A 72,089-nucleotide genomic window follows, 5' to 3' on the forward strand; every position below is an offset into this window, starting at 1 on the left:
CTCAGAAGTGTCAGCAACTTCAAAGTCAGAAGTTGAATCTGCACCTTGTGAATAATGATAATGGCATTCCACTAAATGATATTTGGCTTGACTAGATTTTGACATCAAAACAAAGTTCACCCAGTACTGAAAAGGGGATAGCACTTTGGAAAATAAATCAAAAAAACAGAGGCATCGCAGGTTGAGTTAACCATGAGTGAATGGACTTTTCATCCTTATCTTTGTCAAATTAAGGTGGCATTCAATAATTGACAGAGTACAACCTATAGTCCATTCTCAGTTAGGTGGAGAGTAAACAGCTCTCTCACTATGAAACTAAATTACAGAAACTAAAATTCTAATCTAAAGGGTCAATTAAAGTGGTTCAAATCAAATTCATTTAAATTTGGACTGAATAATGAGAGAAAAGCTTCAATATATCTTGGCAAGTATCTCGCAGCAGAAATAATCCCATTTGGGCTGGTCCAGTGGCTTAATTGGAGAAGCTTATGAACATTTAATTAGCAATGGTTAAAGATGAGCCAGAGGAAACACCTGAACCTGTAATAAGGTGAGTTCTTAGAATGAGAAATATTCAGGTACACTGCTTGGCAGTACTTGCTACCCCAGAGAGTTAAGAAATACTTTTTTCACAATTCTCAGCTTATTTTTGTATGTAGTTTAGCTGCTCTTTATCTCAGAAAGGCTAAATGACAAGTGACCTTTTCTAAAGGCGGGCAGTCTAGATTTAGATTGTCACTGTCATCTGATGTCGGGGTCACCTAAGACTGAAAAGTGGAGGAATTTCTTCACTTAGAGGACTGTGAATGAGTGAAATTCTACCCAGAAAAAAAGAGAGAGGGAATGAATGGTTCATTTTGGGGTTATGACCAGTGTAATGCCACTGGGATCAGTGTTGGAGACCCATCTGTTCAAAATCCTTAAACATGCTTTGGATGATGATGATGTGGTATCAACATGTATTATGATGCATTTCTTGTTATTATTACTATTATTAAAATATTATTACATCATGCTGTGCAATTATCATAAATTAGCATTAATAATTGCTTATAATGAATAATATTTATTATTATCCTTATCATCATTATGCTGTATCAAAATAAGTTGATGGTGCAACATGAAAGGAGGGTGCTGAGAAGTGTCAGGGGTTGTAGAAGGGATAAATACTTATACAAGGACTTAACAGGTGGGATATAATGTGAAGAATAGAAGTATGGAGTATCCTTTAAATGTAGAAAGATTGAAGGGTGTTAGAGGTCAGAAAGACCTAAGTATGCTCACATGTGAATTATTGAATGTCAAAGAGGGTACATTGCAAAACAGAAAACTAATTAAAAGAAAAACCATGGAGCTGGGAGTTGCATGCCTTAGTTTCATTTACTTTTAGTGAGGCGTGCCTTTATGACGTGGCGGGGTGATGACGTATGTCATTCGCGTACTTTTAATATAACCCATAATGAATTATTTAAATGAACAACAATGCTTAATCAAACAATATATTTACAATGTTACTCAAATATTACTGAAATAATAAATACACAACAATAGACTTTTGTGCATTAAAGGAATCAACGTACTGTGTATAAATTAGTACAGGAAATTTTCGTCAAGGCCAAACATCAGCCATGGTCTTATTGACTGTCAGAGCAGCTATATTGGGCCAGATGACCTACTTCTGTTTCGAGTTATTGGGTTCTAATGTTCAATAGCACATAGTAGTGGCAGACATTGTACCAAGATAAGGTACTGTATGCACTTACAATCTGCACAAGTGAGCAGTAATACCTGTGGTATATGGCAATATTGAACAAGTCCTTTGAAGACTTGTCCTGATGTAGCAGTGAAGTCTATTAACTGGTCTCATGTGTGTGCACAAAGTGCAGGGAATCTTCACTAGACTATCTCCAGGGACAGCAGATTTGCTGAATGAGGAAAGATCCTGTAGACAGAGACTGTGTTCTTCAGCGTTTGAAAGGATGAGGGCAGATGGTGAAGAATCTTATAAACTGTCCTGGAGCTTAACTAGTCAGAATCAGAATCAGAATCAGGTTTGTTATCACCGACATGTGACGTGAAATTTGTTAACTTAGCAGCAGCAGTTCAATGCAATACGTAATCTAGAAGAGAAAAATAATAATAAATAAAATAAAAATAATAATAAATAAAGAAGTAAATCAATTACAGTATACATATATTGAATAGATTAAAAAAACAAGCAAAAAAACAGAAATACTGTATATTAAAAGAAAAGTGAGGTAGAGTCCAAAGCTTCAATGTCCATTTTGGAATCAGATGGCAGAGGTGAAGAAGCTGTTTCTGAATCGCTGAGTGTGTGCCTTCAGGCTTCTGTACCTCCTACCTGATGGTAACAGTGAGAACAGAGCATGCCCTGGGTGCTGGAGGTCCGTAATAATGGATGCTGCCTTTCTGAGACACCACTCCCTGGAGGTGTCCTGGGTACTTCGAAGGATAGTGCCCAAGATGGAGCTGACTAGATTTATGACCCTCTCAGCTTCTTTCAGTCCTGTGTAGTAGCCCACCCCCCAACCCCATACCAGCCGGTGATGGAGCCTGTCAGAATGCTCTCCACGGTACAACTACAGAAGTTTTTGAGTGTATTTGTTGACATACCAAATCTCTTCAAACTCCTAATGAATGTCTTGCCTTCTTTATAACTACATCGATATGTTGGGACCAGGTTAGATCCTCAGAGATCTTGACACCCAGGAACTTGAAATTGCTCACTCCCTCCACTTCTGATCCCTCTTGGAGGATTGGTACGTGTTCCTTCGTCTTACCCTTCCTGAAGTCCACAATCAGCTCTTTCGTCTTACTGACGTTGAGTGCCAGGTTGTTGCTGTGGCACCACTCCACTAGTTGGCATATCTCACTCCTGTACACCCTCTCATCACCACCTGAGATTCTACCAACAATGGTTGTATCGTCAGCAAATTTGTAGATGGTATTTGAGCTATGCCTAGCCACACAGTCATGGGTATAGAGAGAGTAGAGCAGTGGTCTAAGCACACACCCCTGAGGTGCACCAGTGTTGATTGTCAGGATAGGAAGTCAAGGATCCAATTGCAGAAGGAGGTACAGAGGCCCAGGTTCTGCAACTTCTCAATCAGGATTGTGGGAATGATGGTATTAAATGCTGAGCTATAGTCAATGAACAGCATTCTGACGTAGGTGTTTGTTGTCTAGGTGGTCTAAAGCCGTGTGAAGAGCCATTGAGATTGCGTCTGCCATTGACCTATTGTGGCGATAGGCAAACTGCAATGTGTCCAGGTTCTTGCTGAGGCAGGAGTTCAGTCTAGTCATGACCAACTTCTCAAAGCATTTCATCACTGTAGATGTGAGAGCTACCGGGCAATAGTCATTAAGGCAGCTCACATTGTTCTTCTTATGCACTGGTATAATTGTTGCCTTTTTGAAGCAAGTGGGAACTTCTGCCCATAGCAGTGAGAGGTTCACAATGTCCTTGCGTACTCCCGCTAGTTGATTGGCACGGGTTTTCAGAGCCTTACCAGGTATCCATCGGGATCTTCTGCCTTGCAAGGGTTCACTCTCTTTAAAGACAGCCAAACATTGTCCTCTGAGATGGAGATCACAGGGTCATCAGGTGCAGCAGGGATCTTCACAGCTGTAGTTATGTTCTCCCTTTTAAAGTGGGCATAGAAGGCGTTGAGTTCATCTGGTAGTGAAGTATTGCTGCCATTCATGCTATTGGGTTTCGCTTTGTAGGAAGTGATGTCTTGCAGATTCTGCCAGAGCTGCCGTGCATCCGATGTTGCCTCCAACCTCATTTGAATTGTCTCTTCGCCCTTAAAATAGCCCTCCGCAAATCATACCTGGTTTTCTGGTTGGATGCAGGGAGCATATTTCCCCCAGATGAGAAGCCCAGAACCCTTTGAGGTCAACTGTTAAAACTGAGATAAGGAATCACTTGGAGGGTGGAGAATCATTGGTATTATCTACTCCAGCAGTTCTGAAGAGACGTCAATAGATTTCTGGAAATGACAGGAATTATTGGACATGGGGATAGTGCAGGGATATGATGGAATGTCTGGTGCGATCTTGCTCAATGTCAGAAGAGACTGGAAGGATTGAAGTTCCTTAACCTGTTCCAAATTCTTCTGCTCTTACGTTTCCAGTGTTTTGGATTCAGCTGTTAATCTCTCTGACCCAGTTCACATAAAAAGTGAATTTGAACATGTTGGTAGTTGTGTCGCCATCATCATTCAATCCAATTTCAGATACATTCCCTCTGGAGAAGCCTGCCACTAAGATAAGGCTGAGGTGAAATATGGGTAATACTGAAGTACATCTCAAAGGTTTCAAAGGTTCATTTAATGTCAGAGAGATGTATACAATATACATCCTGAAATGCTCTTTCTTTGCAACCATCCATGAAAACAGAGGAGTGCCCCCAAAGAATGAACAACAGTTAAATGTTAGAACCCCAAAGTCCCCCCCCCAGGTCCTCTCCCTCCCGCATGTAAGTGGCAGCAAGCAACAATTCCCCTCCCCCCACCAGCAAAAAAAAAGCATCAGCACCCACCATCGAGCACTCAAGCGTGAGCAAGGCAACAGCAAAGACACAGACTTGCAGTTACCCCAAAGACTGTATTATTCACCCGGCATTCGACATACCACAGGCCCTCTCTCTCTCTCTCTCCGTAATAAGGGAGAAAGGGATGTCTCCGTTTCACAGCGAGAGGAGAGACATAACAGACATTGTTTTATGATATTAAAAGTCCGTTGCATCACTTTTTCCGAGCTCTGTGCCCAAAGAACTCGGGTCTCTGGGCACACAGCCTTATCTAATTGATAATTAACTCAATTGTTCCTTAAAAAATGATAACGATAACCTTTTTTTGTAACAAGCACATTGAGACACTGAAACATCCAGTGAAATGTGTTTTACATCAACAACACAACCAATACAGTCTAAGGACTGTGCTCTGGTAGCCCACAAGTGTCGTTCGGCTTCAACAAAACATGTCCACAACCCATAACCCATACATCTTTGGAATGTGGAAAGAAACCAGAGCACCCGGAGGAAATCCCTGCACTCACAGGAAGAACGTACGAATGAATTTACGAACAGACATGTGGGAACTGAACCCCGATCGGTGATCGCTGGCACTGCTACACTACCGTGACACCCATGATAAATCACTGATAAAATGATAGTTGTGTTTGCTTTACAGCAGCAAAATATATTTGAAGTATTATAAAGTCAGGATCACAGCAGCATTTTGTGGATTGGAAGTTCCCATAGCCAGTAAAGAGGGAGCTATGAAATAATCAGCAATGTTGGTTGATGTTATTGGCCGGGGTTCTGAGGGGAACGCCTGGGCCCTACAAAATAGCACTAAGGATCCTTTGCCTCCACCTTAGGAAGGAGTTACATATCAGCATCTTTTCTGAGAGCCTCCCTTCAGCACCTGAATGAAGTGTCAGCCTACAGCTTCATGCTTAAATCCCTGGAATAGAAAGTAAACTTGCAAACATCTGAATCAGAGGCAGGAGTTCTGAGAACTACCACAAGCTGATATATTGATGGGAGATGATATTTTATTACCCTTTAAATCAGAATGATTAAAATATGAAGTGTTATTAACTTGCTGCAATCATTATGTCCTCTGCTCTGGCATTAGATAAAGTTTGAAATCAACAAGGCAAATATCATCTCCAATGTTCAGGGTTGTTGTGAATGAATTCCACAACCTACAGACTCTCTGTCAAGGACTCTATAAGCCATGTTCTCAATATTATATTTTTCTTTTGAACAATTTGTCTTTTTTTGTCTGTCAGTCTTTGTTTGTTTATAGTTTTTCATAAATTCTATTGTAGTTCTTTATTTTCCTGTAAATGCCTGCAAGAAAATGATATCCACCAAGTACATGATAACATATATATTTAATGTTTTGGTAATATTTGAGTACTCTTTTTTATATATATATATATATATATGTATAGTTTAATTAAGTATTCTTGTTCATTTAAATAATTAATTATGGGCTATATGCAAAATTACATGAATTGCATGTGTCACCACACAATACGGGTGCACACATCGCTAAAAGGTAAGTACGAAGTTAGACCCGTATTCCCCAACTCGTTGACTTCCTTTAAATTAGTTTAATGGTTTGAAAGTATAAAACATAACCATATGTACCTTAATAATAAATTTACTTTGACTTTGATTTTGATGTTAATCTGCTTTTTCTTGTTTTGTGACTTTGCCAACTCCTAATTCTTTGCCAGTAATATTATATGAAGGTCGACAAAGCCCATGAGGCATTTGAAGTAACTGATTCTCACAATCATGGTGCCTGGAAGGGAACCCTTATCTCCATCAGCTAATGGCACCTTCAGAAAACAAAGTCCTTTCATTCAGACGGGAATTATTTATCAGGTGTTTATCAAAATCACTCTACATAATTATGGTTGATTGCTGAGTTTTTTTAAAATGCTCAAAGCACAGAGATGTATCCTTCAGTCCAGCACCTAGATTGCCAATTGATGTATTTTCCTCCCTGTCTGACCATTGACTAACCTTCTGCTTTTTGAAGGAGGGAATGAGAGTTCTATCAGAACCCCAGGAAATAGTCAACCATCATAATCTGATGGAGATACAAGATTCTGCTGATGTTGAAGTCTGAAGCAACAAACGATTGGCTGGGGAACTCAACAGGTCAGGCAGGATCAATGGCAGGAAAGGAATTTATCATCATCTGAATTCTGATCTGTTCCTAGGCACAAATACTTCACTGGCTGATTATCATATCTTTAAAACACATGTGCAATTACTAAAGTAAGTAATAATTAATTGAAAAAATTATAGAGTAAACAAAACAGGCCAACATTTATTATTCCACAAATACAGGACAAGATCACTGGTAGTAGGACTAAAACTCAACGTGATGTCAGCGATATTCACCAGGGTGATGACTGGACTGGAGAACTTTAGTTAGTGGGAAAGAGTGGATCAAAGAATATAAGATTATGAGGGGCATAGCCAGGGTAGATTGATACCAATATACGGGGAAAAGACTTTGACAAAAATAAGAGCGGACAGGTTTCAATTGAGAAGACAGAGCTTTGTCCTCAGAATGATACCTGGATTGGAGAACTCCAGTTAATGGGAGAAAGTGGATAGGCTGCATTTGTTTACCCCAAGTGAAGGAGACTAAGGTGATAGAAGTGGAAAAGATTATGAGGGACATCAACAGGGTAGATTGAGAATATACTGGAATTTTTTTTGACAGAAATAAGAGAGCAGAGGTTTTAACTGAGAAGAAGGGGACCTGAGAGATAGGTGTTTGCACAGCATGGCTGACATCTGAAACACACTGCCAGGGAAGAGGAGGTGAAATTAGATACAGTCTGTATGTCTAAGAGAAATGTAGACTTAAATAGATGAGGCATAGAAGGTTATAATCCAAATAGGAACAAATGGGATTCGTGTAGATGGACAAAAAGGCCAGTGTAGATGTGGTGAGCCAAAGGGCCTGATTCTGTGAATTAAATACTATGGCAAATCTAGAATCTCAACTACAAGAGGCAAAGACGTGTGCCTGATGGCCATCACAGACTGAAGGGTTTACCTTCCTACTGTATCTCTCTAAGACTCTATGACTGAAGTCATCATTTACTATGTGAATACATCAGGGCAACTCACACACCATCTTCTGGGGTATGGTCTGAGAGAAGGTGGCTTCATTCCCAACTCTAGACTGGCCTTCAGTGATTTGGCTGGAGGATTTCCTCCAATCGGTCACCAGTACAGGATGCTGCTCAGAGTAATTCAGAGGTTCTTGCCACTTTGGGCAATGGACATTTAAATGGTCCTTTCTACTTCATATCATGTTTGCTTTCTCCATTTGACATTAGTGCATTCAAGCAGAAAACACTGGCAATATCAGTTTCTCTCAAGTTTCTGATCACTACATTCCTGAGGTGACACAATGAGGAAATCATAGTTAAAAACTGACCAGTGTTGTCAATGGTTCATATCTCTGCTGTTTTAGCAAAGAAAGCTATCTCTTTAAGCTTACCGTCTCTGCTCCTAAGTCTAAATATCAAGGGGAAAAATAGAAAGTTCAGGTTAAAAAGCTTAGACGTGATCACCATACAGAATACCTAAGTGATGTACACTTTGTAGCTTGAGATTAGCAATGTGACTTTGAAAGGCATTGGATGAACATAATGTCTATCACAACATCAAGCTGCTGCAATCAGTTCTTAAAGCAAGCTCTACTTGAGCATTATGTGTATGAGGATATCTACTCATCCCATAATGGGTGTTATGTTTTGTAACTCTAAAACTAGTCAAAAGAAAAACACGGGAGCCCAGGCGAAAGAGTCTTTCTCTGTTTTTACTTGTAGCATAGCAGCGTAATGATGTATGCCATTCACATCCTTTTATGTATAGAATTATGTAAACATTAATCAAACAATATATTTACAACATTACTCAAATATTAAATACACAACACTCCTCCCTGCTTGCTTATCTACCAACTCCAACTCAATACAGAATGCATCTCAACTTATGTTCATTACGAGGGGGTGATTGATAGGTTCGTGGCCTAAGGTAGAAGGAGTCAATTTTAGAAAACCTAGCACAATTATTTTTCCTATATTTACACACTTAGTCCAGTGGTCGTGGAGCATAGGCATCCCTTCTTTGTAGAAGTCAGTGTCTTGGACCTCCAGAAGTGGTCCACAGCAGGGGTTGTTGAAGGAGATGAGTTATTAACTTCAAACTTTCTGCATTTTCACTCAAAGAGTTGAACTGCACGTGCATGTAACGAGAGCAGTATAACGCATCTCCTTCTACCTTAGGCCACAGACTTATCAATCACCCTGTGCGTGTGTGTGTGTGTGTGTGTGTGTGTGTGTGTGTGTGTGTATATAGTATATTTTCAGTATACTATAAAATACAACTACCCTATAGATATGAACAGCATAGTAAATTTTAAATTGTCCCATTAAAGCCTAAAGATTTAATCACTGGAGGATTTCTTACTCTTGTGGGATAATGCCTTTCCTGACTGGGGTGTGGGGGAGTCACTCTGCTTATCAGGTAAGACCCGTGGCTCGTGGCTGTGAAACAATCTCACATTCTGGGCCCTCCTCCGTGGTGGTTGTAGGAGTTGGCTTGGGGACTGCAGGAGGTGGTTCTGCCAGTTGTGGACACCATTCTTCTCTATGCCCTGCTCTCCTCAAATGACCAATGTGTCATCTCCAGATGACATCAGAAGCCATTTCCACTGTGCAGGAGAGTGACCCAGTCCTGTCCCTAACCTTCCCAAGTAGCCTCTTTTGAACATCTCTGTAGACCTTTGCTAGCACGGCTTGTCCAGGAGTGAAACATCGAACCTCCCTGTTTGAGGAGCCGTCAGTCTGTCTCAGATGCTTGTCCTGCATACTCCTTCTGAGATTGGGTTTGAGGAGATCCAAGTGTGAGTACAAGGGACGACCCAGGAACAGCATGGCTGGTGAGTTGTTGGTTGTGGAGTGCGCTGCATTGTGATATGCAAGGAGGAAATTGACTTCTGATTCAGTGTCAGTGTGTTCTGCCGACATTGTTCATAGTATGTTATTTAGGAGGGGGAGGGAACTGGACAAACTTCATTTAGAGTCTGGACAAACTTTTCTGCCAGGGAAGGAACCAGGCAATGACGGGATTGCCCCAGAGCTGATCAAGCACTGCATGAACTCCTTTGACAGTGCAGGCAGGAAGGAACTGTAGTACAGGATATGAGGGACGCCAAGATCATTACCCTCTACAGAAACAAAAGGTGAGAGAAGTGACTGTAACAACGAGAGGGGCCTCTCCCTCTTGAATATTGTTAGCAAGGTCTTTGCCTGAGTCTTCTTGGTCAACCTACAGAGGTTGGCTGAACATGTCTACCCTGAGTCGCAGACTGGCTTCTGTGCTGGAAGGTCACAACCCTCTAAGGTTAGCTTCCCACCAAGGCTACAGAGCATAATCAGATCCTACCACAACATGAAGGGGACTGTGCAATACAACAACAGTTTCTCATAGCTCTTTGACATTAACAACAGCATTCAGCAAGGCTGTGTTCTGGCCCCAATGCTTTTTGGGATCTTCTTTGCCCTTCTCCTAATACATGCATTTAGCACTGCAATATAGGGGATCTACACTAATTCCACACTAGATCAGATGGCAGACTTTGTAATCTCGTCTACCTCAGAGCCAAAAACAAGGTGTGAGGCTATGATCAGAGACATACTGATGATGCTGCAGTCGCAACCCACACTCCACAGCACCCCCAGAGCTTCACTTCTTCCAGACCTGCAAGGAATTTGGTCTGACTATAAACCTGAAAAAGACAAATGTCTTGAGACAAGATGTGAAGGCACCACTAGTCATTGCCAGTATTTTAGTTACTGTTGTACAAAATGCAGAAAACTGTTCATGTAAAACAAACAGCTACAAACAACAAAGAAATAATACCCAAATAGTCCACGTTACTGATGTTGATTGAGGGATAAATATTGGCCAGTGGATGAAAAGATTTGCATGGCAATTTTTTCAGGCATGGCATGTAGAGAAAAATTGACTCAAACAGCTTGTGTATTGATGTAGGCCCGTGGCCATAACTGCAAGGAGACTGAAATTTTCTTTATTATATTAGACTTTTAAAATTTTATTAGTGTTTTGAGGTCATATTCTATGGTTGTCTGATTTTCTTTCTTAAAACCAGAACAAAGTGGAATATATGGGTGGTTTATGAATTGGCTTGATTTAAAGTGTGACAGTATCTCAAACTCCTTCAGTTTTATTATTGAGCAAGGAAGCGAATGTGCAGAAGTGCATCTTTGAAGAGGTGTTTTGTAGGTCAGTTGGGAGGCCATGATTCCCCTTTTCCTTCTTACGTCAGCTTTGTTGACCCTACAGAGTCATAGTGTCATACAACACAGGAAGAGGCCTTTCGGCCCAACTGGTCCATGCTGACAAAGATGTCCCATCCAAGCTTGTCTTATTTTGCCCATGTTTAGGCTGTGTCCTTCCAAATCTTTACTCTCCATGTACCTTCCAAATGTTTTTTAAAAGTTATTATTGTACCTGCCTCTGGAAGCTGATTCCATATAGATACCATTCTTTATATAGAATATTTGTCACTCAGGTTCCTATAAATCATTCCCCTCACCCTTAAAACCATGCCCTCTGGTTCTTGATTCCCAAACTCTGGAATAAAGGCGAAGTGCTTTCACTCTAATTATGCCCCTCATGATTGTATACACCTCTAATAGGTCATCACTCAGTCTCCTGCACTCAAAAGAGTAAGGTCTTAGCCTGTCCAACCTCTCTAGACGCTTCCAGTCTCTCAAGTCTTGGCAGCATCCTTATAAATATTTTCTGCACTCTCTCCAGGTTAGTAACATCTTTCGTATAGCAGGGCCACCAAAACTGAACGCAATACTCCAAGTGCGGCCTCAGTAGTGTCCTACACAACCATGCTATTACCTCTTAATTTTTATACTTATTGTCCTGACTGATGACGGCCAGCATGCAAAAGCTTTCTTCACCAGCAATCAGCAAGGTTCATGGAGTAGCAAAGGGTTAATTTTAATCTAATTCAGTGGTGTTGGGTAAACTTGGAAATGCTACAATTAAAATCCTTCGCAGACAGCATTTTCCCTCCACTTCTCCATAGGATGGTGCCTTCATCAACATAATATTTTCAATTTGCTCTCCCAGGCTACAGTGGAAGTAAAGTTAGTCTCTAGCCTCTCAGGCTTGTTACTATGATTAGTAAGGTCAAGTGTGGTCCATTTTCTCACACTGCTTGACTTTGTTTCTAAAACCCTTTTTATATCAAAAGTCCATTAATTTCAGGTGTAAGCATAACGCCGTATTCAGTCCAAAAGGGAAGGGTCTCAGCCCAAAACATCGACTATTTATTCCTTTCCATCAATGCTGCCTGGCCTGCTGAGTTCTTCCAACATATAGTGTGTGCTGCCTTGGATTTCCAGCATTTGCAGAGTTTCTCATGCTCATGACCATATTCACTTCCCAGTGACCCCCAACCTCTGGGCCGCGGACCGATGCTTTGCCGCGAAGAATGCAGTGGTGCAGCGGTAGTTGGAACGCACCCAGCTCATCTTTAAGAAAAAAGCCGAAATAAACAAGCTAACTAATTAGGTGCCACCCAGCACGTAAATGTCGGCCCAGATCCGCCTCTGATATAGGTTAGTGAAGTGATAAGACCGGAGTTCAAGGCCTAGTGATGAGGTTCCCACCATCAGCGATTTCAAATTTCGAGGCCTACTGTTCAGTGATCAGCCTGTCTTGTGATCTGGAAGCTGAGGCCCATTGGCTGGAGTCGGATCTGCAAATCTCTGCAAGTCTGTTGGAGGGGTGCGGGTGTTCAAAGCCCAGTGTTTGCAGACTCAAATCTATTTCCACTGGAGGATGCAACTGGATGCATGTCGGGGGGTTAAAGGGCTGAGTATACTACATGTGTGGGTGGGAGGGAGGAAAGGGGCCTGTTTTTGCTGTTGTTACTTGGTGCTTTTTGTGTTCTGTGTGGTTCTACCGAGCACTGTAGGTGTGCTATGTTGACGTTAGAATGTGTGACAACACTCGTAAGCTGCCCCCAGCACATCCTCAGGTATGTTGGCAGTGTCCTGTATAACTGAACAAACACTGTATATTTCAACAAGATCAGAAATCAAAGCACCCAAAATGGAGCAAATGAATGACAACTTTTCAAAACTGCTTGCCATTATTTATTTTATAATCATTCTCCTGTCAATAAATGTTGTTACAATTTTCAGCTCATGGAATTGAAAATTTGACAAAAAAAATGTTGAAACTACTCAGCAGATTTGGCAGCATTGGTGGAAAGAGAAATAGAGTTAATCTTTAGGCTGGAGACTGCTATCCGACCCACATTTTCTGTCTTCATTTCGGATTTCCAGCATCTAGAGTTTTCTTTTAAAAATTCATTTGCCACAGAAAAATCGAAAAGTTTTCTCTCAAAGCTTAGAGACAAAATTGTAACGTTTGTACATAGGTCAAACAGATTTACCAGGATGTTGCCTGTGCTACAAGGAGAGGCTGCAGAGACTAAAACTGCATTACCTAGAAAGCAGGAGACTGAGGGGTGACCTGACAGAGGTTCAGTATATCAGATCATGACAGGCATAGATAGAGTGGAAGCACATGGTTATTTTGTCAGGGAGGTACTGCTAAAAATAAGAGGTCTTATGTTTAACATCAGAAGTGATAACTTTAAAAGGGACATCAGGGGCAGCTTCTCCATGGAAGTGGTGATATGTACTTGGAATGAGCTGCCAGAAACAGTAGTTGAGGAGGGTACATTAGCAACATACAAAAGTTATTTAGCTAAGTACGTGGATAGGATGGGTTCAGAGGACGATGGGCCAAACTTGAGCCCATAGAACTGTCTCACTGGCAACACACTTGGCTGCCGGGAGGAAGGTGTACCAGTGAACAACACAACCAAGGGTGACGTCCTCCAGACATCTCACAAAACTACTTCTTTTTCTTTCAAATTATGGCTCTGCTACTGTTGGAACCTGTGATCTTTATGTTGGCGGTGTGTTATCGGGCCGATTGAGCCATCTGGCACTTTGCTGTCTCCAAGGGTGTTCAGTGAGGTTTTGAGCCCAAGTGTGCAGCCTTGAGGCCAAGAAGCCTGGAGATGAGGCGTAAGACCACAATTGAATCAATTTCTTGCTGATCAAAGTGGAAGGGGTTTCTTCTTTTACGTTACTGCTAAGGCTAATAAAGCGACTTCTTTGTTATGTTATAATAAAATGGCTTCTCTGTAATGTTGACTACTGAGTTAACGGTAGCAGCTTGTTTGGGTTATAATTACTGATAACAAGAATTGTATTCATTTGCTAACCAATTGGGATAGATATTATTCTTTCTTGTGTGCCTGTAAGCTATTGTTTTCACGGGCTTTGGGGAGAAGGCGCGACGGGGACAGAGAGAGGAGACGCGATGCTGCAAGCTGGGCGTCAGAACGGACCCCGAGCGGGAGCCCGAGGCCCAGGGTCTTCGGCGAGGAGAGGAGACGAGGACAGACTCATGTGGAGTGTTTGGTCGACCACCGAGGGTGGTCCCATTTGAGGGTCGGTGGAGTTCGGAGGACATTGACTGGAGGAAAGGGAGACCCGGTTCTGTAAGAGCTCCAACGAATTATTTGTGCACAGAGCTGATAGAGTTACTGACTTGGCGCCTTTATTGTATTTGTTTCTACTAACCCATCACCAAGAAATACTTATAAAGTGTAATCATTTAATCACATATGGTATACTGTCTGTTATTTGGCGGTGGGGGGGGGGTACATCACATAGCATCTACACAAACTTGATTACCCAGTTTGGTGGGGTCGAAGGCTGCTCCCCCTAGATGAAAGCAAGCCTGAGGCTTACCAGGGGGCTACAAAAGCATTGAGGAAGATTGAAATCATCGAGGTTCAGCGTCATCTACCAGCCTTTCGATTACTGCTGCCAGAGGAAGGTGTTTGTGTGTAATAGTCTCTCTCTCCCTCTCTCTCTCACTATTCCCGGAGGAAGGTCCCTGTGCTCGAATGGTCCCTCTCTCCCTCGATGCTGTCAGAGGATGGTAATAGAATCCTGGGTCTCAGGCAAGGTTGAATTGGCACGGTTTGTGAATTGGACTCTAGTTCACATTATGAAGTGCTTCTGGTTTCTGGTCACACCTTTTTTTTTTAGCTATTTTGTGTGATTTTGGTCAGGGTTGTCTGCAGATAACGAATGACACCTTGCTAGATTGAACTGAATTGGATATGCTTGGACTCTCTCGATTACTTTATAGGTTGGTATTTTATAAACTATGTTTTTCGCTCTTTTTTGCCATTTGCATGATTTGTTTTATCTTTTTCCCACCTGGGAGGTGGTGTTTCTTTGAATGGGCTCTATGGTTTTCGTTGTTTCATGGATGTCTGTGGGGAAGATGATGCTCAGTATTGTATACTGCACGCATACTTCGATAATCGTTGTGTTCTTTATACGTACCGTGGGTTACTCATAAAGACACACATTCTGAAAGAACATAACTAGAACTTTTATTTAACAGCAAACAGCAACCATGTCTAACATACAAGTTTCTCGAACATTCTGTCATTTCTGCGCATGCTCATAACTCGGTCCAATCACGTTCTGATACGTGACACATGATATCACAACATCTTCCTTTCCTTAAAAGAAAACAATTAGCAAAATTAATCTGAACAAATACATAATTTAATGTGTCTCTATCAGTCTCTCTGGGGGTTTACGAACATGAGTAGGCCTTCTAAGTGGTTACACAGTTCTTGTGTTTCGTTGTTATTTTCGTGTTTCGTCTGGTCTGCATCAGTCAACTGAAACTACAAAGTTGGCTCTTTCTTGAGGTTTTTACGAAGAAATTGCAATTCGTTCATTAACTGTGTAATCTCTTCTTTATGCTGAGACTTCATCATTTCAATAAAACTTCTCAATTCCTTCACTTGTGCTTTCACTTCTTCAATTGGATCCTGATTCTTGTCACTCTTTGGCTTCAGATCAGTATTGTACTGTACCCACAAGTTTGGTTTTGGTGGCAATGCTTTGTCAGATGCTGGAAACAAAGGGCTGGGTCTGGGATTTTTCTTTATGACTTCTTTTGCTTTTGCCGCATTGGAATCAAATTCTGTTCTCTCTCGCTCTTTCATCAAATCACTGTATTCTGAATCTGTGTCACTGTCCAGGACTAATTCTGTTTTCACCAAATTCAGTTTCTCATAGGCAGATAGAACCAGTATTGACTGTACATTTTTGGCACTACCACAAATGAAAGTATGTGCACCATATTTTTGTGTGATACTTTTGCCACACATGTTCCTTTAACTGGAATGTCTGCACCTGAATATCCAGTCACTTTTATATTTGTCTGATGTAACTTTGGTCTTGGCTTTATTGCAATAAACTCAGATTCTGCAAGAACATTTACTTGTGCTCCAGTATCCAATTTACACAGAATATTGTTTTGGTTTACTTGCAATGGAATTGTCCAATCATTCTTACTTTGTTTGTTTTCACAAAGTGCATCTATGTAAAACTCCTCATGTTCATTTTCAAACACTGCACTTACGTGTGTTATTTCCTTTTTTTTCTTTCAAACGACGTCTTGCTCTCTGTCGGTTTCATAGTCACTTCATTATTTTTTCTAACCTGTTCGCGGTTATTCACAGCATGTACACTGCAGTTCTCAACAAAAAACTCTTTAGCCTGCGACTTTACGATTTCCGAAGCTTTGCAGAGAATCAAAGCTTTTTCCAAATTTACGTCTGGTTCTCTTAAGAGTCTTTCTCTCAGAGCATTATCCAGCATGCCACAAACAATTCTGTCTTTAACGAGAGTGTCCGTCAGCTCTGCAAACTCATATGTTTTACTGTGGTTTCTCAATTCCGTAACAAATTTATCAATCGTTTGACCAGCTTTCTGCTTGCATGTAAAGAATTTATACCGTTCATACGTCACATCGCCATGACATACGTCATGACTCAACTTGTCGATCATCACTTTTAGAGTCAAATTATCTCCATCTTCAAAAGTAAAATGGTTATATACCTCAATTGTGTCATCCCCAATCACGTGGAGTAGAATTGCAGCTTTTGTTTTCTCCGTTTTATTATCTGCTCCGATCGCCGATAAATAAATTTCAAAATGCTGTTTAAATCTTTTCCAGTTTTCAGCTATGTTTCCAGTCAGCTGAAGCGTTGATGGGGGTTGCAAAACTTCCATTTTTAAAGCTGTTAGCAAACAACAAAAAAGTTTGCGCTCTTTTTTTTCGATTACCTTTGCTTCTCCCGTGTTAGCGAAATGAGTTATTCTTCCAGACTGACTTCTGACATCATGTTGTGTTCTTCATACGTACTGTGAGTTACTCATAAAGACACACATTCTGGAAGAACATAACTAGAACTTTTATTTAACAGCAAACAGCAACCACATACAAGCTTCTCGAACATTCTGTCATTTCTGCGCATGCTCATAACTCGGTCCAATCACGTTCTGACAAGTGACACACGATATCACCACAATAATAATAAACGTATTTTTTAATTTGACAAGCCTTAAGGAAGTTTCTCACCCCAAAGTGTCAACTGTTTATTTACCTCTATAGATGCTGCCTGACCTACAGAATTCCTCCAGCATGTTGATCAAGATGTCCAGCATCTGCACAATGCTTTGTGCCTGAGATAGCTGGGATTATTTGGCTGTCTCACATTTTTTTAATTCATTGCAACTGTAACATTTTTAAAGCCTGCTTTGCAACCATGCTGAATGGATAACTGGGAAGGGAAGTCAAGGAAGTGTTTAGTGGACAAACAGACTCAGCGGACTGCATTGGTTGAGGTGGGGATGCCAGTGGGCATGTGGATTTGACAAGGTCCCTCATGGTAAGCTGATCATTTACGAAGCTTGCGACAAACCCTGTCGCAGTGGCCACTCTGGCTCCAACTAACGGCGTTCATACTTGACGCCTTTCTTATCATTGTAAAACACTACTGGATACTAAGGACACCAAGAGCAGCAGGTCTACGTCACTTAGCAAGTTGTTGGGTAGCAGATGAGCTGCACAGGATGGGTTTATTGTGTACCATACCATCGCCTGTTGCCGCCACCCAGGGAAGACGAGGCGTTAGCAGCGGTGCACAAGAAAACAGGAGCATGCCATTCATGCAAGACTAAAGACAAAACCCTGCGGGACAGCTCTCCCATCAACTCTGCTTTCAAATGTTCGATCACTAAATAATAACCTAGATTACCTGTGTCCGTGATTGAATCAGCATGAGATGACGGACTGCTGTTCATCCATCCTGACAGGAACGTGTCTCCAGGATACCACCCGTATAATGGCCACCCGACGAGAGGGTTTTATTTCTTTCGGGGGTGATGGAAATGTTGCGACCTCTGACTAGACCCATGCAGGAGATGTATGTATCTACATTAGGAAGAACTGGTGTATGAATGCTTCGGTAGTGATGACCCACTGGTAGAGTTTTTAATGGTGAAGTTCAGGCGTTTCTATTTACCAAGAGAATTCACTGCCATTGTGATAGTGACTGTATGCAACTTCTACCACCTCCCTCCCCATGCTAATTTTGGGGAAATGCTGCATGAGCTCTACAACACCATCGATGAACTCCAAGCCACACACCCCAATGTTGCTGGCGACTTCAACCACGCTAACCTAAAAACAGTCCTGCCTAAATTCTATCAGCGTGTTGACTTTGCTACGGGAGGTAAGAACACATTAGACCTGGTTTATACCACTATCCGTGCTTACAAAATTCAGATGTGTGGGATCCATAGTGATTTGGTAGATTGCATTCAAGATTGGTGCGGCCACAAAAGGCGGAGGGTACCGGTGGAGGTTTGATATTCTGGAGCATGGACTATAGAACAATGAAGCACTGGACCATAATGTTGTGCCAATCTTGATGCGAATTTATACTAAATACCCCAGTCCTGTGCATCATCAATATCTCGATTCTTGTCTTGTCTAAACGCCTTTTAAAAGCCACTGGACTGCCAGCTTCCACTACTACCTTCAATAACCCAGTCCAGTCACCTACCACTGTCTGTGTAAAAATCTTCCCCCTCACACTGCTTTTAAACTTCCCTCCTATAACCTTAAAAGCCACCCTCTCATGTTTGTTATGTCTATCTTAGGGAAAAGATTCTGTCTACCCTATCTATGTTCTGACTGGAGGACTGTAACCAGTAGTGTTTGATATTTCTACCTTTGGGAAAGATTCTAACTGTCTACCCAATCTATGCTCTGAATGGAGGTTAATAGTGTGACTCAGTTATTTATGGCACACATAAATGATTTGGACAAAAATGTGAATGGGCTGGCTAATAAGTTTTCGGATGGCACGAAGCACCATCAATCTTCAGGCCATTCCACTTAAAGGCTTGTGCTAATATTATGTTTGTATTTTGCATGTGCTATCATAACTATATGTGCTCTATGTGACTGTATGTACACCTTTGTCCCAGAGGAATGCTGATCAGTTTAGCTGTAGACATGTGTATGACTGAATCACAATTAAGCTTGAAATTGGTGGAGACATCATGTGAGGAAAGTTGTCAAGGCATATAGCAGGGTACAGATATAGATATGAGTAGAGAAATGGCATTTGGAGTTTAAGTCTTAGGTGGTTCTCTTTGGGAGGTCAAATGTAAATGGCAGGACTTAAGGGGCATTGAAGCCATTTAGAAATAATTGCAGCTCCAAAACAGATAGCATAGAAACACCAGTAAACACATCCTGCTAAAATAATCACTTGGTCCTTATCCCCAATCACTGTCTCATAACGTATGGCTAACAGTTAGCCTTCAACCTCACACACTTCAGCTGTTGCTACCAGGCTCTTATCAGGGACATTTTCACATGTGTGAGAGAGACCCAGGTTCAATTCTGACCCGGTGTGCGTCTAAGTGGAGTTTGCACGTTCTCACTTTGTGACCACATTGCTTTCCTTTGTGTTCTCTGGTTTCCTCCCACATCCTAAATATAAGAACATAAGAAATAGGAGAAGGGGTAGGTCATCTGGCCCATCCAGTCTGCTCCACTATTCAATAAGATCATGTCTGATTTGACCATGGACTCATCTCCACCTATCTGCCTTTTCCCCATAACTTTTAATTCCCCTACTATGCAAAAATCTATCCAACCTTGTCTTAAATATATTTACTGAAGTAGCCTCCACTGCTTCATTGGGCAGAGAATTGCACAGTTTCACCACTCTTTGGGAAAAGCAGTTCCACCTCATCTTCGTCCTAAATTTACTCCCCCAAATCTTGAGGATAGTTCTAGTATGTGGGGTTTGGTGAGTTAGTTGGTCTTTGGAAATTGTCCCTGGTAGATAGGTGAGTTGGGAGTGTGGGGAGAATTTAACTGGGAATAAAGTAAAATTAATGTAAATGGTTGGTTGATGGTCAGTACAGACTTTGTGGGCTGAAGGGCCTGTTTCTATTTTTCTCTTTGACACTATGGCCTTTAGAGTTATGACCTGGTCTTTACAAATCCACATCAGCTTTCCACGAACAAGTTATAATTTCTGGATGCCAAATCATTACACTATTAATTTCTTCTTGTAGGCTCCCTTAGGTACATTTTGGGATCTGAGCATCACTGGCAAGGCCAGAAGTTATTACCCACCTGTGGTAAACCATATATATATGTTGTAACTGGGTTACCTGTCTGGACACACCCCTCTGCTGACTGCTCCTGTGGCTCCTCCCACAGAGCCCTGAATAAAGGCGATTGTGCCACTGCTCCTCCTCTCAGTCCAGGGCAGATACTCAGCATGGACGTTGGACCATTTACTGTCAATAAAAGCCTTTCAGTATTTACTCTACTTCCAGTCTTTTGGAGTAATTGATAGTGCATCACCACCCTGAAATGCACATGGGGAAGATGGTGGTGAGCAGCCTCCTTGAACCCCTGCAATGCTTCTGCTGAAGGCTGTTGCGTAGGTCAGTGAAGGTACAGAACAGACTGAATTGGATGAGTCATCTAAATCAGTGGTTCCCAACCTTTTTTATGCCATGAACTCCTACCATTAACCAAGAAGTCCACGGACGACAGGTTGGGAACCCCCAATCTAAATAATGGCTGATGATATGACAGAAAGTGATGCCAACCAGGACTGGATGATGGTATCCGGTGGAGCAGAGACAGATCAGCAGACAACTACTTCACTATTTCACTCTTCATTTATTTCTTTTTAATATATTTCTTATTTTAAAATAGTAATTTTTAATGTGTTGCACAGTACTGCTATTGCAAAACAACACATTTCACAACATATGCCAGTGATAGTAAGCCTGATTCCAATGCTGATGCTGAATTACCACATCCACGTAAGCAATGACCAATGGTACAGAGGTGTTAGGTATCAGTTCTCTGTGAAGTGCAAACTGTCACTTCCTCTGCATTCCTATGAAGTCAGAACAGACAAGAGTGCCATTGTGAATATTGAAAACCAGTATTTTGTCAGTGCTGGAAATAAATTACACAGTCATGAACCAAAATGCCAGCCTGGGAAAGAATAATGAGTTGGTAAACAGCAGCATTGCATCACAGGTCTCCTGCCGACTCTGTCGATGATTGCTCATACTCTAAGCTGCCCCCGACTCTGTGGGCTCCAAACATAAAACCATAAGACCATAAGACAGATGCATTTCATTAGTAATGTTCACTTAGTGCTCTAACCCACAGCTTCCAAAAACAGCAAACTATGGTGCTTTTTCTCCAAGCTAATGTGGGAGCAAAACCAGGATGAAGTTTGGAAATTCAACTGAGTAACCCTGAATACAGTTTTTTTTTATTGGAGAAGCTTATCTCATTGCCATCAACAAGGTAGCCCAAGGCAGGGTAGGTTGGTGTCATGGTTAGGTAATAGGAAGTTCAAGTTCAATAGTTGTTCCACTATACATGATTATCCGTGAATGCAACCAAACAAAACAGCATTATCCTGGGACTAAGGTGCAAAACACAGTATCACCAGTCATTCTCAGCACAAGACATGCATAACACATACAAGACAACAAGAAAATATAGTCACATAATATAGTCCCTATCCCTGAGTCCATGGATGTAGCAGCAGTCTACAATCTAACCCAATACATCTTGTCTTCTGCCAGGTGAACACTGGAGGGCAGCACTGACTCTAGGATGGACACTGCTCCACACTGCCTCTGGCATTCCGGCGCAGTGTACTGGCTCTGACACCTCCCTTCTAGGCAGCTGCAAACAGCTGACAGTGTGGTTGAGCCCTAGACCTAATAAAGAAAAAGGAGCGAGAGAAATGAGGCAAACACTGAACAGAGTGGACTCTCCTGATCTTCCTGCTCCCTTATCAATATCCCATCCTGAAACCAGAAATCTTCAGGAGGATTTATCTTTATCTCTAATGGTCTTGGAAAATGGCGACTCTCTGTTCCCTGTCACCGGGAGGTCCACACCATGATCATGGCTATGCCACATTTCAGCACCTTTTAAAAATTTTGTTCTCATTGAATAGACAAAGACTATGTTTCCCTGGTGATTTTAGAGGGTATTTGGTAGAAATTTCAAGTTCTTACATGCCGTGAGCATTTGTGAGGTAACAAGGTAAATTTATAATGTAAGTAGGTATATGTCACCATATACCTGCCTTGAGATCCTTGCATGCATTTACAGGTAAATAATGAAATACAATAGAATTCATGAAAAATGACAGGGTAAATGGGGATCAGCCTCCAGATGTTCTTGCATGTGCACAGATGGGAGATGTGGCTGTGATATATTAACAATGAGCACCATCAACCACACTGACGTTCCTGTTGCAAAATGTGGCCTATTGTTTGATGCTGCAAAGGAAACAAATGCCTGCTTGTAGAATGGCAATCACTCACTTAGACTTCTCTGGCACTGTCTCCTAACAATACCACCTCAGTCACCAAGGTGCATTGAAGCACTACCACCTGCAAGTTCCTCTCCAGGCCTCATACTATCCGGATTTTGGAAATACATTATAGGTCCTGCTCAATCTCAGTAATGGTATTCCCTCCTCACTGTGGAAGCACCTTCATCAACTGCAGTGGTTCAAGAAGGTATCTCACCACAACATTGTCAAGAGCAATTGGAGATAGACAATAAATGTTGGTCTTCCCAGTGATACCTAGATCCTGAAAAATGAAGAAATGTAACTAATGGAGTCCAGCATGGAAACCATATTTGAACAATTTAGTGGAGAACTTGCATGGGTTAAGTATCCATGTTAATGGTGTATGGATTCTATTTAGTTTTCCCGAAGGGATTTGATGAGGTGCTGCCTCAAGATTTTGAGGAAAATAAAAGCTGACGGTGTAGGAGGTGACATGTTGATGTAAATTTGGGAAGGCTGGTTTCGAGGCAGCAGAGAGGTACACGTAGCTGGTGAGATATAGCAAATGGAGTGCCACAGGGTTCGGTGCTGCATCTCAACCCTGCACACTTGTATAGAGGCATGGGAGGCTTGGTTGTTTAGGCAAACACAGCTGACAGTGAAGTTGTGATTGAGACTACAAATGCTAATAGAGTTATGATAAATAAGATGTGAAATCATCCATTTTATCAGTAAACACAGAAAAGAGGCATATTGTCCAGATCTCATTGCTCTGGGATGGAGAGGGATCTGGGTGTCCTGGTGATTCCTGGCACTTTGTTGATGCCTTCCACAGTGAAAACTGACAGTTTGCCATTTCTTTATTCCCCATTACTTTTACCTTTTATTTATCTGAAAAAACTTTTAGCATCTTCTTTTATATTATTGGCTAGCTTACCTTCATATTTTCTCCCTTTTGTTTGCAATGCTCTTCAGTTGGTTTTTAAAAGCTTCCCAATCCCCTAACTTCTTGTGGGTTTGTATGCCTTTTCATTTGCTTTTGCTGGTATTGGGCCACAGACCATTGTTGTATTTCAGATTCACTGCCTTTAAGATTAACTGGGTCAGCAATAGGGAACACGTAGCCATCTCTCTGCAATACAGGCATGCTAGTCTTTGGGATAATCATGCTTCCTAGCTTTGTACTTGAATCAATGAAGAAACCTTTGTTAGGGACATCAAATCCACATGTTTCTTCATCACCCCCAAATATCAATTTGTCACTTAGCTGCAACAGAAAGGAAAAATACAGTAAAAGGAAGACTTATATTATTTGAGCACCTTTTGCTTTCTTTACTGGTGTACTTGAAGTAAAAAATATTGCAAATTTTTTCCAAAATAAGAGCCATTTCTGCTAAATTCCCCAAGTGAGGCAGCAAGTATGTAATTTGCTCTTTTATTGTGCCGATTGAAGGATAAATATCACTCTAGACACCAGACATAATTTCACTCCTCTCCAGAATCGCATCAAGGCATTCACCAGAGAGCAGATTGGGTTCATCTTAATGCCCATCTGATGGATGGTATTGTAAAATACTTCTTTAATACAATATGGTTCTAATCCAATCATTGTGTTCAATAAATTTTGTTTTATTACACAGCTGAAACAAACAGCTTACCCCATTCAACTAAACACAGTCCACACGCAGGCGCTGCTATTCCTAGCAGCAACATAACCATGAGTCTTCAATATTCCTTGACAACACTCAGTCCCGACTATGGTCTGAGGCAAAGTCTGCTCAATTAATCCAAGAAACAGTTCCCAAAAGAAAACAAAACAATACCCTCATGTCTATTCTGCTGTTCCACAACCCTGACAATAACAAACATACACACGTCCTTTCAGTTTTTGGGCCCACTGCCCACTTCCGCTCAAACAATTTCTCTTCAGCAATGGCAAAATCTCATTCTTTCATACACATGATGAAACAACTTCCTGTCACAGGACAAATCACTAGCACACAAGCTTTATTTAGGCTAATTACACATTAACCATTGCCATGCCAGTAATTTCTATTAGTGTTAGCTGCACATATCAGAAGGTGTTGATAAACTAAGAATACGAATTGTAAAGTTTTTGTCTTCCTGTGACAGACGGCTCTGTCGTCGGCCTTGGAGAGCGCTGCAATAAATTCAAAACCTTGAATTAATGTACACTTACCTTTTATACATCCAAATAACAATCTTAAAATTGGATACCATATTTTGATGAACGGTGTCAGGGATGCACTCCCGAGGCAGAGAAAGCTGTTTCCATGCATCATGCATACATAAACACACACATTTAATTCATACCTACTTATTAGACAGGAGCAATACGCAAGCAACACACACAAGCACATACAGAAAATAACAGCTAAGTTCATTAAATTTAGTGCATAAGTGTTTATTTGCTTTACATTTGCTGAGCGCTCCATTGGACTGTTGATTTGTTTATGGTTTGGTGGTTCGGTGGTTCGGTGGTTCGGTGATTCCGGGTCCTGAATGTCCCGGTAAAACCGAGGCGCTGTTTCTCAGCCGGTAAAGATCGCGCTAGAGAGAAACTGCACATGCGCGGTGTTAGAAGGGACATACCACGGACCATGGGTGGGGCTGGAAGAAGACGGGTTAAAATGTAAGATGATAAATAAATGCAAGAGACATTATGCAGTGGTTTAGAACATGTTTATAAGTTACGATTGATAAATATATTATGTAGCAGATAATAATTCTCTTGTGTATTCATTAATTGATTTTTTGGCGAAGTGATGTATAACAAGTGATTGAGGCTGAAGGTACAAAATGTGTCTCGGTGTCTTCCCCATGGGTGGTTGGGCATAGACTCCAATTGTGGTAGATGCTTAAGAATTAAGGAGTTAAATATCAGCAGATCTGTGTAAATATTATATTGTATATTTGTGAAACTATATGATATATTGTTTACATGATATATATTGTCTTATCTTTTTTCGCTTTTTCTCACTGTACATATATACTTTGTGTGAATAATTGGGAGCATTTAATAAAATCGCTGCACCTGCTATTGCGGCGTTGCCCGTTTTTATCCAAGAACCGTAGAGCCCATACAACGCGTCTAACATCACACCTCCACATCGTGCTGCAGCTGATATGGCTAACAGTGCTGCAATTCGTCTGTTCAAACCTCTGGACTCAGAGGTCTGTTGCAGTAATTAATCTGAGGCAGACCTGGGAAGTTAAACCAAGGCAGGGCGTTCAGAGTGAATGGCGGGGCCCTCGGGAGCGTTGTTGAACAGAGAGTCCTTGGGCTACACATACACAGTTCCTTCGACAGGATGGTGAGGAAAACATATGATACGGATGCCTTCATCGGCCGAGGCACTGAGCACGGGTCAGGCTGTCGTACTGTAGTGGTACGAAACATTGGGTAGACGGCACTTGGTGTATTGTGTTTAGTTCTGTTTGCCGTGTGCTATAGGAAGGGTGTGATTAAACTAGAAAGGGCGCAGAAAAGATTCATAAGGATGTTGCCAGGGTTGGAAGACTTGTGTTATAGGAGAGATTGGATAAGCAGGAATGAAAGTGGGTGAAAGGTCGGGTTTATAAAAATATTAGTGGCACGGATAGAGTAGACAGCCAATGGCTGTTTTCCATTTTTGGAGGTGTCTAAAACTAGACGGCATTGATCTAAAGCGGGAAGGAGAAAGTTTAAATGGGATCTGACGGTTATCTTTTTCACAGACGGGTGGTTTGCATCTGGAATGAGCTGCCCGAGAAGGCAGGAACATTAGCGACACTTAAGAGGCAACTGGACAGGTACTTGGAGCAGGGAATACTGAGATGCGGAATTAATGCAGGTAAGTGGGATGGTCAACATGGATGTGGTGGGCCGAATGGCCTGCTTCCACATGCTGTACAACTCTAAACGTCACTAGGCAGATTGTAGCTGTTCAGCTTGTTATGTCTGAGCAGGATACTTGAAAAAGCCTGGCTCCACATTCCCACATTTTGTTCGTTGCCCTCTGAGCTCCCAGGCTTCAGATATCTGTCCAAGTGTGGAATCATCTTTCCTTGTGTGTCTGGCAACTGGCAGCATGTGTTACCCATGACAGGGAACGGCCAAGCAAGTTGTCAGCTGCTCACAGGAAAAAATAAAGCAAGCAATCACTGCTCAAAAAAGACAAACACACCAAATAGACATTAATAGCTAGTGAGCATATCTAATTAGCCAGCTGTCCTTATTGTAGGCCGATTATACCAACATCACGGCACTGACTGTTCAGAAGGCTTCATCTCCTCCCATCCTGGTCTTCCCAACTGCCAATCAATATGCAGCCTAGTTATTGACAGATTCAGTCAGAATTTAATTTATGTTAATTAAAGTTGGTGTTAATTTATGTTTGTTGTGTTTGTAATGTACTGTGCTGCTACTGTAAAAAAAAACGAACAAACTAGATCAATGAAGCATGGCTGGACACTGAAGGAATTTGGATCAGGAATTGTGTCTAGAGAGGATGGGAACAGCCTTATTGATAGACCCTATTGAATCGTGGCAGAAGCTGTGTGCATTGACTGCAGGGTGCCTTCCATAGTTGGCCTCACACAATCAGAAAGGACCGTTTCAGCCCTCAGAATGAAATCCTGAGTGGAGAGCCTACATTGCTGGTGCCAGCTGATATGTCCACCACAATGTGGAACAGTCTACATTGGGAAATCACGCTAAGCTAATCCCATTTGCCTGCATTTGGCTCATGTCCCTCTAAACCTTTCCTTTCCATGTACCGGTCCAACTACCTTTGAAATGTTGTTCTTGTACCTGCCTTGACCAATTCCTCTGACAGCTCCTACCAAATACAGATCACCCTTTATAGCTGGACTCCGAGGTCCCACTGTTCCACAACACCCCCTAGGGGCCCATTTGTTTGTAGATGATGGCATTCCTGTGGACAACTTCTCAACTGGAGAAACCAGGGTTCTTCTTGGAGTGGAAGTGGCTTGGAGTAGATCTGACTGAAGTCATGAAGGATTCAAGGAGAGGAGATAGAAGCATTGGTGGAAGGTGTCCAGAAATAGGGGACATAAAGTGAAATTGATTGGCTAATGACTAAAGCAATGCTTTTTTTTACACAGGGAGTAGTTAGTGTTTGGAATACAATCCCAGAGGATTAGTGGAGGCATATTCAATGGTAGCAGCCGGAAGAAAGCTGAATAAGTTTATAAAAGACAAGAATCTGCCGCCGTCTGTAAGGAGTTTATACCCCATGACAATGTGTGCTCCAGTTTCCTCCCACGTTCCAAAAACATACAGGTCAGGACAGGGAAATAGGAACAGCTGCATTGCTGTTCCTTTTGGTGAGGGGCAGAATGGCCTCTTTTAACAGTTTGAAAATCAACCTACTTCTTGGCTGCTTTCCTATTTATCGCTGATTACACATTAAAGGTGAAAGATTTCTGAAAATCTGGAAGCACACACAGACACAGAGGAAATTAATAATAAAATCAGAAATCCCTGGAATTACTTTGTCAGCCTGAAATTTCAACGTGACTGTGTGAGCTTCCTCTGGGTGCTCTGGTTTCCTCCAACAGTCCAAAGGCATACTGGTGGTAGGTTAATTGGTCATTGTAAATTGTCCTGTGATTATTAAGGCATACGTTAGTCTTGCAAGACCATGGATCTGCGCCTGGAAAGTCTTCACTCTCCAGGGCGCAGGCCTGGGCAAAGTTGTATGGAAGACCAGCAGTTGCCCATGCTGCAAGTCTCCCCTCTCCATGACACTGATGTTGTCCAAGGGAAGGGCATTAGGACCTATACAGCTTGGCCCCAGTGTCATCGCAGAGCAATGTGTGATTAAGTGCCTTGCTCAAGGACACAACACTTAACCACTTGGTCCTGTGATTAGGGTAGGATTAAATCAGAGGTTTCTGGGTGGCTTGGCTCAAAGAGCCAAAAGGGTCTACTCTGCACTGTTTCTCAATAAATATGAAAATAAATAAGTCACCAATCATATTTAATTTAAGGCTATTAGATATTAGTCCTTTTGAGATTTGACATGATAGAAAAAGCTGAATAGCCAAAGGGAAGGGTAAAGTCAGCAGAACCATCATGATAGGAGCCTCAATAGCTGGGTGGGGGAGGTGGATGGGAGATTCTGTGGCCCAGAAGGAAACACCAGAATGGTGTGTTGTCTCCCAGGTGCCAGGGTTCAGGATGCATCAGAGTGGCTGCAGAATGTTCTCAGGAGGGAGACTAAGCAGCCAGCAGTTGTGGTGTACATTGGCACTAATGAAGTAGGTAGAAAGGGGGAAGAGGTCCTGCACGGAGAATATAGGGAGTTAGGGTGAAGAGCAGTATCTCCAAGTTGGTACAGACTGGTCAGGACAGGAATAGGATGATAATACAGATGAATGAGGGGCCAAGCAATTGGTGCAGGGGGCAGGGTTTTGTGTTCTTGGATCCTTGGAACCTTTTGTGGGGCAGGAATGACAAGTACAAGAGGGACGGGTTGCACTTACACTGGAGAGCAACCAATATGCCAGCTGGGAGGTTCACTAGTGCTACTCAGGAAGGTTTAAACTGGTTTGGCAGGGGGATGGGAACCACAGCACCAGGTCAGAAAGTGGAGGGATGGAGAGGAAGGTAGATATCAGGACCAGTAAAAACAGTAAAGCAATAGATACAATAGGATGGGTAGTTTGAGGTGTATGTGTTTTAATGCTTAGAGTGTTTCCGGTAAAGGCGATGAACTTAGAGCATAGATCAGTACATGGAACTATGATGTTGTGGCCATTACAGAGACTTGGCCGAGAGAGGAACAGGACTGGGTTCTTAATGTCCCATGGTTTCAGAGTTTTGGAAAAGATAAAAAAAGAGATGGGGGGTGGTGAAGAGTTGCACTACTACTTGGGGACAATATCACAGCTGCAGTCAGATGGGACATAATGGGAGGCTTGTCCTCTGAGTCTAAATGGGTAGAACTCAAAAATGGGAAGGGTGCAATCACTCCAATGGGATTGTACTACACACCCTCCAGTAGCCACCAGGATATTGAGGAACAGATATTCAAGCAGATTAAGGAAAAGTGTAAAACAATAGGGTTGTTATCATAGAGGATTCAATTTCCCTACTATTAACTGGGACCCCTTGGTGCAAGGGGTTTAAATGAGGCAGAATTTGGTTTGTGCTTCCAGGAGGGTTTTTTAAAACAATGTGTGGATAGTCCAACAAGAAGAAAGACTCAATAGGATCTGGTGTTGGGTAATGAGCCTGGCCAGGTGACTGACCTTTCAGTGGGTGAGCAGTTAGGGAACAGTGATCACAACTCATTAGGTTTTGAGATAGCCATCGATAAGGATAAGCACGACCTTGCAGGCGAGAGTTAAACTAGAACAGGGAAAATTACAAGAGCATTAGGCAGAAGCTAGGGAGAGTTCATCGGGAACTGCTGTTTTTGGACAAGTCCACATTAACATGTGGAGGGTGTTTAAAGACCAACTTCACCGAGTGCAGGTCAGGTGTGTTCCAGTCAGATGGAAGGACAAGGATGGAAAGGTAAGAGAACCTTGGATGTTGAGGGAGGTGATGAATTTAGTCCAGAAGAAAAAGGAAAATATGTAAAGCTTAGGAAACTAAATTCAGAAAGAGCCCTGGATTATAAAGAAGCCAGAAAAAATTCAAGAAGGGAATCGGGAAAGCCAGGAGGGGCTATGAAATGTCCTTGACAAGTAGGATTAAAGAGAATCCCAACACATTCTATCCATACATCAAGAGCAAGGGGATAACTAAGGAGAGGATGTAACCACTCAAGGATAAAGGGGGGAATATTTGCTTTGATGCAAAGGATCTGGGTGAAGTCCTTAATGAGTACTTTACATCAGTATTTACCAAGGGGAAGGATGTGGGGCATAGGGAGATCATTGTGGAGAGTATTTACATGTTAGGGCATTTCAAAGTAAAGGAAGACATAGTGTTGGGTCTTTTTAAAGAGCATTAAGGTGGATAAATCCTCAGGGCCTTTTCCCCAGGTTGAAATGTCTAATAACAGAGGACATGGATTTAAGGTGACAGGGGGTAATTTTAATGGAGTTGTGAGGAGCAAGTTTTTTACACAGAGTGGTGGGTGCCTGGAATGTGCTGGCTGGGGTGGTTTTGAGGCAAATACATTAGGGACTTCTAAGAGATGTTTAGATAGTTACATGAATATGTGGGAAATGGAAGGACATGGACTTTGTTAGGCGTAAGGGATAGTTCAGTTGACCATTTGATTCTGCCCTACATTGTGGGTTAAAGGGCCTGTTTCTGTGCTGTACTTTTTTATGGTATGTTCTATGACAGCGGTCACTATGAAGCATCCTACACCACTAAGCCAATTCTGATGGCAAAATCAATTCAAAAAAAATTTCCCTTGCCCTTCCCTCTTCTTCTAATCCCCACTCTGGCCTCTTACCTCTTCTCAGCTGCCTTCCCCTGCTGTCCCTTCTTCCTCCATGATCCTCTCCTATCAGATTCCTTCCTTCCTTTCCAGCCCTTTCCCTTTCTCACCCACCTGGCTTAACCTATCATTGTTCTGGTACATACCTGACCGGGGCCAGCCTCTGGGGTTTAGATGCTCTGGTTCTCCAGAGAACGGGTAGCTGGCATAGTCCCTTTAAGGATTCTGGCCTGCTCCACTAATTGGCAGGCATGTTTTGGTGCCAGGATTGAATACTTACAGAGCACCTGAACTCAGGTTTGGTGCTCAATCGTCAGCTCAACTTTGATTTTTAGTCCTATTTAGTCCTTGGTCCTGGGGCTCCAGAAGGACTAGTGCATCTGCACACTTACTGCAAGACAATGAGCCACATTCACAAACTCCTGGCACATTCAAGCGAATGCATGCTTTTGCAATGTGATCTTCTGGTCTATATTAACCCCAAGCTGCCACTTGTTTCCTCGCTTTGTTGAAAACATTCTTTCACAATCCGTTGGCACACGATGTAGTTTTAAACTGGTTTCACTGAAATGAGTGCTGATTTGATCAAACCTATGTCAATGAGGTATTGTTGCCACTGATGAAGCACTTTTCATTGTATAGACTACAACAGTGTGTGTATCACCTTTATGAGTGACAATGAATTCCATGCATTGATTACATTCAAAGTTCAAAGACACAGATCATATAGCAAGGAACAGGTCCGAAATGCCAACTGGACCATGCTGACTAAGATGGCCATCCAAGCTAGTACCATTTGCCCACGTTTGCCCCATATTCTTCTGAACTGTGTCTATCTATGTACCTGTCCAATTATCTTTTAAAAGTTTGTGATTGTACCTGCCTCATACACAAACTGCTGGAGGGAATCAGCAAGTCAAGCAGCATCTATGGAAGGGAATAAGCAGTCAAAGTTTTGAGCTAAGACCCTTCAGCAGGACTGGAAAGGAAAGGGGAAGAAGCCAGAATAAGAAGGTGGAGGCAGAGGAAGCTGGCAGGTGATAGGTGAGACCAGGTGAAAGGGAGGTAGGTGGGGGCAGAGGGAAGAAGTAAGAAGCTAGGAGATGATAGTTGGTAGAGGGCTGAAGAAGGAAGAAGAGGAGATGGTGGACTATGGGAGAAAGGGAGGAGGAGGGGCACTAAAGGGAGCAGAATGGCAGGCGAGGAGAAGAGAAGGCATGACAAGGGAACCAGAATAAGGAATGAAACAAATGAGAAGAGGAGGGGGCAGAAATTACTGAAAATTGGAGAAATTGATCTTCATACATCAAGTTGAATATGAGGTGGAATATGAGGTGTTGCTCCTCCAACCTGAATATGCCCTCATCATGGTAATAGAAGCCATAAACAGACATGAAATGAGGAAGGGTCTCAACTTGAAAAGTCAACTGCTTATACCCCTCCATAGATGTTTGCTGACTTGCTGAATTCCTCCAGCATTTTGTGTGCATTGCTGTAAATTTGCAGCATCTGCAGAATCCCTTGTCTTTTTGACTATACTTGCCTCAGCCACTTCTGCTGGCACCTCATTCCACATATATCCAGAAAGGAGTCTGAAAGGCTTGTCAAATAGTGTGAGAACAACAACCTGAGTCGCAACGTGGACAAGACAAAAGAGGTGATTAGGACTTCAGGAAGGTACAAGTCAACCACTCTCCATTGCACATCAATGGATCTGCTGTGGAGAAAGTGAAGAGCAGAGAGTCCCTTGGTGTGCACATAATGATGATCTAACCTGGACCCACAACACCTCCACACTAGTCAAGAAGGCACTGCAGCATCTACACTTTCTGAGGGGATTGAGGCATGCAAGGCTCCCTGAGTCCTTTCTAACATCTTTCTACAGGAGAACCTTCAAGAATGCCCTGTCTGGCTGCCCCATTGTGTGGTATGGAAGCTGCAAGCCATCAGACTACAAGACCCTACAGAAGATGGTAAGAACCACCAAGAGGATCACTGGGTACCCCTTCTCTCCATTTATGACATTTATTGGGTATATTGCAGACAAAGGTCCCAAAGCATTGTTGAAGATCTCCACCACCCATCCCACAATCTCCTTGACCCACAACCATCATGAAGGAGGTACGGAAGCATGAGGACTAGCAGTGCCAGACTGGGTAACAGCTTCTTCCCTCAGGCTGTGAGACTAATGGATACCCTGCCACCACCGAGGTCTTGTCACTAGGTCAGCGAGCTGTTTGCTTTATACTGTACTGTTTACTGTTCACCTGTGACACATGCATTTTGCATTATATTTCATTAACTTATTTATGGTAATATTTATGTTTCTTTGTAAGTTATATATTTTGTGTGTGCACTGTGGTGCAGAGGAACATTGTTTCATTTGGTTATATATGTACAGTCAGATGACAATAAACTTGAACTTGATCATATCATCCTCTGTTCTGCCAACTCTGGCAACTGCTCTGCCCATGACTGCAAGAAACTGCAGAGTAGTGGACACATTTCAGCACCTCGTGGAAGCAGCTTCTCCTCCATCAACTCTCTGTATTCTGACTGCCTCGGTAAAGCAGCCAGCATAATCAAAGTCCCCACCTACCCCGGACATTCTGTCTTGTGCCCTGTCTCATCAGGGCGTGTACTGCCAGGTGTAAGGATGGATTCTATCCCACTATTATAAAATTATTGAATGGTTCCCTAGTACAATAAGATTACTCTTGACCTATCAAACTACCTCATTATGACTTTGCATCTCATTATCTACCTGTATTTCACTTTCCCTGTAAATTTATTCTGTATTCTGTTATTGTTTTACCTCAGTGCTCTGTTGTTACGAATTGATCTGTATGAATAGTATGCAAGTCAAGTTCTTCATTGTATCTCAGTACATATGACAACATAATCCAATTTACCAATTTATCAAGTTACCCTTTTTGTAAAAATGTTGCCAATCCAGTCCAAGTGCTTACAAGGCTTTCCCCTCTTACCTTAAACCGATGCCCTCTTCAGCTTAAATCCGGGTGAATTTAAGGCAGGAGTTGACAGATTTTTGATTGGTAAAGCAGTAAAGGGTTACAGGGGGAAGGCAGAAGAATGAACACAAGAGACTCTGCAGGTGCTGGAAATCCGGAGTAACACATACAAAGTGATGGAGGAACTCAGCTGGTCAGCAATATCTACAGCAGGAGTTCCCAACCTTTTTTATGCCGTAGAGCGATACCATGAAACAAGGGGTCCGTGGGATACCCTGATCTATACAGAGGATTAAACAGTCGAGGTCTTGGACCAAAACCCTTCATCCAGTCCTGATGAAGGGCCTTAGCTTGAAACGTGGACTGTCTTATTTCCCTCCAGAGATGCTGCCTGACCTGCTGAGTTCCACCAGCATTTCGTGTGTGTTAGCTGGAAGAATGGGGTTAAAAAAAAGTCAGTCATGATTGAAGGACTGATCAGACTCGATGAATCAAATAGCCTAATCCTGCTCCTATATCTTATGGTCTTGATGTCATAAAGCATGGAAGAAGGCCTATTAGCCCATTAATGCTGTGCTAACTAATGCTCAATCAGACTACTCCTATTCTTAATCTCCCCTATATTCCCATCAACTCCATCACTTACTCACGCACTATGGGCAAGTTGCAGCAGCCAATTAGCCCACCGTCCTGCTTGTTCATGGCAGGTCGAGGGGTGGGGTGGGGGTCAAAGGGAGAGTGTGCAAACTCCACACAAACAACACCCAAGGTTGGAATTCAGCCTGGGTCACCGTGAGGCAGTAAATCTTCTGCATTGCACCCAGTGTGATTTTCCTCTTACAGTAATTTATGCTGTTCTGATTTCAATTCACAGACTGTCTGTCTCTCGTTACCTTTGATGTGCAGACTTTATCTTTAATATCAGTACAGCAAGGATTAACTGCAAGGTTGTCCTGCCCTGTCCTCAGCACTATCCAACATACTGAACCACTCTCCTGTTAAAGAGACCACCAATAAAAACCCATTTCTTGGACTACTTACAAGAGACAAGAGTACTGCAATGATTCTTTATCCAGATAAATCTTTTCAAAGCCATCTTTGGATGACAAAGATATTAAGGAAACTTACTCATTCAGTTAGTTTCTCCCTCTGACAGATCATCTGATAATTTTTCGCAGGATCTGCTATGTAGCAGTCATAGCAAATGCTCGTCATTAATTTTAAAGCACTCTGGGAATTCGGAGGATTGTGAAGACACTAAATAAATGAGTTCTTGCAAAAGATGCAGGTTTGTACCAGTGAGGCAAAGGTATACTTTCCTTTCTAGTCATGATGAAGGGTCGCGGCCTGAAACATCGACTGTACCTCTCATAGATGTTATCTAACCCATTGAGTTCCTCACTTTCGTGTGTGTTGCAAAGCTGTACGGAACATAACCTCTTGTTTTGCGGGGAAGTAGTGCTCCTTGCTCCTACAACTTACTTCAGCTCTATGTTTCTATACTACGCTTCTGGAGTGGGTAGGAAAATCGATAGCACCTTGCTCCCTAACCTCACTCACAGCATATAAAGATACTTAGCCTGGCAGCAGAATGAGGTGTACCTGGTGAGTTCTCCAATCTCTTCTTCATGCACCGTACTATTGCCTACTCCAGAGAGAGTCGTTGTGGATATTCAAGATTCTCTGACCTGAAGAATAAGACATAAGGGCAGAATTGGGCCATTTAGGCTATTGCTTCTGCTCTGCCACTCTATCATGGATAATTTATTATCCATCTCAACCCCTTTCTCCCTGTAATCCGTTTATGCTCTAATCAAGAACCTATCAACCTCTGCTTTGAATATACTTAATAACTTGGCCTCCACAGCCACCTGTGGCAATGAATTCCACAAAGTCACCACTCCCCAGCTAAAGAAATTCCTCTTTGTCTCAGTTCTAAAGCGATGTCCTTCTATTCTGAGGCTGTGCCGTCCGGTCTTAGACTCTCCCACTAGTGGAAACAGCATGTCCACTCTCTACCTAGATCTTTCAATGTTGGATAGGTTTCAATAAGATTCAATATCAAAGAAATTGGGTGAGCAGGGGAGAGAGAGGTAAAGATAAATAAAATTTTCATGGTCTTACTGAATGGGAGAAGAAGTGTGGTCTATTTCCTGCCTCTATTTATTATGTTCTTTGTGAGATACCAGACAACATAGGAGCTATTTTCACCCGGCAATGGGAAATGCTCAATTAATGTACTTTTTCTAACTATTACCCAGATTAATAGAGAAATGTTGGTCAGAACACAAGGGGAGATTCCCCAATTCATCTATGAATCAATGCTATGGGAGCCACCTGCAGAATCAGGTGGGACTTCGGTTTGGTATCCCATCCACTGGTCAGCCGTCCCAGTCTGCTCGCACTGGAACCACCTCTGTACTGCACTGGACTCTGAGGTCCAGCCATGTGGTCAGAGCACAGCTTGGACCTTTGAAGGCAAGGCTGAGGCCACCCATCAGCTCACAGCATCTGGCCACCAGGGGTTCTGGAGAGCAAGTATAAAGGTGGAAAGACATGTCTGCAGTTTTGTTCTATATGTAATCTGGAATTTCTCAGACACAAAGCAAACCCTCAAAGTGTGAGGAGGAAGAAGTCATTAATGGAAGCTACGTAAAAATGACGCTGACTGCTCTGTTTATTGCTTACACATTGAAAAAAAGCTGACATACACAACCCCTAATTTAAACAAAATTGTTTATATTATTCAGTGAAGCTTACTGAAGGGTCAGTGAACAAATACAGCCTGATTGAGTCAATTGCACTGAGCTGTCGCCAAGCTGAGCACTTTGGGTAAATGTTTGCCTTGACCAGAGCAATGGCACAGAATGAAAGGAGGGAATTATCTCCCTAGGCATTGCGCGAATAAGCTAAACAAGTTATGTCAGATGTCAGGGTGACTGCATTCACCCAGACCTAGAAGTCAAACAAGTGTCTCAAAGTGAAAGTGTAACTACTCAGACAGTGGGTTCCAACGACTGGCTTAGCAGTGTCCCTAGCTAACACAAATGATGGATAGCAAATGCACCATCAACTATGTCAACTACTTTGCTTTTATTCTGGATATCTTTCAGTCTCTCTTGAACTGCAATGGGAATTCTATAACATTGCGTTTGATTTAGAGTCCAGCCTAGTTATATTTCCAGATGCAGTTCATAAATCAAACGTGTGGAGGAAGAAGCCATTTGGTAACCTACGGAACATGACTGAGAACTGGACAAATGGAGCCAAATGGAAGGCAAGAAAAGGCCCAGCAAGACCAGGAGCCACTCCTCACCGATGGGCAGCAGGGGAAAAGTTGTCAGTCCAGGATAGGCTTGTGGTGATTCAGAACACCTGCAGAAAGGTGAGGGAGGATGAGGCACTGACTCAGTTGCTAAAGGCCAACTCTATTCTAGTAAGGAAAACTTTTACTCCTGACCTTCTCGCCATACAGACCTATATCAATGTAGCACACCAAAAGATTTGAAACTTCGGCTTAATGCATTCATCCAAAAACAACCTCTCAGAGAATGCAGCGCTGCCTTGACTAGAGCAATGGCACAAAATGCCTCACTCTCTCAGAGTATCAATCTCACATTTTGTGCTTAAACTCTTGGTAGGAATGGAACCTATAATCATCTGTTCCAAGGGCCATGAGTGCCACCAATTAATTCACAGCCTTGCACGCCTGAATGAGCCTCACAAACGTCATGACCCTGCCAGTTCTGTACACCTCCCCCAAGTCCCAATACATTGCTGGATTCCACCCTCGTTCTCCAGGTCTCCCATCAGCACCAGTGGTTACCAGACTGTCACAGCCTGCCCAAGTATGCAAACCACCCTAAAGCAATGGAGATGCAAGGGGCTCCAGGTGCAGGAATCCACAGCAAGGAAACAAGATGCTGGAGAAACTCAACGAGCCGGACAGCATCTCTGGCTGGAGAGAAACAGACAGTCAATATTTCAGGTCAAGACCCTTTGTCTGGTCTCTATTGAAAAGTAAGTGAGTGGTGGTTGTGAGGGATGGTTGGAAGCATTCATATTTGTTTGGTGTTGCAGTAATTTCTCATTACTGGATTATTGGAAGGCATTCATTGGACATACCACAAAAATGTATTGAGCTATTCCTGGAATACATTTATTACCCAGTCTGAAAGACTACAACTAATCAGAGTCGGTTAGTGTTCCCAGCATTACAGAGTAAAGATGTCATCAGAAGTGTATCGACCTACACACTTCAGTTTCAGTAAAAAAGTACAAACCCTTGCAAAAACAATTAGGTGTTTAATAACATGATTGTACACTTTAGATTAAAGAAAGCTAGAGTAACAAAGGTTTTCTTGACTCTCTGTTGTATGGAGACATCTGGGGGAGAATCCAAACCCGCAAGCAGGATGTTGAGAAAACTAGATAGATGAGTTCAATCCACAACAATTGGCTGATTCTGGCATAAGTTGTAAAGAATGGGTAGAGGAAAATACTGAGGGGAATAAGTGAGTGTTCTTGGGAATGGATCATTTCTTTAATGTCTGATCCTCCAACTAACAACATTTTGAAGAGTAAAATATAAAACTTAACTGTCACTTCCTGCCATACGAGAGTCCAGTGCCAGATTTTCCAAATGGCTCCCACACTAGCATTGCAACCATGACCCAGAGTGTTGAATCCAAATAACTTGTTGCATCTTGACAAATACATGTCAAAGAGTTGACTGGAGAGGGAATGAAGCAATGGTAGCAAGAGCGTGGCAGGAATGTAATTAGGGACACCAGGATGTTATTCAAAATGCTTCTGTCCTAATGGGCAAACTGAGTAAGGCTATGGAAATGGAACTAACCGAGTGAGCCGATAAACTCAGTGTCTGAATAAGAAAGAGGAACACACACAAATTAAATATCTGTTTGTGTAATCGGGGAAACAGGCATACACTTGAGTGAAAAACAAGCGATTGGAGGAACTCTTCAGAACCAAATGAAGGGTCTCAACCTGAAATGTTGACTCTCCGTTTCCCTCCACATGTCGCCTGACCTGCTGAGTTTCTCCAGCTCCGGAAGCCAGCATCTGCATCACCGGGCTACACTTGATGTGTGAAATAAAATGCTGAAAGTACTCAGCGGGTCAAACAAGATGTGCAGAGAGGAACAGAGTTAATGTTCCAGGCCAATGACCTTCCATCAGAGTGAGTGAGTTGCCTCCGTCCTTATGATCTTGAGGCGTGCATGCATACACTGCAGAAGTGTAAGTGGGGTAAGGCCCATGAAGGCACTTGCAAAGTTGCAGGCAAATGAAAATACCAGAAAAAATGCATACATTGTGAGAGAGAAAGAGAAATCTGGGAATTGTGTAGGAGACTTGCTGGAGAGGGCAGCATGGAGAAAACTCCAAAAATGAGGAAAACCTGGGATCATTGCCGGCATCCTGTCTGGATGGTAATCTATTCCATTTAAATGATCCATTCCCAAGAATACTTACCTTATCTCCCTCAGTATTTTCTTCATCACATTCTTTAAAACTCATTCCAGAGTCAACAAATCATTGCTTCAACTCTTCCGTCTAGTCTTGTTGAAGAAATATTCCCACCGCATTGAATACAAGAGAAACAAAATAGTATAGATTAGCAGCACAGAGGAAAAACACACCCAATCTTTCCAGTAGAAGTTTTGCATTTTCTTCTTTATAGGTGCTTTTTTTTATCCTTTCAAAATCAGGCTTATCACATGAACTAAAAATATGAGTCAGATTTCATGTGTACAGGACAGAGATTTCAACCGAGTTCTTTGACATTTAACATGTGGTACAAGGAGATTGATGTCACTGGAAGCGCAGCTGTTGCCACAGTTCAGGGCTATTGATTGAAGATTGCTTAGTACTTGCGAAGCCTGTTCTGAATTTTGCCAGTGTGGTTATGATTGATGATGGAGCAATTACAGGAATTTGTAACTTATTGGCCACTTAGAACTTTGTTTGGTCTCTATTTTAGATAAATGGAGAATGTAGTCATTACACAAAAAATATTATCTGCATACCACAAACTCCCACAACATTTCCTTGCCAAATATTTGGTAAAACTGTATTTTTTAACCGAAGTATTTAAGAAAATATATTGCCTAATACATAAATTCTTAAGCCCTATGCACATCTCATACTTCACAAAACACAAAGGTAAATCAGGACCGAATTGTGAATTCTTGCTGAATTATTAACTGATAGCTTTTGAAGGTCAGTCATCTCAGTCCTGGGATACTACTGGGGGATTTTCATAATTAGGACAGCTCCTCTGAGCAAACTATGGCATTACTGCATCTACATCTATCGCATATTTAGCATAGTAAGACCACTCAAGTCATGACAGGGTGCATTATTAAGAAGAATTTCACACCCAAGGCACTTAAGGAGATGTTAATGTAGGCATGGCCAAAGACTTGGACTTCAAGGAAAACGTCAGGAAAAAAATTCCAGAGCCAGGCCTAAACAACTGAAGAGGTGCCCAGGAATTGTGGAAGGAAGGAAATCAGCTGTGCGCCAGAGGCTTGAATGGTAGGAAAGTAGGGACTGCAGAAGGCAGGATAGGATTACAGAGGTTGTGATCTAAACAACTCCACTTTCCTGGTGGTATTGCCCTGAAGTGTGTATCTATTTCAAATGTCCCCAGACCTCCAAAGATCAGAAGCATGCAATAAACTTCCAGTCTGGCACTGGAGTACGATTGCCCTTTAATGATTGGCTAATTAGTTAACCTATTTTACATCAATATTTTCAGTTAAAGTAAACTCTTGCTTATAACAAAATTAAGTTATTAGTCTTATTTGGAACATTGAACAGTACACCATAGAAACAGGCCCTTTAGTCCATGATGTTTTGCCAAATTAATTAAACTCCTAATTAAATGCCTAACTAATCTCTTCTGCCTGATGATGTCTATATTACACCACTGTTTACATATTCATCTGCCTTTCTAACAGCCTCTTAAATTCCATCATAATATTTGACTCCACTACGCCTGGTAGTGTATTCCAGGAACCTACCACTCTCTGTGTAATGAAACTTTACTTGCACACCTCCTTTGAACTTGCCCTCTCACCTTAAATGCATGCCCCTAGCATTAGACATTTTAACCATAACTTTATCCAGATGAATTGATCTGTCCATGATTTCTGGTCTATTGACCTATCCACGGCCTCAGCTGAAGAGTTGCATCGTTGTCTGTTGCTCCAGATCCAGCATTTTGTCTCTCCAAGCTGTATCATTTTCAGCCAGAGATTCCAGAGAATTGCCGAAGAGAGTGTAGAGGACCAATCTGAAATCTTCTAGAATACAGTCACTGTTATCATCCCAATTATCTATCATTTGTACACAAAGTGAAATAATTTAATAGCCGGGCTCTTCAATCTCTTAAAGAGATGTGGCCTTGGACAAATCCTAAAAGACTTCCCACAAACCGCATCTCTGACCATGTATTTTGTCAATTTCCTACTCCTTTGGGGTTAGAGTTCATTTTTGGTTTGATTATACACAGCTGAAGTATTCTTCTACATCAATGTCATTGTTCTGAACTAGTTAATAATATGATGGAAGCTTTTGCGTTTGAGATTATGTCAATGAATTTCACTGGAAATGTGAAATTATTGCTGCCAGATCTTATTTAAATCTGAGTTGTTCTTGCAGAAAAACACATGTTACTTAATGAGATCAAGATACTGCATGTTCAGTAAGGACTAAGCAACAGAGTCTCCAGAGTAGATGCCAGATCAAGTGGAGACAGGTAGTGATCACATCCGGTTTCCTTTCCCATCGTGGACGGATGTTAAAGAGGGAATAATTGGGGAAGACTTCCACAGAGTAAACACACAAAGTGTGTTTCCATTCTTGGACAAAGGAAAACTAGATGCCATGAAAACTTGAGGCTGCATTTTCAAACTTCTTTTTAAGGACTTCAAGGTTAAAAGCTTAGAAGCAGATTCATGTTCGGATTGGTGGTGAGAGTGATAAAAAAATAGATCTGGGGACATAAGCCCTCAGTAATGGCTGAATGAATCAAACTCTGTGCATGTGTGCACCTCTGAGCCAGCAGAAAGATTACTCATGGTCAGTGTTATGACTGTAGCTATCGATTGGGATATTATCATTTTATGAAAAATTCAGCATGCAAATGCATTAATGAAATCTCTAGGGATTAATCAATGCAACTTCATGTGAACTGATACTCTCAGCATTTTAGTCAGAATAAGTCATGCATATTTTTAGGAACAGTGAAAAAGCAGGGTAATAAAATGATGATTTAATTGTAGAAATGTGCAGCACAGGTGCAATTTGGCTCAGGTTCTATGTCTTCCTGGGAGTTCTCAGCTGATGGGCATGCTTCGACCATATCTGAAAATATTCAGCACGCACTTGGAAAAGTGTTGGTTAGGCTTTCCATTGCAATCACAAATATAAGATCTTTCCTGAGTAAAGGAAGTTGGTCAGCATTATTAAATATAGTTGTTTATTTTCTCTCCATTACAAAGTATTCCTTGGAGTATTTGAGTGTAGTGGTCAACTGCCGTCTTTCTTTGAAACTGTGGAAAATTGATTTATTAGGGAAAGTAAGCATTTTAAAAAGTTCCCCACATGGGAAGCTTGTTATAAAAACACTGAAAGTTAAGCAGAAAAACTATACTGAAACATTAAATTGGAGCATTTTTAATGGAAAGTTTTTCATGAAGCTCAGTGGAAACATGAAACTTAACCAATATAAACGACACAAGCATTTTGAATGCAATATCCTGTTTACACCCGAAATAGAAAGTCACCTTTCCATATCCATGGAAAGGGAAGGTTTATGTTCCCAGCTTTCTTTTTGGTTGCTTTATCAATCACAGACTTTTTCTTTTTGTGTGTGCCTGCGTGCGTGCGAGTGTGCATGTGCGTCTGTGCGTCCGCGATGATGTCTTATTCATGGCTTTTACAAGGCGCGGAGTGAGAGAGAGACTGTGTGGCATGCCACTCCTCACACGGACATTTTCACAATATTTTTCCCTTTATTTTATGAGGTCGAGTTGCGATCTGGACACTCAACCCGGCACAGATGGAAAGCGTACTCGGGAGCGGACCCGACTGGTTTTGAACCCGCGAACCTCCGCTCCCAGGTCCGGCGCCGATGTCGTTGCACCACCAGCCGGCCCCCAATCACAGACTTTCACAAAGAAATTGCCAAGGGATCAAAGAAAAGGGAATGCAAAGTAGATGGCGTAGTACAGGCATTAATCTATCTCATTACTACATTAACACAATGCTTATACCTCATTGGCTGGGAAAGCCCTTTGGAATGCCTTGTGGTTGTAGGCCTCATACAAGTGCAAGCCAAGCAACACACACAAAACGCTGGAGGAACTCTGCAGGCCAGGCATCATCTATGGAATGAGTAAGCAGCTGTTTCAGGCCGAGACTCTTCATTGAGAGACCTGATGTAGGCTCTCGGCCCGAAACGTTGATTGTTCACTCTTTTCCATAGATGCTGCCTGGCCTGCTGAGCTCCTCCAGCAGTCTGTGTGTGTTGCTTGGATTTCCAGCATCTGCAGATTATTTTCTCTTGTCTGAAATACAAGCCTCACCTACTTGACCTCTAATACACTTTTCAATGATTTTCCTTTTTTCTTCTCATTTCCCTCTAAGATATTTGATTCACACTGAAATCCACATCACTTAGTTTCCTTCGGGTAACCTTCTGAAAATTAGGAAACACTGAAGGTAGATATGTGGAATAAAGGTCTAGTTGGATGAAGTGCCTTGATTTTGTGATGTTTGGCAGTTGGCTTGCCTTTCTAGTTGATATCCATAAGATCACAGCAACAATCTGTGGCACTTAATTTTTCCACATTCCTTTGGAATCAGCTTAACTCCCTGAAAGAATTCCCTTCAGCTGTGACACTGGCATACTGAGTTCAGCCTCAAAGTCAGAGGTGCTCTTGACGACTGGCATTAAAGGCTTCCTAGTGCCCCCTTGTGGTGGACAGCACTCCAGATAACAATTTAACAAAACAGAAAAGGCCAAGAAAAGTAATTGGACACAAGTACCTGCCGAGCCAAAGAAGTCTTTTAGAAGGAATTACCAAAAGTTTAACGATAGAGATGGCAATCAGGGAGTGAAGAAGGGTATAGAGAGTACAACTTTGGCTCTGGTGGCTGACTGGGGTGAAATATTGGCCCCGGCCAGCTCCTGCTGGGGTTTGGTGGGGGACATCCCAGTGATGAGCTGAAGCAGAAATTAAGATGGTTGACGTTCTGGAGGTGAAAACAGCAGCCACTGAGATGGAGAGGAGAGGAGAGGACATGGCGTTGGGAGGTTAGTTCATATCTGTATGGAAAGTTAATTCTAGAAAAGAATCCAATCAAACCTGACAGATAGACAGGTGAGATTGTGACCCAACCATGGAACTTGAAGCTTCTGACCTCCAGGTGGTTAATTGGACGAAGGCACCTTTTTTATCCAAAACTTGAGTGTCAGAATACAGAGGGAGGGGGGTGCTTTCAGCATGACTTGGGTTCGTCATGATCTCTTAGGCTAATGATCAGCCTGTAAATGACCCAGAGGACCTCAACGGGAATGAGTGGGGGAAGCCACTGCGGAGCTGTTAGACAGCAGTCGAATTCCTAATAATGGAAGTAAATAATGTTAGTCCCATAGAACTAACATTTCCGAGGATCTCACCTGGTCCCTGAACTCCTTCATCCTGATCAAAAAGGCGCAACAGTGCCTTTATTTCCTGCGGAGCATCAAGAAAGCTCACCTCTGTCCCAGGGTACTGACGGACTTTTACCACTGTACCGTTGAGAGCATACTCACCAAGTGCATCTCAGTGTGGAATGGCAATTGTCCCGTATCGGACCGCAAAGCACTCCAGCGTGTGGTGAAAACTGCCCAGCGGATTGTTGGCATCCAATTGCCCACCACCGAGAACATCTACCATAAATGCTGCCTGGGCAGGGTGAAAAGCATTATCAGAGATGCATCTCACCCTAACCATGGACTTTTTACTCTCCTCCCATCCGGTAGGTGCTACAGGAGCCTCCGCTCCCGCACCAGCAGGCACAGGAAGAGCTTCTTCCCTGAGGCTGTGACCCTGCTGAACCTCACATCACAGCGCTAAGCAGTATTGCACCCATATTGTACTGTCTCAGTACTCTTATATTTGTGTGCTGTAGCACTTTTTTTTATTCGCAGTTATTTTGTAAATAACACTATTCTTTGCATTTCTGGTCAGATGCTAACTGCATTTCATTGGCTTTGTATCTGTACTCGGCACAATGACAATAAAGTTGAATCTAGTCTAATCTAATCTAATAGAAGTACAATGGGCTGGAATTTATTGGGAAGCATTGACAGTTCCGACTGGGATTTATTCTTCAAGTGATGGCAGGTTCAGGAGCCGGTGTGAATCTGGATGCCCCGGCTGCAGTGATTTCACAGTCGTACTCTGCTGCTGACGGACTCTGCCCAGAGGGGCAGCAGCTTGCTGGGATTGCCCCATGGTTCAGTAACGGACCCTGCTCAAAGGTCCCGCACCTGCTCAGGTGCAGCATAACCACCGTGGTTCTGCACCTGGAAGGGAAAAGGATAAAAATACACATTTTTAAACTTTTTGCATTTTCAGTTATTCCATTCTGCATAAAGGTGTTTTGTACGCTTCCAAGTGATTTTCTCTTAACTAAAATATAGCTTGATTTTCAATAATTTAATTAATATTTTTAAATGTTCCCATTGCGAGGTATATTCAGAAGCATTGAGAACTTTGCAGTCAGTGGCTTGTTCCTGACTATATAGCTGACTAGATTATGACAAGTGAGGTCCCAGACAGCCGTAGAATCAAAGGTCACGCAGGCCCTGTGATCCACAGAGTCCATGTCAATCATCAAGCGCTCATTTACTCACAAACCCGGTGGGCAGGTCCTGTCATCGGCATGCCGGACGAGCGCATACCCAAGCAGCTCCTTTTTGGGGAACTCGCTGCTGGAAGAGGCTCGCATGGAGGGCAGAAGAAACGTTACAAAGACACACTAAAGGCCTCCCTGAAGTCATTTGACATAGACACGACCACCTGGGAAACGCTGGCACAAAACCGCCCTACCTGGCGCGGCCTTATCCACAAGGGCTGTCAAGCTTATGAAGCAAGGCACATTGCTGAAGCACAACATAAGCACGAGTTGCACAAGTCCAGAGCCACCAGCTCAACAACTGCAGTGCCTACTCGTCTGCCCAACATGTGCCAGGATATTTCGTGCCAAAATTGGCCTGACCAGTCATCTTCGGACGCACCGCATCCAGTCTCAAAGTGACTAATGGTGTCGAGGTCTTCATCGACGATGATGGACGAACCACCATTTACACCAATCCCATTTTATTCATCCTACATTCCTATAAACTCCCCATAGACGGTACCAGTCACTTACACACTGGGGACAATTTACAATGGCCAATCCACCCACCAGCCTGTGTGTCTCTGAGGTGTGTGAGGAACTCACTACTATATCCTCAAAGCCTGTCCACCAACTACAAAGCTCAAGTGAAGAGTGTGATGGGGTACTCTCCATCTGCTCGCAATGCCATACGGGGCAGAGTGGCCCGTTTGCCCTCCATTTACAGCCATTTATTCACTGCACCAACAATGCACAGTCCCAGCGGTTTGTACCATCTGCAGGATGCATGCAGCAGCTTCCAAATCCAGGACCTCCATCAAATAGAAGAACAAGGGTAGCAAGAACACATAGAGTCATAGAGCACGGCAGCACAGAAAAAGGCCTATGGCCCACTAATCCATGCCAAACTGTTACTGCCTGACCCCATAGGAACAGAATTAGGCCATTAGGCCCACTGAGTTTGCTCTGCCTTTCCATCATGGCTGGTTTATTATTTGCTTCTCAACCCCATTCTTCTGTCCTCTCCCCATAACCTTTGACTCCATATTAATCATGAACCTATCAACCTTCACTTTAAATATTCCCAATGACTTGTTTTATTTTATTTAGAGATACAGCACGGAGCCGGCTCTTCCGGCCCAATGAGCTATACCACCTAGCAAACCATCTACTTAACCCTAGCCTAGTCACAGGACAATTTACAATGACCAATTGCACTACTGACTGGTATGCCTTTGGTCTGTGGGAGGAAACCCTCCTCATCTCTGAGATCTGTTTACTCAGAGGTTGTGCCCTCTGGTCCTAGACTCTCCCACTATTGTAAACACCCTCTCCACATCCACTCTACATAGACCTCTCAATATCAGTCGGTTTCAAAGTGATCCCACCCTCATCCAGACATCCCACCCTGCAAAAACTCATTTCAGGGAAGTAGCACCATCAATTTGCGGGAGACTCCAGGAACTTCCGGGAGAGGTGGGATGTCTGCAATAGAGTAGCTCCTTAGCAGTTAGCCAGCTAGTTTAAATAATGTTAGCTATGCTAATGAACGAATGACACCTGTTAAACTCACCTCAACATGTCTTTTACAGTCTTAACCCACCATGGGCAATAGAAAAGTCACTGTTGCAAACAGCGCAGTGAGCAACACTGTCATTATTTTGACCTCTATTAGGCAGGGGTACACTTTAGTGTAGCCTGGGGTGACGTACGTTTTATATTTTCTTTTTTTGGAGCACTCTGCCATGGCGTGCTCTCTCTCTCTCTCTCGCTTGTGCGCTCTCTGTCTTGTGGTCGCTCTCATGCTCTCTCTTGCTTTCTCTCGCTCACTCGCTCTCAAAAAATTTGATTTCCGTGATATTGTATATAATTTGCGGGCATCAGGGAGCCACTATTAATATGCGGGAGACTCCCGGAACTTCCGGGAGAGGTGGGATGTCTGCTCCTCCTTCTAAATTGCAGTGAGTACAGGCCCAAAGCCTTCAAGCACTCCTCATACATTAACTCTTTCATTCCCTTCTCGCTACCACCTTCTCAGGGGCGACTAGGAATGGGTAACTAAATGCTGGCTCAGTCAGTAAAGCCCACATCCTTCAGAGGAATGAAAAATGGACTTAGAATCATGGGAACAACATACTGAACAACATACTGATTGTGTCACTGTGCCTTGACTGATGGGCTTTTCGGGGATATCTATGAGCTAAGTCGAGGAGCATTATGCCCCTCAGCCAGCCAGCCCTGCTCAGTAAGACCCAGACCAACTCAATATGTTGTTTTAGAGGCTGCAGGAAGGGGCAGCAAGGATAGTTGCTCCTGGCCACATTAGATGGAGCATCACTCACATATTCTAGTATTGTGGCGATACAGAATCAGAAAAGGATTTGCCCTAAAGATGAATGAACTAGGGGTCCAAGAACATTGGTGATAGGCCTTAGGTTGCCAAGGGGAACAGCTGGAGAGGGAGGTGTCGATGATCTTTTCATAAGAGAAGATGAGGCTTGAGGAAAGAGATCAACTGACAATATCGGTGAGGCTGGCAAATAGATCATAGTGAAGTGATGGAGAGAATCCGGTTTTGGGAGCTCAGCTCAGGTCTTAATAGGAAAGTGAGTCTGCAAGAGGTCAGTTTAAGCTGATATAACACTTGAATCTGTTCCAGCAATTAATTGCTTATTGATCACAATTGCTTCAATAAGTCATAATTTATATTGAAATGTGATTTTCCCAAACTAACTCAAAATATGTAAAGTTGAAGGTTAACGTGCATTGCTCTTGTGGTCTTCAGCATTAGATGTCAGCAATATGTTTTATTCCAGCAGCACAGTGGATTTATGGTGTGGTGATGGGATTGTAATGGAATACGCTCCATGTTTCTGCATGAGTGAAGCTCCGGTAACACGCAAGAGGTTAGGACCATTGAAGTCATAGTCAGTGGAAGGGTTTGTACCCTGCCCACCACCCTGAGCATTCACTGCCTCCACCACGTCTGCAGTGTATATCACGTCGATGGTCTACCCTGGCTACACTGACTGAACCTCCTAGCCCTGTAACCTCCATTCCCTAGGCACCTTAGATCACCTGCACTTCCCTCCCATACCACCACCAACCTCCCCAACACACTCTGTCAGGACTGGGAAAACATTACAGCACAGTACAGTACAGGCCCTTCAGCCCACAATAGTCTGCTGAGCTTTTAACCTACCCTAAGATCATCTAACCCTTCCCTCCTACGTACATAGCCCTCCCTTTTTCTAACATCCATGGGCTTCTCTAGGAGTTTCCTAAATGCCACTAATGTATGTGTCTGGTAAGGCACTCCACGCACTCACCACTCCTTTTGTAAAAAAAAACTCACCTCTGACATCCCCCCTATACTTTCTTAAATAACCTTAAAATTATGCCCCCTGGCATTAGCCATTTCCACCCTGGGAAAAAGTCTCCGGCTATCCACTCTTATCATTCTGTACATTTTTATCAAGTCACCCTTCATCCTTCTTCATCCTTCATCCTTCATCCTTCACCCTTCATCCTTCTTCATCCTTCACCCTTCATCCTTCATCCTTCATCCTTCATCCTTCACCCTTCATCCTTCTTCATCCTTCATCCTTCATCCTTCACCCTTCATCCTTCTTCATCCTTCACCCTTCATCCTTCATCCTTCATCCTTCACCCTTCATCCTTCATCCTTCACCCTTCATCCTTCACCCTTCACCCTTCACCCTTCATCCTTCATCCTTCACCCTTCACCCTTCACCCTTCATCCTTCATCCTTCACCCTTCACCCTTCACCCTTCTTCATCCTTCATCCTTCATCCTTCTTCATCCTTCATCCTTCACCCTTCATCCTTCTTCATCCTTCACCCTTCATCCTTCATCCTTCATCCTTCATCCTTCACCCTTCATCCTTCTTCATCCTTCACCCTTCATCCTTCATCCTTCATCCTTCACTCTTCCCCCTTCACCCTTCATCCTTCACCCTTCACCCTTCATCCTTCTTCATCCTTCATCCTTCATCCTTCTTCATCCTTCACCCTTCACCCTTCATCCTTCACCCTTCACCCTTCACCCTTCACCCTTCATCCTTCACCCTTCATCCTTCATCCTTCATCCTTCACCCTTCACCCTTCACCCTTCATCCTTCACCCTTCACCCTTCATCCTTCTTCATCCTTCATCCTTCATCCTTCTTCATCCTTCATCCTTCATCCTTCATCCTTCACCCTTCATCCTTCACCCTTCACCCTTCACCCTTCATCCTTCTTCATCCTTCATCCTTCACTCTTCACCCTTCACCCTTCACCCTTCATCCTTCTTCACTCCAAGGAGAAAACTTCAGCTTCCTCAACATGTCCTCGTAAGACAAGCTCTCTGATCCAGGCAGCATCCCAGTGAACCTCCTCTGCACCCTCTCCAGAGCTTCCACATCCTTCCTACAATGAGGTGACCAGAACTGAACACAGTATTTAAGTGTGGTCTAACCAGTGACATATAGAGCTGCAACATTACCTCACAGCTCTTGAATTCTGCCTCCTGACTAATGAAGACCAGCATACTGTTCACCTTCCTAACAACTCCATCAGCCTGCGGGGCTACTTTGAGGGATCTATATTATCGGTTGCATGTTCAGATGCTGTGGCAATAACAATATCAAGAAGGAATTTGGCCTAAAAGAGGAGTGAACTAAAGGTCAAAGACCACTGGAGATGGGTTTCAGGGGAATAGTTGGAGAGGGAGGTGTCAATGGTGTTTTGAAAGAGTGGAGGGTGAAGCCTGAGGAAAGGGGCCCATTGATAGTATCAGCAAGGCTGACTTACAGATCGCAATGAAGTGACAGAGAGTTCAAGTAGGCAGCTCACCAAAATCTTGTCAGACAAGCTAGGCCTGGCACTTGCCAGCCATTCCACTTCCTGTGAGAGAAAAACAAAATAAATTCATCTTAAAGTGGTCATAGATTAAAGCATGTTTTAAGAATTTTGATTACAATCATCCCTTCAGCTTTTACAGTGTCACTGAATTCCTTATCTGCTGCTCTGTTTAATGCATCTGATTCTCAGTGCGCAGACAGCCAGTCATGCTATCACGAGAAGAACTGGCCTACCCTGTATTAAGGGAGATTATATGCTACCTTGAGCAATTTTGCTCTAATGCATATTGCAAGTCTAGACTCTGGCAACTGGTATGTTCTTTTAATTTCTTACACACACACACACAAACACAAAATGACTAATGCTTGTACACACAATACGAGCACACACCTGCGTGCACATGCGTGCATGTTTAGACACAGTTGCACGCATGCACAAACATGATACACACATTCATGTCATCACACATTCAGGAACACACTCAAAACATTAAATATCACCACAGTAAATTTATTATTATAGTAAATTAATATTCAGAAATTTCTTTGAAGCCATTCCCTTGGGAAATTCTACAGACAATAAATTGTAAAATCAGAGGGGTTAACCCACAGATACATTAAACATCCTTTACAAAATTATATGCAGCTAAAGGTATTGTATGGTGCAATCAGTTTGCATCAAGAAGAATTCAAACATCCTGCCAGCTATCCTCTTTAAAAATTGACAACCACTACTTAAGAGCTCAATGCAAATTGCTCAGTAACGTCTAAAGATATCATTTTATGAAAGTATAGTTCATGAGATAGTGAGTGGGGGGTGAATTATGACACCTTTTCTCTTTCATTCCACTGCAAGACCTGCAAAGGTTACAAGACGTCTGAGTGAATAATAATTGAAATGGAGGATTTACATAATTTGAAAATGCGCTGACAAATGCTTGTTATAAATGTTTAAGGGTCTGGTCTGCACCCTATTTATAATTCTGGGTGAAAGATGAAAGGTTATTATTAGAGCCAAAAAAGACAAACAGTTAATAGCTTTAGTTGGATTCTTCTTTTAAAGGACAGATGCAGGTACACGGACAATAGACAGGGTCCTCACCCTCAGTGCCTAAGGCAACCTTCTAGCATTCAGGTGCATCCTACATTATCCTGGCAACATTCCTTATCAAAATCAGAATCTTGCTTCCTGTCACAGTTTTTCTCAGATTCACTGCTCCACTTATGCCTTTGGGTCATATTATCAGTTTATTTGTGCTGATAATGGGATAGTTTTCACCAGTGAATATGTCTTCTTTGCAGCTAAAAGTGTCTATGGGAAAAAGGATCTAGTGCTTTCCCGGCATATATGATGCATAAACTCTTCTCGGTCTTCCAGGCGTTGATCTTAACTCATGTTTTGATGACAAACTCCGCCAGCTTCATCAGGGATGATGCCTAGGCCTGTCTAGTCTGGTGGTACTTGTACTCAACTCTCGTCATCCATCCCTCCAGCTAGGCTATTCCTCAACCAATCAGGTTTCCACTGCCCCAACTTGCTTACAGTTGAATTCCAGTTCTTACTTGGAGAGAGACCTTCGTCTTTGTTGAAATTCTTATTTTCCAGCCTTCACCAGGCGGTCCCAAAAGCCATTGGCGTGGCATAGTGTTTTTGTACCATCTAAGTCAATCCTGTGACCGTTGCAAGTGCAGTGTTCTGCGCTCACCGATTTCTCGAGGTAACCCAAATGGATTCACCTCCTGTGCTCCTTGATGCGGCTTTTCACCACGCATAAACTGGGATTTGAGCTGCTTGACGGGTTTGTGGATGGTATTCCTCTGGGATCCTGGCGATTCTTCCAGAAACCATGGAAATATAGGGAAGACAGGCGGTAGTGATGGGTTCCTCCTCATTGTTAGGCTTCCTGGTTTTTCCATTGGCCCATCCACAAACCCGTGAAGAAACTCAAATCCCAGTTTGTGAGGGTCAAAGATGACCTGGGACTCAGGACGGCTGTCATTTACAGGATTCGCTGTGAATGCGGAGCAGCGTACAGCGGCGAGATGGGACGCACGGTGGAAACCCACATCAAGAAACACAGGGGGTGTATCCGTTTGGGTTACCCAGAGAAATCGGAAGTTGCAGACATTGCATACACAATGGCCACAGGATTGACTTCAATGGCACAAAGCAACTGCACTACGCCAGTGGCTTTTGGGAACACCTGGTGAAGGAAGCCATTGAAATAAGACTAGAGGATAAAAATTTCAGCAGACGAAGGTCTCACTCCAAGTAAGAGCTGAAGTATGATTTTAAATGAGGTGGGACAGTGGAAAGCTGATTGGTTGAGGACTAACCAATCAGGAGGAATGGACAACGTAAGCTGAGTATATGTACCGCAGGACTAGATGTGCCTCGGCATCATCTCTGATGAAGATGGCACAGTTTGTCATTGAAACGTCGGTTAATGTCGACACCTGGATCCAGCTGGAAGCCCGAGAAGAGTTTGTTTGTACAGAATATAACAACCCATCTGAAGAGAAACCACTTCTGATCCCTATGTAGCCTAGTTCCCCCTCTCTCCAGTTTAAATATTTACCGCTTTGGTGAAGTGTGGAGCTGTGGAAAGACTGTACAGCCGCAATAAAGATGAGTCAGGTTGGACCAGGCACTTTGGAAACAGTCAGAAAGAGCATGATGTACGTGGGAAGGAATTAGACCAACGAAAAAGGATAGGGTTAAGGTAGAAGGAAATCATCTGCAGATAACAGCAGATTTGGTCATCTGCTCTTCTCTGCTGTCTATCATACGTACATGGTCAAAATAATATTCTCTGAGTAATACTTTAATTTTGACCAAAGAGAAAAATCTGCTTAATGATATTGTCCATTTTCAGTGTTATAATGCTTTCTTTAATTTCTTTAACATTGCCACATTTCCCTGATCTTTCCCTATTAGACCCAGGAATTTGAAACTCTCGGTGACAGATTCATAGAGTTGTACAGCATGGGAAGGCTCTTTGGCCCATCTTCTCTGTGCTGACCAGGAGGCCCAGCCAAGCTAATCCCATTTGCTTCATTTCCCTCTAAAGCTTCCCTATCCGTGTACCCGGTATTGAAGTTAAGTGGTAGAGTCAGGAACATTAACAACATTGAAAAGATATTTGGATAGATACATGGATCTGAGCGGGTTAAAGAGGTATTGATCAAATGCAGATACATAGGACTAGCTTAGATGGGAACCTTGGTCAGTACGAAGCAGTGGGGCTGAAGGGCCTGTTTCTCTGCTGTATGACTCTGTGATGCCATGTACTGAAATACAGGGTAAAACAGACTTTTGCAAGCGATTCATTTGCTTGGAGCAGCTTGCAAAGAGTCTCCACGCTCCAGCACCATCTTGCTGAAACCTGTCCAAGTGTTACCTGCCTCTTTGTGCTGATCTTTTATATTGCCAATATTTCACCTCAGAAGCACATTGAATTGGTGCAGGGGAGGACATTCAGCCCTTCAGGGCAGCTCCACAAATCAATACAATCACATATGATCCTTTTTCTCATGCCACTTTTCTGCCCGCTACCCCTACACCTTGACACCTTGACTACCTCATGTGGCTATTGCCCATTATCATCTCGGATTGCTTTGCATTTACCCTGACTGATGGCTCCAATTTATAACAATTTCTGGTGAAGTTTGACTGCTCTAGGCCTATGTCACCTTCTTGTTCTCCTCTCTTATGCCCCCCCCCCCCCGCCCGGCCAAATTAGCAGAACACAGAATATTGCCATGTCAGGATCGTACTGAATATAGATAGGAATTAAATCTGATCATAATCTGCTTCAGAAAATGTGATCATTGTTGCCTTTCCCAATTATTCGAATAAAGACAAACCGTAAGTAATAAAGGTTTTCTATTTTTACATGACTTCCATAATTACAGGAGGCTCCAAGATATCTCTGACCATGAAGAGTACTTTCCTAAGGTGGCCTTCATTGAAGTGTAGAAAAACCTAATTAGCAACAGTTAAGTATCTGTTAAGAGAGAACTACTGAGATATGATATGTGCTTTCTACATTCAGTCAATACACAATACATGCAAAACGCTGCTCTTCCGCCTCTTACCTAACTCCCTATACTCTGGCACAGGACCTCTTACACCTTCTGCCCATGTCATTGGTGCCAATATGCACCCCCACCTCTGACTGCTCAGCCTCCCACTTGAGGGTATTCTGCAGCCGGTCCGAAACATCCTGAATTCTGGCACCCGGGAGACAACACACCATCCTGGCGTCTCTTTCTCAGCAACAGAATCTCCTGTCCGTCCCCTAACTATCAAGTCTCGTATCAACTACCATGCTGCCCGACTTTACCCTTCCCTTTTGGATATTAAGGGATACTGTTCAGCTAGTTCTATCATGTCAAATATAAAAAGGACTGATACCTAACAGCCTTAAATCATTTAATGAGTGAATTCAGGCATTAAATCTCAACATTTATAATACCAATCCATTCTGTTCCTCACCCCTATTAGTTAGACCTTCTTTCTATTCCACAACTTCAGGTAACTTGATTTTGCCATCATTATCAATCATCTATCTTTCTTTCTCTGTCTGGGAGTGGAGAACATGGCCAGCCTGATCAGCTTGTTGTCTTGTTCCGCATTCCCTTGTCTATGTTCTTTTGTCACTCTCTAACCGTTCCCTTTCACTCACTAACCATTCCCTTTCACTCACTGACCAGATAACCTTGCTTACAGCTTTTCTACATGGATAGCCCAGTCTCACCTTTCAGATATCCAACTCCCCCACACCCCCTGCAAGTTTCCTTTGTCTGCATCCCAGTTCTAAAGGGCTTTGACCTGAAACATTGATGATTTCTCTTCCCACAGATGCTGCCTGACCAGATGAACATTTCCAGCATTTTAGATTTCCAGCATGTGGAGAGTTTTTTTATTTTATTTTCACAGTTTCAGTGGTCAAAGTTTTACCTGGAAGTTCTGATCTTCTTTAACAAAAGGCTTCCTATAACATGGTCCATCTTATGATGCACCTTCTTCTGAGATACTTTTCAGATAGGGTATTGTTGAAGTCCATCACACCATGATAGAAGTCAATGGAGTTTATCATGACAGGAAACAGAAAATGCTTGAGGTACTCAGCACATCAGGCAGCATCTGCAGAGAGAGAAAATTATTTAATATTTCAGATTGATGACCTTTTGTCAGAACTCAAAGTGGAAAAATGATGTTATTGTTGAAGCAATGGAGAGAAATAGCTTGGAAAGAGGCCCATTGATTTACTGCGATGTTGGTTAATGGACAAATATTGTTTGGGACAGAAGGCTAACTGCTTCGAGCAACAAGTTGTATTTGTCAAGTCAAGGTAGAAATGCAGACGGACGGCCTAAGGAAAAATACAGGAGGAGGACTAACTACCTGATGTCCATTGGTGGTGATGGACAGGGAAGGTCAACAAACCTGTCTGCGAAGGGGTTTGAATTTTTGCTGTGCTCACGAAAAACATGACAGATGCCAAAAATCTGAAACAAAAACGAAAAATGCTGGAATGACTTGGTAGGTCAAATAGCATCTGTGGACAGGGAAAGCAAGTTAAAAGTTCGGGCTGATAATTTAATTCCAGGGATTTCTGATTTTATTATTAATTTCCTCTGTGTCTGTGCTTCCAGATTTTCAGAACTCTTCAGCCTTTAATGAACAAACAGAGATAAACAGGAAAGCAAGCCTATTCATCCCAGAAGAGGTTTCAATGATCCCTGCACCAGACATCCTGGTCCCTATCACTAACGCTCTGCCTGACTTTACCTTTCCCTGCTGGGCCTCAGAGCTGGCCTCAAGCGTCACTAACCTGGCTGTTACTGCTGTGCCCAGATAGGTCATTTCTACCCTCCTCCCCCCTCCCACCAGCTTGTCCAAAGGGGTATACTTGCTGCTGAGGGGAATGGCCTCAGGGGATCCTTGCACAGACTGCTCTCCACTTACTTCTCCTGGTCACCCATTAACTACCTGAAGCATACACTCTTGTTGTGGCCACCTCAGTACAAGTTGTAGACTGAGTCAATAAAGGAGTCTGGTTGGTGTAATACACCGGACTAGGGTTACAACTCCCTGCAATTTGTTGTGGTCTTAGGCAGAGCAGTTACCATGCCAAAGGCTGTGATGCATCTGGATGATTACTTTCTATGGTGCATTTGTAAGAATTGCAGTGTGTTCTCAGGGACGTATTGAATTTCCTTAGGAAGTCAGAGACTGTAAAGTCAAAAACACGTTATGCTGCCTTGAAAGGTCCAAGATGTGTAAATGTTGGGAGGAGAATGAAGGAATATGCTTCACACTCACTACCCCTTCTCCTTCCAATCATTATCTGAATGTAGCAACGCAGACAGAACTGGTGGAGGGGTTCAGCCAATCAAAGCATCTACAATTCTGAATTTATTTCCATGGATAGTGTACTTACAGAGAATTGTTTACTCCGTAGTCCTTCTGGACTCTTCATACACATTTACTAACAGAAAGGCAATAGAGAATGGATTTGACTTACAATAAAATGAGACTTTTTGAATATGAATTTAACAAGACAATATACTGGCTGTTAGCACTTTGACTTGAAGATCATATTGAAATCTCCACGCTTCTCAAAAAAGATGAATAGGAGCCTAATTGTAGCCCTCTGAATGTTAGCAAGAGGCATAGTTCACAGTTCTCAATATACAATGTGACTCTTCAGTGCTCTGTGAGCGAACTCAACCCACAAGGCAGCATGATGTTTACAAGCCAGTACCCCTTCACTGGGATCTCACAAAATATCCAGCTGTGATCACGGTACTTTAAATTCACCTTCCATTAAAGTTACCTGAGGATAATTCTGGCCAAGTGAAATGCACTGCCTTTGATTTGGTTCAAGTTCTGACTTATGAAGTTCACAGAAATTACAAAAGTGCTGCAAAAAATTCTTTCTCTCAGGTGTATCAAATTTGAAAAAAAAGTCCTAAAGGAATAAATTTGTAGGAATTTAAGGACTAATTATCACATGATGTTAGGGCAGTCACATTTCAATCTATCAGTTAGCCCAAATCAATGGAACAGAAACCTGCTTTGTCTGCTGGTTATCACAGTTCTGTGTGAAATGTATTCGGGGCGTATCATCCATTGTCTAGTGGAGCAGACCTCCAGGCACTAATGCCATTTTCATGTGGACAAATAATTCTTTCATTCCTGACGACTAAGTTTCATTCTCCACTTGTGGAGGGATGTCAGTTTTCTTTCATTAGAATCTAATCCGTGCAGGGACACTGGGGCTGAAAGAATCTGCTCTGTTCCACCATTAATGCTTGCACCTCAGTGAAATGTGCTGTTTGCATTCACAACCAACACTCCTAAGGATGTGCTGAGGGCAGCCCACAAGTGTTAGCACACATTCCAACGCAAGCATCGCACAACCACAATCTTCAGTGGAAGAACACAACACAACAGGTGGAGCTTGGGAAGGATGATGGCGCCTAACGGCGACTCCTTTGCTTTCATCTTCGGAAACAGCTCTATTTCCACCTTTAATATCTTTATTTTTCCCTTTCAGGGTTCTTTTGAAGACCCTGACCTGGAGTTAAACGCAGGCTTTGGTTCTTTGCGGGAATGGGACCCATTCTCGGGGTTCCACAACTGGCCGTTATTCGACATGCCAAGGGTTTGGCCTGAGAGTCTTTGGAAGCCTAGGATCTCAGGGCTCTGGAGACGGGCGGATCGAGGGTCAGTTTCATGGCAGGAGACTCGTGTGTCGTCGGGGAGGCCGGAAAGTCTTTCGCTGTGAGCCCGAAGACCCAAGGTCTTTGCGATCTTCGGACACAGAGCTCGATAAAAGCAACAAAATGGACTTTTAACATCATAAACCAGCGGGTTGTTGTTACGTCTCCCGCTCGCTGTGAAAATGGGGGACACCTCCCTCTCCCTTGCCAGGGAGAGAGAGAACCTGTGGTTAGTTGAATGTCGGATGAAATGCGAGGCCTTTGGGGTAACTTTGGTCTGCGTCTTTGCTATTGCTTAGCACACGCTTGGGCTCGATGACAGTACTGATGCACATTTTTTTTTGCTGGTGGGGGGAGGGGGGATCGTAGCTTGCTGCCGTTTCGTGCGGGAGGGGGTAAATGGGGGGGATTTGGGGTTGTCACGTTTAACTGTCGTTCATTCTTTGGGGCACTTCTCTGTTTTTGTGGATGTTTGCGAAGAAAAAGCATTTCAGGATGTATACTGTATACATTTCTCTGACACTAAATTCAGCCTTTGAACCTTTGAACCTTTGAACAGAGAACAACACAAGCAGCAGCTGCAGCAACAACAGCAAAACAAGCCCCTTTCCCAGCCTCACACACCGTCGGGCCTCCAACCGCAGGACAGACCACTTCTGGGCCGCTAGTCCGTGACCCCGGACTCTCAAACCCACGGACATCAGGCCTTCAACCTCTAGCCTCAGGCCCATACTCGCAAACTCAACCTTTGTGCTTCTAGCTCCGAACTCACCGAGTTACCCTTTTTACCCTTTACCCTTTGCTTTATGTCACTTTACACCCTTCTCTAACAATTATCCAAATATCTTGGAAAGCCAACCCACTCTTCACAGCATTTTGTGGAAGGAAATTCCAGCTTATCCATCCTCTGAGAATCTGCTTTCTTATGTCACTCCAAGTAATCAGGTTCTAATAATAACCATGTATCAGAGATGAATTGCAAGGAAGCTCTGTCATATTTGGTAATTTCGTGCCACCCAGCATGTCTGGGTTCAGTCAGGACTCCTACAAACAAGAGTGAGAGAGCAATAAAGTTATACTAATCAAACAACCACTTGAGATTCTGCTAAGAGGTTCTTTAATCTTTCCTTCGGTGTCATTTTTCATGGGAATCGACACTAAACATTTTCTCCTCTTTCATCAACTAAGGTAGCAATGATAAAAGTTAATGACATGGTTGGAAACTGCTGTGCCTGTGCTGGCATTTTGAAGGAGTAATTCAATATCAATCCATGGCTTGCTCTGTCAACAGGGACTTCTTTCTTATTTTGTTCTGATCTGCAGCCACTGTGGAGTGATTTGCTGAACTTTATTGCAACATAATCTTGACTAGTGATCTCAAAATAAATTATCTTTATTTTACCTTCAAGCTTCTTTCTCACGGCAGCCAAGAGGAAAATACTCCACACATTTTGTTCGGCCAACATCTGTTGCAATTTTAGAAGGGGATGCTTGGGCATACTCTTGCATACATTTAATTAATTTTATTTTAACATTAAACATTTTAGTTAACATTAGACTTTTAAACTAAAATTAATAGTGTTTTGATCTTTCATGAAAAGATAAATATCAACAAAATGTTAGTGTATAAAGCAGTGGTAATTCCAAAGCTCCTGTATGCATCAGAAACCTGGACAACATACCGACGACATCTGAAGGCACTTGAAAAGTTTCATCAACGCTGTCTTCGAAACATCTTAAATATCAGCTGGGAAGACAGAAGAACCAACGTCAGTCTGCTAAATGAAGCAAAAACAACAAGCATTGAAGCCTACGTCATCAAGAACCAACTAAGATGGAGTGGTCATGTTGTTCGGATGAAAGACGAACATCTGCTGAAATAAATCTTCTACTCCCAGCTTAAAGAAGGCAAGCGTGAAAGAGGCGGACAACAGGAGAGATTCAAAGACGTCTTAAAAGCCAACATGAAGAAATGTAACATGGACATCAACAATTGGGAAACCAATGCCAAGGACAGGAAACTCTGGCAAGCCATCATCCGAGAAAGAACAGCAACTTTCGAAGCCGACAGGTGTGCAGAACTAGAAGAAAAGAGAAGAAAATGGAAAGAGAGGCAGCAACAACTAAAGCTCGATCTGCCATCTGGAACTACCTGTCCTGAATGCGGAAGAACTTTCAAAGCCAAGATTGGACTCATAAGCCACTTGAGAGCCCATAAGTAGATCAACGGAACGAAGACCATCATCCTCGACCTCGAGGGATAGCCACGACGAAACATCAACACTTTGGCGTTCAAAGGGCTAATAGGGCCTCCAGCCTCCCAAACTCTACTTCAGTGGAGGAATCTCCTTTATCCATCTATATCCTTGTCTTAGTTTGAATCTACCCTTCTTCTTCTTTTTCTTCTTCCAAGTCCTAGTTTTTGTCCAATCTCTTCTCTCAAGTATTCCAATGACTTACCCTTGGCTTACCTATAGCACTCTTGCCCCTGACATTGAACCTGTCTAGCCTCGTGGGTGAATGCAGAGGATGTAGAGTCCAGAGGAGTTATCCCTGATGTCCTGGGGAATATCCACAACCACTGTCTCTATTTCCTGAGGAGACTGAGGCCCTTTAACATCTGCCGGACGATGCTGAGGATGTTCTACGAGTCTGTGGTGGCCAGTGCGATCATGTTTGCTGTTGTGTGCTGGGGCAGCAGGCTGAGGGTAGCAGACACCAACAGAATCAACAAACTCATTCGTAAGGCCAGTGATGTTGTGGGGATGGAACTGGACTCTCTGACGGTGGTGTCTGAAAAGAAGTTGCTGTTTAAGTTGCATGCCATCTTGGTCAGTGTCTCCCATCCACTACATAATGTACTGGGTGGGCACAGGAGTACATTCAGCCAGAGACTCATTCCACCGAGATGCAGCACAGAGCATCACAGGAAGTCATTCCTGCCTGTGCCCATCAAACTTTACAACTCCTCCCTTGGAGGGTCAGACACCCTGAGCCAATAGGCTGGTCCCGGACTTATTTCGTAATTTACTGGCATAATTTACATATCACTATTTAACTATTTATGGTTCTATTACTATTTATTATTTATGGTGCAACTGCAACGAAAACCAATTTCCCCCGGGATCAATAAAGTATGACTATGATATGACTATGACTATGACTTATCTCTTTGGGACCTTGCCATGTACAATTTGTCTCCAGTGTTACCAAGATGGTAACACTTTCAGGAGTATTTCTTTGGCTGTAAAATGCTTTGAATGGTCCTGAGATTATGAAAGCTCTGATATAGCTATAAAGTATTTCTTTATTGCTTCATTCTCAGAATATGAAGCCAGCTCAGAGAATTCCCACCAGCAGCCAGAATGATTGCTAAAATGAGGTACTGGTATGTGTGTAAAGGAAGGCATTTTGGGGATGGATGAATAACCTGATCCCTGGAAGGATTTCCGCCGAATGCTGACTGTCTCATTGCTATGCATTTGAATTTGAGTTTCTATGGTAACTGAGACAGCCAAATTGTTTGCCCAACAAAACCTAAGAGTTATTAAGTTGAACCTTTTTCAAAGCAATTTTACCCACCCTTGGGCTTCCACTGCTCTGAGAAATTGCTGATCTCGATGTGGTTACGAGAGCTGCATCAGATTGAAGCTGACAAGACCATCATTTCACTTAGCTGGATTGGGGTTTCGCTTGTACTTCTACATTATAAAGTTTAAAAGCATAATAGAAAATGGTTTATCTTCTGCTTCAATAACATAAACAGTGCCATAAATCTAAAATGTGTTTCCACCACTGGTCTGAACTTTGCATCATACTTAAGGAATTCTTTGCTCAAGGGGACGGAAATTTATTGTAACAAGAGCAGTGCTGCCTGGCCAAAAATGTCTTTCAGTCATATCTTACTGGAGCAAGCTTAATCCAAGCAAACTTTTGGCAGAGATCAAGGTTTGTTCAAGGTTTCAATATGAAAAAATGAATCAGACAGACAATCACCCAGTTAGCAGAGACTGGTGATAAATACAGTGTTTATCTGAGGTGTAGTGTGTTGATTGCACACTAAGGATAGATCTTTGTAATAATTACAAGTGCAGCTCTATATACATAAACACGGACACATGGTGTAGGTGGCCAGAATGGAGTTTCTAGAAGTGATAGGATACAGTGTTGAAATTCTTTTGGCCTCCACAAAGATTCAAGAGCACATTTAATTCCATTGCTGACCAATTGTGGATATTAATATTGCCTTTGTGTCAGAGATTGTCATAGAGTGACAGTTATATAGCGCAGAAACACGCCCTTTGGTCCAACTGCATGCTAACCAAGATGCTAATTCCTCCTCGTTAATCCCACTTTCCTGTGTCTGTCCCATATCCCTCTAAACTTTCCAACAACAGATCTTCTCTTTGTTCAAACTTCCTCCTTTCCCAGCCTTCTCTGCTGCCTAGAGTAATGTTAACTTGCTTTCTTACTTTGTGATAGGAAAGGAGCCCCACAAAAACAATTCTTGCATTTTGTGATAATTAATTTACTTTACTTTTATTCATTCTACCAAACTGATGACTTCATACTTAACCGTGTTAAACCTTATCTGCCTTGCAATGGCATAGTCTGTTTACAAGCTCCTAAAGTTTCTCCAAGCCTCCTCACGCTTCAATACACTGCCAAGTTTTGTGTTGCCTTCAGCAGCGAAACTTTGGCCTGCATATCCAAATCCAGGCCATTAACAATTATCAAAAAGAACAGCAGACCCAACGTTGGACCCTTGGGAAGGCAAGTAAATGCCTCCCCCAAGTCCAAGAATAAGCACGCTCTGCTTCCTGTCTCACAGACAGCTTCCCATGTATTGTTCCAAAAAGGTTGAGATATGGTAAAATAAATGTCAAGTCACTGGATTTTGTTAATCCAGAGGCATCAATTCAAATCTGACAGTGTCAACTGGGGAGTTCAAATTCAAATGACTTAAATGCATTCAGCATTAAAATAAAAAGCTGTTCTTAGTAGCAAAGGCAATGAAACTACCACTCGATCATCAAAAGCTGACAGCCATCAGGGAAGGGAAATCTGCCTTCCTATCCTATTTTAAGTCAAACTGTGACTTGACACCAGCCATTGTAGTTGGCTTTTAACTACCCTTTGAAATGGCCAAGTCACTCACTTCAGGGGAATGTTGGCCCTACCACATCCTGTGAATAAATAAGAACATTTCCCCATTGAAACCGACCCACATTATAGTCTTTCCCCTGCATTTTTTCCACATGGAATAAAAGGGAAACATCAAGTAAAACCTGGTTAATCATTGTGTGAGAGGGATAAGTAAGCCTAGCCTGGTAAAAGTTAAGCAATGTTTTGGAAGTTGGTAACATTCAGACTTAATTCCTGTAGTTTGTGACATAATCCAAGCCCTTTATGAGCTGCAACCTTGTAACATGCTGCCATCTGATATTTATTCTTGGTGGGAGGGCATTTTCCAATAGTACAGATGTACTATTGTTACTGGTTTCCAAATTGTTAGCAGCTCCTTGCAGTCTCTTAGCTGAGCAGAATTACTCTGAAAGCTATTTAGAGGCAAGTCAAAACCTTCCAAAGTTTGTCAGCAGTCTTACCAGCATGTCTGAACAAAATGACAAAATTACCCAAATGCATCCAAAATCCCTCGGAGCTAGACTCAAACCCAATAAGTTATACCTGAATAACCTGACATAAACGTATAGACCCACCAAAATATTCCGAAAAAGCTGGGACTCAGATCAGAATTCAATTGCACTGAAGGGGGAGAGAGGGGAAGGGTGGAAAGAACAACAGGAACATATGTGATAGGATGAACAGAGATTGGATGACACAAGAGGTGTTGGTGAGGGTGGGTGGAGAAAGCTTGTTAATCACTTGAGTTTGGAAGAGTTTATTGGACATGGAAAAGGAGGGAGAGAGAAGAACTGGCAAACGATTGTTGGAATTATGAAATTTTAGAAAAAGTTGAAATAATCAACTATTCAGGAGGCATCTGTGGAGAAGAAAAACAGAGGATTCAGGTACAAACAGGAAAGGCGGGTTATCTGAAATTGCTGAGTTCAGCTGACTGTTATATGGCTGCTGACAAGATAAGACACTGCTCCTTGAGGTTACATTGAGGTTTGTTGAAATTGTGTCAGCGTGAGCTGAGTGGGGTGTAGGATTAAACTGATAAGAAACCAATGGGAGCGTTCTGCTAAGTGGTCACCCAATCTGCATTTGATTTCCCAAAGTAAGGGTAAGCACCTTATTAGCACTGAGTGACATAGAATAAATGTCATCTGTTATCTGTCAAGTAGGGTGCCGTGCACAATCCTGATTTGATGGTGACAGATGTGAGAGCATGGAGGAACATCTGGAGAAACTTCTGAAATGCCTGCTTTGCTGCCACTGCTACTGTGTGATCCAAAATCTCTGGAGGAGAAGGCCCCGAGTCCTTGGCTTTGCTTGTTGCTCAGCGGCCGGGGCGGGGTTGAATCACCTCGGCAGAGGATGGTGCTCAGGAGGCTGTATTGGAGAGGCTGGTCGGAGGCTCAAAGTTTTCGGATGGACTCAAGAGTCGACTGTGGTCGGGTGCTCCCAATGCATCGGCAGTTGTCGGCGCCTGGAGGTTTATGGCAGAGAGAGTTTCTCTCTTCTGCTGCCTGCTATCGGGGACTATCGGGAGTCGATTGGAACTTTGAGACTTTTTTTACCGTGCTCATGGTCTGCTCTTTATCAAATTATGTTATTGCTTTGCACTGCTGTAACTATATGTTATAGTTATGTGGTCTTGCCAGTGTTAGTCTTCGGTTTGTCCTGCTTTTTTGTGATATCACTCTGGAGGAACATTGTATCATTTCTTAATGCATGCATGCATTTCTAAACGACAATAAACGAGGACTGAGTGTCCTCATAACCTAATTTAATCTAAACTGGCGAAGGTGAAGCACCTTATCTTCTGATCAGGCTTCTTGCTGACATCAGGGCTCCATATTGAATTCAACAGTTCAAGTTAACCATCCTTTCCTGTTTGTGTCAGGATTTGGCCAGGCTTGATGATACCTCTGTTTTTCTCCCTCCTAAGATGCTGCTGGGCCAACACATTATCTTCAACATTCCTTTTGATTTTAGACTCCTAGTCATTGTAGTATTTTTATCTTGCAATTGTATACCTCTCTCTTTGAACCTCAGAATCTTCTATTTACATCTCCTCCAGATAATCATCTGAGATTATGAAGACTTCACAACCTATCTCAACCAGCACAAAAGAGTTAAAACATAGAACATAGAACATTACAGTCTAGTACAGGCCCTTCAGCCCACAATGCTGTGCCGACCTTTTAAACTACTTGAAGATCAATATAATCCTGCTACATCACCCTACATTGTTTCTATCATTCAGGTGCCTATCTAAGAGTTCCTTAAATGCCCCTATGTATTTGCCTTTATCAGCACCCCAAGCAGGGTGTGAAAATCTTACCTCTGACATTTCCCCTATACTTTCCTCCAATCACCTTAAAACTATCTCCTCTCATATTAGCAAGGGTTATTCAATCTCACTTCCTCCAACCACAGACGTTCTCTTTGCTTGGTCCAATCCTCCCCTTTCCCTGCAACTTAAACACGTTTGCATGTATTTTTTTCCTGGTTCTGCTGAATGGTCATCATCCTGAAATGGCGACTCTGTTTCTCATTCTGCACATGCTGTCTGACTTGCTGAGTAGTTCCAGCATTCTCTGATGCTGCTACATCAGTTGACTGGCTCACCAGTGAGCTATCTAATCCAAATGAGGAACATCTGGAGAAATTTCTGAAACGCAGGTTCGCTGCCGCTGTTACTGGGCGATCGAGAATCTTCCAGAGGGAAGGCCCCAAAATCCCCGGCTTTGCCTGCTGCTGGCGACCGAGATTGAGGTCGAATCGTTAGAATAGAGATGGTGCTTGGTACTTGGTGTCGGAGGGCTGATCAGAGGCTCGAAGTTTTCAGACGACTCAGAGTTGGACTGTGGTCAGGCATGGCTGGGAGAGTTTTCTCCTTCTCCCATCTGCGTGAGATGTGGGATATTTGAGAGACTTTGAACTTCTTACTGTGCCATGGCCTGTTCTTCATCAAGTTATGGTATTGTTGCACTGTTGTAACTATATGTTATAATTATGTGGTTTTGTTAGTTTTTTCAATCTTGGTCTGTCCTGTGTTTTGTGATGTCACACCGGAGGAAATACGGTATCGTTTCTTAATGCATGCATTACTAAATACAATAAAAGAGGACTGTGTGTCTTCATAATCTAAAAAACACTGCTTGGAAACACTTCAGCAAGGACTCCAAGAATGTTCTGTCAAATAAATGTTATTACTGTTAATGTAGACTGTGAGGTCTCCATTTTCAGAGTCATATACTCTATGAGTCTAAGAGACTCCAGGGGACTTTCCTCCACTGCTGTTTGTAAGGAGTTCATACATTCTCCCTGTGACCATGCAGGTTTCCACCCAGTGCTACGGTTTCCTCCCACATTCCAAAGATATACGGGTTAGGGCTAGTGAACTGTGGGCATGCAGTGTTGGCACGAGAAGGATGGTGACACTAGTGTGCTGACCAGCACAACCCTCACTATTTTGATTAGACACCAGTGATGGTGGCGGTAATGCACCATTAAGCTAGATGCCAACCGCCGTAAAACAAGACACAGACAGATAGACACCAATGATGTTTTTCATTGTATGTTTCGATGTACATCTGACAAATAAAACTAACCTAATCTCTTAGGTGGAAGTATACTGGCACAGATGGATATCCAATAGAAGTTATTGTTTAAGTAGTTCAAGGACACCATACAATTGAAACTGGAGACACAAGAGAAAGCAGATGCCAGAAGTTGAAGCAACATAGAGAAATATGGAGGAACTTAGTGGGTCAGGCCACTTTTATAGAGGGAAAGGGGCAGTCAATGTTTCAGCTTGATCCTGATCCTTCATCTGGATATCCTGAATCTACCTCTTACTCCATTTTTCCCTTTATCTTTTTGTACTGGCTGGTTTTGGGCTTTATACAGCATTGGTCAGACTGCACTTGGAATATAGTGAACAGTTTTGGGCCACTTCAAAGTTTAAAAGTCAAAGAAAAATTTATAATCAGAGAACCTACATGTCACTACATACAATCCTGAGATCCTTTATCCTGTGGGCATACTCAGCAAATCTATAGAATAGGAACTGTAAACAGGATCAATGAACGACAAACTGTGCAAATGCAAATATAAGTAAATAGCAATAAATAACAAGAGCATGAAATAACAAGATAAAAGAGTCCTTAAAGTGAGATCATTGGTTGTGGGAACACTAGAAATTGAATGAGCTTATCTAAGAAGGGATGTGCTGGCATTGGAGAGGATCCAGAGTAGGTTTTACAAGAAGGATCCGGGAATGAAAGGGTTACTGTATGAGGAGCGTTTGATGGCTCTGGGCCTGTAGTCGTTGGAGTTTAGAAGAATGAGAGGAGATCTCATTGAAACCGATTGAATATTTGAAGGCCTAGTTGGAGTGGATGTGGAGATGATGTTTACTGTAGTGGGGGAGTCTAGGACCAGTGGACACATCCTCAGAATACAAAGAGGTCATTCTAGAATGGAGATGAAGAGGAATTTCTTTATCCAGATGGTGGTGAATCTGGGAATTCATTGACACAGACAGCTGCGAAAACCAAATCAGCGGGCATATTTAAAGCGGAGGTTGACAGATTCTTGATTAATAAGGGCACCAAAGGTTACAGGGAGTAGGCAGGAGAATGGGATTGAGAGGGTTAATAAAGCAGCCATGGTGGAGGAGACTCAATGGGCTGAACAGCCTAATTCTGCTCCTATGGTTTATGGTCTTACCTTCCCTCTATCTTTTTGTCCAGATGACCTGAAATGCTGACTATCTATTTCCCTCCATAGATGCTGCTTGATCCCTAAGCTCCTCCAGCTTTTTGCGTGCTGATACAACTTAAACTGCCTGAAACGTTTGGCACGTGCAGAAAGGATAATACTCCAGTAGGAGCCTTTAAGTGGGTAGTGCAAGGACGGTGAAAAGATGTGATTGAATTGCCTTAACTCATGCAAGTTAACCAGACTTCAGAAGCTACAATATGGAAATCCATGTCTCTATACACAAAGGTGATGTACTGCAACATTTAATGAGAAAGAAGGTAATTGTGGATTCAGCATTAGTGCCATCGATCTTACTGCTAATAAGTGATTTTCTCAAACATATTTTAAAGCCAGCAGTACAACATTTGTGGTGGGGTGGCTCACTTACTGCCCATTTATGCCTGGTGCTTCTGAGTCCTCCCTGCATGCTGGGATGCTGGTCATTTGCTGGTGGTATTTCTCTTTTGTTTATCATGATGATTCCCCAGAGGACAAAACTAATGGTCATTTCGGAAGCAAAATGAGAGAGTGGGTGGGAGCAAAGTAATCGTATTTACAGCTTCAGAATGTGTCACCCAGAGCACGGACTGCAGTAAAATTTCTGCTTGCTCATTCTATTCCTTCTCTCATGGTGTTACAGTCCTCCCCATAAGATCTGAGAGTAGATACGGAATTCGCAGCCACATGACCTGAAGAGGAAGGGATTGATCTTCTACTCAAATATAAGAACACAAGAAAACAGGAGTCCTTGACCCTGCTGGCCTACACCACAACTCAACACAATAGTGGCTCATCTGCCCCGGACTCAAGTTCTATTTTTCTAACAACCCCAATTCAACACAACCTGGCAACCACCTCTGTTACAGCAAAACTGAGCCACGAGATGGACCACGCAGAGTATGAGCATCTCCAATCAGCGCTGGTCAGCTGGGAAATCTTGGTGAGTGGACATGAGTGTGTCCTCCAGATCCTGATCATCCTGCAGATGCAAACTGATATCATCCATGCTGCCAACCCATCACTCTGGCATCTCTACACCTGCTGGCACCGGAGTGGTTTGATGGCAACCCTGGGACCTGTAGAGGGTTTCTGACTCAGTGTTCTCTAGGTTTTGAGCTGCAATCCACCGAGTTTTGCTCCAACTGCTGACCTATATCTTTTGACTTTTGTAATGAGATTGCAGAGGTTGCAAGAAACATAAGGTGTAGTAGGTGATTTTAACTTTCCTCACATTGACCGGAAATCCATTTCTGTAAAAAGACCAGATGGGATAGAGTTTGTCAAATGTGTTCAGGAAAGTTTCCTTCATCAGTACGTAGAAGTCTCAATGGGAGAGCGTGCGATACTGGATCTGCTATTAGCGAATGAGGCAGAGCAGGTGACTGAAGTTTGTGTAGGGGAGCGCTTTGCATCCAGTGACCACAATGCCATTAGTTTCAAAATAAATATGCAAAGAGGTAGGTCTGGTTCATGGGTTGAGATGCTAAACTGGAGAAAGGCCAATTTTGATGGGATCAGCAATGATCTGGCAAGTGTGGATTGGGACAGGCTGTTTTCTGGCAAAGGTGTACTTGGGAAGTGGAAGGCTTTCAAAAGTGAAATTTTGAGAGCACAAAGCTTGTATGTGCCTGTCAAAATAAAAGGTAAAGATAACAAGTGATAGTTTTCAAGAGGTATTGAGGCCCTGGTTAAGAGAAAAAAAGGAGATACATAGCAGGTATATGCAAGTAGGAATATATGGGGTGCTCATGGAGTACAAGAAATGCAAGGGAACACTTAAGAAAGAAATCAGGAGGGCTAAAAGAATGTATAATCTTGCTCTAGTAGACAGGGTGAAGGAGAATCCTAAGGGATTCTGCAGATATGTTAAGAGCAAAAGGATTGCAAGGGACAAAATTGGTCCTCTGGAAGACCATGTGTGGAGCCTAAACAGATGAGGGAGATCTTAAATGCATTCTTTGCATCTGTATTTACTCGGGAGACAGATACAGAGTCTATAGAAGTGAGGCAAAGCAGCGTCAACTTCATGGACCCGGTACAGATTACAGAGGAGGAGGTGTTTGCTACCCTGAAGCAAATCATGGTGGATAAATCCCCAGGACTCGACAAGGTGTTCTGTTGGACCCTGCGGGAAGCAAGTGCAGAAATTACTGGGGCCCTAGCAGAGATATTTAAATTATCCTTAGAGACAGGAGAAGGACCAGAGGATTGGAGGATAGCCAATGTTGTTCCGCTGTTTAAAAAAAGTGTCTAAACATAAACCAGGAAATCATAGGTTGGTGAGTCTGACATAATTTGTGGGAAAGTTATTGGAAGGTATACTAAGGGATCAGATACATAAGTATTTGGATAGACATGGACTGATCAAGTATAGTCAGCATTGCTTCACATGTGTGGTAGGTCATGTCTAACCAATCATATAGAGTTTTTCAAGGAAGTTACCAGGAAAGTGTATGAAGACAAGGCAGTGGATGTTGTCTCATGAACTTTAGTAAGGTACTTGACAAGGTCCTGCGTGGGAGACTGGTCAGGAAGATTCAGTCGCTCAGCAATTCAGTAAATTGGGTTAGACATTGGCTCTGTGGAAGAAGCCTGAAAGCAGTAGTAGATGGTTGCCTCTCTGACTGGAAACCTGTGTCGAGTGGTGTGCCACAGGGATCAGTGCTGGGTCCTTTGTTGTTTGTCATCTATATCAATGATCTGGATGATAATGTGGTAAACAGAATCAGCAAATTTGTGGATGACACCAAGTTTGGGGGTGTAGTGGAGAGCGAGGAAGACTATCGTGGCTGGCAGAGGGATCTGCATCAGCTGGAAAATTGAGCTGAGAAATAGCAGATGAAATTTAATGCAGACAAGTGCGAGGTTTTGTACTTTGGTAGGACCAACCAAGGTAGATCTTGCGCAGTGAATGGTAGGGCACTGAGGAGTGTGGTAGAACAAAGGTTTCTGGGAATACAGGTACATAATTCATTGAAAGTGGTGTCATAGGTAGATAGGGTCGTATGAAAGCTTTTGATTTATAAAGGCTAATATGCCAATGTACTGAGTACAGAAGATCAGATGCTATGTTTGAGTTGTATAAGATATGGGTGAGGCCTAATTTGGAGTATTGTGTACAGTTTTGGTCACCTACCTACAGGAAAGATGTAAACAGGTTGAAAGAGTGCAAAAGAAATTTACAAGAATGTTGCCGGGGCTGGAAGACCTGAGTTATAAGGAAAGATTGAATAGGTTAGGATTGTATTCTTTAGAACATAGAAGATTGAGAGGAGATTTGATAGGGGTATACAAAAGTATGAGGGGTATAGATAGGGTAAGTGCAAGCAGGCTGTTTCCACTGATGTTGGGTGGGACTACAACCAGAGGTCATGGCTTAAGGGTGAAGGTGAAAAGTGTAAGGGGAGCATGAGGGGAAATTTGTTCACTCGGAGGGTCATGAGAGTGTGGAATGAGCTGCCAGTACAAGTGGTCATGTAGACTGGATTTCATTGTTTAAGAGAAGTTTGGATGGATACATTGGTAGTAGGGATATGGAGGGCTATAGTTCAGGTGCAGGTTGATGGGAGTAGGCAGTTTAAATGGTTTTGGCATGGACTTGATGGGCCAAAGGGCCTGTCTCTGTGCTGTACTTCCTTATGACTTGATGGCACAGTTCTCGCCTGGGCTATGGCAGTCTGGGAAAGAACTCTTGAGTTGCGCAGACGTATCCCTCTTCACCGGGGAGATGACGAGTATTGCATACAGTTCTGGTCACCCTATTTTAGGAAGAACGTCAAGGCTTTGGAGAGGGTGCAGAAGAGGTTTACCTGGATGTTGCCTGGATT

General features: G+C 42.7%; 1 long non-coding RNA gene across 1 annotated transcript; it reads left to right on the forward strand.

The window, feature by feature from the left end:
• The first annotated feature begins 25,065 nt into the window (after positions 1-25,065).
• On the forward strand, positions 25,066-33,275 carry LOC134347645 (uncharacterized). The gene is made up of 3 exons (XR_010018219.1): positions 25,066-25,104; positions 26,190-26,305; positions 32,763-33,275. It is a non-coding gene; the product is annotated as an uncharacterized LOC134347645 (long non-coding RNA).
• Positions 33,276-72,089: the final 38,814 nt, after the last annotated feature.

The sequence above is a fragment of the Mobula hypostoma genome, chromosome 6 (genome assembly GCF_963921235.1).
Source record: "Mobula hypostoma chromosome 6, sMobHyp1.1, whole genome shotgun sequence".
Classification (NCBI taxonomy): domain Eukaryota; kingdom Metazoa; phylum Chordata; class Chondrichthyes; order Myliobatiformes; family Myliobatidae; genus Mobula; species Mobula hypostoma.